Source organism: Dendrobates tinctorius, unplaced genomic scaffold (assembly GCF_039654945.1).
Source record: "Dendrobates tinctorius isolate UK_male_01 unplaced genomic scaffold, ASM3965494v1 ptg000245l, whole genome shotgun sequence".
Classification (NCBI taxonomy): Eukaryota; Metazoa; Chordata; class Amphibia; order Anura; family Dendrobatidae; genus Dendrobates; species Dendrobates tinctorius.
The window spans coordinates 138,362-210,450 of NW_027361912.1; the positions used below are offsets into that span (position 1 = coordinate 138,362).

Sequence of the window (72,089 nt, forward strand, 5' to 3'; positions counted from 1 at the left end):
TTTTTTTAATGGTGCGCATTCATTACATCTAAGGCTGGAGTCACACACAATGTCTAAAAAATCGGTCTAATTTTGACGGACCAGAATCGCACAAATGTTTCATGAACAGTGATCCGTCTGTCATCTGATTTTCATGCGAGGATGCGATTGTCTCTCATCTGAGCGTCCATGTGACATCCGTTTGACATCCGTGTGACATTCGTCTGGCGAGATTTTGTCGGTGGCTTGCAAAATGGACATATAATGGATCCCAATGACAGGTAAAAATAGAAAAGAAAGAATAGATATATATGCATAAAATATATATTTATATATATACATATCATTGAGACACACACATATATATATATATATATATTTCATAGAGTTCTACATAGCAGAATAGCCGCTAAATCAATTGCCGACTTCTGTAAAATCAATACAAAACCCCGACATGAAATGACACATGGTTTACATACAGTTAACTATTTCATTTCATGTATTTTTTTATATGTCCCTGACTAATAATTAGATTAGGGTTTGTGTGTAATATTTGGGACATCTAGGTGTTAAATTAAGGGGTTAATTCGTTGAAAAAAATTCCGTGGGCTCCCGCGATAAATGCGCAACCAGAGAGGGAAAGCCAGTGAATGAGGGCATATTTTAATAGCCATGAGAGGGACCATTGTTTTTGCCCCCCCGGCTACAAAAATCTGCCCCCAGACACCCCAGATAAGGCGCATCTATAAGATGTGCCTTTTCTGGCACTTAGCCTCTCTATTCCCATTGCCCTGTAGCGGTGGCTAATGGGTTAATATTAATGGGTTACTGTCACCTTGCTATTGGAAGGTGACATTAAGCCGATTAATAATGGAGAGGTGTCAATAAGACACCAATCCATTATTAACCCTACACTATTAAAGGGTTAAAAAAAAACACACAGAGACATGAATTAAAATTTCTTTTAATGAAATAAAGACACCAAGTTTTTGACCAGATTTATTACTCTGATAATCTATAAATAAACCATCGACCTGTAAAAAAAATAAAACAAAAAACCAACAATATAATTACCTCTCTGCTGGTCAGTCACGTCCCCCGCTGCAATCCATCTGAAGGGGTTAAGTGGTTTAGAATGAGACTGGTGCTAATGCGACCAGCCCGCTCTAAACCACTGCCAGAATGAATTAGTTCCTCTCTGCACAGCCTTCCCGGCTGGCCGGAGATGAACTAATGAGCGTGGGAAAGTTTCTGCATTTTCTCCCACGCTCATCAGTTCACCTCAGGTCATCCAGGGACTCCACGCAGCCTCACTGACGGTCTTCTGACTCGAACATGGCAGACTCATGGAAGTACATGAAGCTGTTGTAAGGGGATGAAGAAGTGAAGAGACACACACAATAGTGTTTAAGCCAAGTATCTGTAGACAAACATCTGCTGATCAAGGACGGAAGCAAAAATAACCGCATTAGTAGGCACCTACGGGTGAAATGTATGTTCCCACGTGGAGGATATTGGAAAGACATCGGATCAGGTGACAGCTGTGGCGCAGTTAATAATTATAAAAGGCAGGGAAGGCAAAGAAGGGGGGTCTGTCAGCGCCTCCACCTGTATCAGGACAGATGTGTAGTGCAGTGGAGTTGACTTACAGCTGCCATTTCCATTGACCAACTGGGTGAGATGGATCAAGTAACGAGACCCGGGTACCTTGAGGGCTGAGAGATCCAAATCGAGTAAGGCTTAGCCAGGGCAGAGAAAGACGCCAGGCCACAGTGCGGAACATTCGTGTGAGACATTAGTTCCAGCACAGATGTTTGGTAAAGAGTGGGGGCCGAGGCCCTGATTCAGGGAACAAAGATGACAGTGGGACTTTTGGCGTAGCGGAAAATACCGGTGACCCCTGTCTTTTGCTACATAATCTCTACTCAAAGATTACAAATGGAGTCTAGCAAGATTCAAACTATCATCGACTGTCCAACCCTAAAAAGTGTGAAATAGGTCCAACAATTTGTGGGGTTTGCTAATTTTTCATATACTCATAGAATATTAGAGTTGGAATGGGCCTCCAGGGTCTTTGTGTCCAACCCCCTGCTCAGTGCAGCACAGGATTCACTAAACCATCTTAGACAGATATCTGCTCAGCCTCTGTTTGAAGACTTCCATTGATCACCTTCACTGTCAAAACGTTTTTTCTTATATCTAATCTGTATCTTCTCCCTTTCAGTTTCATTCCAATGCTTCTCGTGTTTTCATGTGCAAATAAGAGTAAGAATGATCCCTATACACTGTGACATCCCTTCATATATTTGTAGACTGCTAGTAAGTCTCTTCTTAGCCTTCTTTTTTCAAGCTAAACATTCCCAGATCCTTTAATCGTTCCTCATAGGACATATTTTGCAGTCCGCTAACCATCCTGGTAGCTCTTCTCTGAACTTGCTTGAGTTTTTCAAAGTCTTTTTTTTTAAATGTGGTGCCCAGAACTGGATACAGTTTTCCAGTTGAAGTCTGACTAAGAAGGAGGGGGATAATTACTTCATGCGATCTAGACTCTATGCTTCTCTTCATACGTCCTAGAACTGTGTTTGCCTTTTTTGCTGCTGCACCACATTGTTGACTCATGTGCAGTGCATGATCTATTAGTATACCCAAGTCTTTTTCCATTCATCACCTCCAGCGGCAGCCTGTTCCACTCATTGATCACCTTCACTGTCAAAACGTTATTTCTAATATCTAATCTGTATTTTCTCCCTTTCAGTTTCATTCCATTGCTTATCATGTTTCCATGTGCAAATGAGAATAAGGATGATCCCTCTACACTGTGACATCCCTTCAGATATTTGTAGACAGCTATTACCGTATATACTCGAGTATAAGCCGAGACACCTAATTTTGCCATAAAAAACTGTGAAAACTTATTGACTCGAGTATAAGCTGAGGGTGGTGGCCCAAGAAGATGCTCCATAGATAAATACCCCCCCCCATAAAATGCTGCATAAGGGTTAATGGTGGCCCAAGAAGATGCTCCATAGATAAATACCCCCCATAAAATGCTGCACAAGGGGTAAGGGTGGCCCAAGAAGATGCTCCATAGATAAATACCCCCCCATATATTGCTGCTGCCGCAATAAAAAAAATGACATACTCACCTCTCTGTCGCTGGGGGCCAGGTGCCGGTGTCCTGAGCAGGCGGGGACACCGGCGCGCTGTGTGGGCCAGATGCCGGTGTCGCCGCTGCCTCAGGCCCCCGGCCCTGGCGATATTTACCAGACCCCATTCCACAGCCGCGCGCCGCTCCGTCTCCCGGGTCCTCTGCAGTGACGTTCAGCAGAGGGCGCACACTAACTATGTCATCGTGCCCTCTGACTTGAATGTCACAGTCAGAGGATGTGGACGATAGAGCGGCGAGCAGCGGTGGAACAGGGACAGGTGAATATTGTTCTGCTCCCCGTCCTCCCCCTTCATACTCACCCCCTTCTGGCCCACGGTCTCTGCAGCCCCTGCTCCTTCCAAGGTCTCGGAGGTGCAGCTCTTCCAGGTTTCAGCGGTCATGTGGTACCGCTCATTAAAGTCATGAATATGTGCATATTCATGACTTCAATGAGCGGTACCACATGGCCGCTGAACGTAGGAAGATCTGGGGCGCCGAGACCATGGAAGGAGAAAGGAGGCTACAGAGACGAGCCAGGAGGGGGTGAGTATGATTTCTGACACCCGCGCTCCCCTCCCTCGCCGACCCCCGTATATGACTCGAGTATAAGCCGTGAGAGGGTACTTTCAGCCCAAAAAAATGGGCTCAAAATCTCGACTTATACTCGAGTATATACAGTTAGTATCTTCTTAGCCTTCTTTTTGCAAGCTAAACATTCCCAGAACTGTGTTTGCCTTTTTCGCTGCTGCATCACACTGTTGACTCATCTGGAGTCAGTGATCTATTAGTATACTCTAGTCTTTTTCACATGTGCTGTTGCTTAGTTCTATTCCTCCCATTCTGTAGATGTAATTTTAATTTTTCTTGCTCAGATGTAGAATCTTGCATTTCTCCCTGTTAAATACAATTCTATTAGTCGCTGCCTATTGTTCAAGTTTATCTAGATCCTTCTGAATCCTTTCTTTGTCTTCTCCAGTGTTAGCTATCCCTCCTAGCTTTGCATAATCTGCAAATTTGATTAGTATACCATCAGGTCTCTTATCTAGATCATGTATAAAAATATTGAACAACATTCTGGGGCCAGGACAGAGCCTTGTGGTACACCACTTGAAACACTGTTCCAATTGGATGTGCAACCATTTATTACCACTATTTGAGTATGATGACTGAGCCAGTTATGAATCCACCTAACCGCAGTCTTGTCAATCCCATACTTGGTCATTTTTTCAATAAGGATAGTATGAGATACTTTATCAAATTCTGTGTTGAAGTGGAGACATACTATATCTACCACATTTCCCTGATCCACCCTGTCAGTGATTCCATAATAGAAAGAAATTAGATTAGTCTGGCATGATTTGTTTGCTAAAAACACATGCTGGCTCTGGTTAATTACTGTATTAAGTACTTACTTACATGCTGTTTAATATTTTTTTCAAAGATGTTTCCTTGTATAGAGCTCACTGGATTGTAATTTCTTGACTACATCTTCTTTTCTTTTTTTTCAGATGATTCATTAAGAATTTTCAGATATAAATTGCACCAATAACCCAAATACCAAAGAAAGAAATATAATTTGTTTGGTCTCCTAAAACACAAGATGCAGATGAAATTCACTACAGCACCTATACTGATTCATCCCAATCCTTTATCGTAGAAGAGGGCAGCACGGTGGCTCAGTGGTTAGCACAGCAGCCTTGCAGTGTTGGAGTCCTGGGTTCAAATCCCACCAAGGACAATGTGGCACCCCTGAGGTACTGCACCTCAACCAGAGGTGTGGTATCCCATTTCCCAGGTAAGGGAGAGACACCCAACCACACTCAGAACACCTGACAAGTACTCTGACACTCACCTCACACTTACACTATGGCCAGTCAGGGATTGACTCACCCTGTTTGGATAGGAATGGGTGCTGGGAGGTGGGTGGAGATTGTAGGCTGAGCAGAGCAGAAGAGGAAGTGAGGGAGATTCCCTTGAGGGGGAGGAAGTGAACGGACGTGTTGTCCAGCAGCTCCTATGCTGGAGGAGCTGCTGGGGGAAGATGAGGACGGAAGGAAGGTTCCCTGGAAGAGGGAAGGGATTCTAGAGGCACCGGATAGGCAGAGGCCACCCGTGGGGCTCGTTCCAGGGAATTCCATAGGGAATTTATATTGGATTCTAGAGGCACCGGATAGGCAGAGGCCACCCGTGGGGCTCGTTCCACACTGATAGGTGGAGGAATCAGGTGGAGGAATCAGGTCGCAGAAGGGACTCGGCCCCTTAGCCTAGTGGAGTGAACTAAGGACTTAACTTAGGGGTCACTATCCACAGTTATCTTGCCGGAAAGGCAGCAAGGAGTAGGATCAAGGAAACAAATTGTGCACGTTATCCGCAGCTACTGACTGTGAGGTGTTGCGTAGGAGAAGGCGGGAAAAGCAACACAGTGAGATGGCCAGGAAAGGTACATATTGAGGGGAGTACTGGAAAGGTGTACTGGACTCCTGGCCTGAAGGACGCAGCACCAAGTGGGCATCTGCATGCAACTGAACCTTCTTCCGGCGCCAACCCACTGCTACATCTCGATTCCTAAAGCCCCCATTACACATAGCTGATACTTACCTCCGACCGGCTCCCCCGCTGCTCATCGCTGTTCGCACGAGAACCAGGACCATTTCTCGTCGGGCGCTTCCTGTGGCGCCGACGAGCGATGCGTGGACGCGGGCGGGAAGACGTCAGGATCGCCGCGTCTGACAGGTAAGTAGCGGCCCCTGACCGCTGCTATGTCGCTGGTGAGACACTGCTATGTCGCTGGCAGCTCACTAACGACCACTTAGCGATGCACCAGCGATCCATATCGTTGTCGGGATCGCTGGTGCATCGCTAAGTGTAACGGTACCCTTACACTGCATCATCTACCTCTACACCTATTACTACTGCCCTGAGACTACAGCTCTACCTGTGGGGAGCTATTACATCTTTGCTGCCTTATACCATCTGTCCCAGAGCGTCGGCTTAACACCTTCATTGCCGAGCACCACAGGTGGCATCACGTATCATCTACTTATAAACTTTACTCAGCTACATTTCACCCATTTTACATGGATGCCCAGGGCCACGGACCAGGTCACTGCCACCGTGACACATTCCTCTGAGACACCGGCCCGGTACCGAGTAACCCCACAGCCCCTGGGGGCGATCGAACAACATCTGAAAGGAGTTTATGTGTTCTCCCCGTGTTTGCATGGGTTTCCTCCTGGTACTCCGGTTTCCTCCTACATTTCAAAGAAATACTGTACTGATAGGGAATTTATATTGTGAGCCCCATTGGGGACAGCAATGATAATGTGTGCAAAAAAAACCCTGTAAAGCGCTGTGGAATATGTTGGCGCTATATAAATAAAGAGAGAAGTAGATGCTTCAGACGGTGCAATTGGGGTCATTCTATCACAAAGAACAGGAAAAAAATATTTGCTTATCTATCCCAAAGTGTTAGGAATCTGGTTTCTACCATGCCTATGCAGGAATCCAGATTCTCATATTTATCTCCAGAGGCTAAGTCCTTTGTGCCATCTTCTGAGCATGCTCACGGGACGAGCTCCCATTGGAGTTCGGGAGTCAGGTGCTCAGGTCCTGCTCCGGATCCTATTGGCTCCTTTTGGAGACCTGGAGATTTCCGGCAGGTCCCGTACGCTATAAAAAGTGCGCATGGCCGTTCCGCCATGCGCTAGTATTTTCATACGGCTGCTGTATGTATGGTGATGGATGCTTGGACTGGTGACTGACTTATTAAGAACCCCTTCCCTCTGATAATACGTCTGTGTGCGTGTTTGGGCGTCAGCCAGTATTAGCACCAGCGCGCTCAAGCTTCATCTTCGCCAGCAGCTAGCGTCCTGCATCACGCTTGCAGCATAGCGGTGCTTTCTCTGCGGCTCAGTTCACGCCACGCTGCGGTTGCAGCCTGTCGGGCGTTCGCAGTTGCGACGTTCCGCATCCTATTTTTACGGTAGGTCTAGAAGGAGTAGTCCTGGTGTTTAAGGCTACTTCTGTGACCTTTAATACCGTATCTGCATCACTGGAAGTCTGTGACCCTGTACAGACTCAGCGTTATTTATGCTTTTGTTTGCAGCTCTGTGCATATAACAGAGTCTGCTTCAGTGCACTGGGTGCAGCTAAAACCCTGTGCACATTACCGCCTTAGTGCTCTGCCTCTTTTAGCAGCGGTTTTTCCATCCACCGCACGGTGGACCCCGAGTGGCGAAGGCACTTTATTTATTTTTTATTTAGTGTCTTCCGCCACTCATAACACAAAGTTTAAGAAAGTCAGAAAGGAACTATGATATTGGGAACAAGAAGCTATCATTGCTGCTTTCAATGAATGGCAACATCATCTAGAAGGAGCAGCTCAACAAATTGTTGTTCTAACTGACCATCGTAACCTTGAATTTATCAAGTCTGTAAAGTATTTGTCCACTTGCCAAGCTTGAAGGAGTCTTTTTATTAACTGATTTAACCTTGTTATTTCTTACAGACCTGGTTCCCATAATGGTAAGACTGATGCTTTATCTAGAATGTTCTCCAAATATTTCTCTCCAACATCACCATCAACAACTATTCTGTGTGAGCCCAACTTCCTGGGGGAGATCAATAAAAAAGACCTACTTGAAGATATACAGGAAGCACAGGAGACAGACCCAATTCTTCTGCATCCACTAGATTATATACAGTATCTCTTACCTTTTGACATAAAGTTTGAACACTGTATGGACATGGCATCTATGTTCCAAAAACTGTGAGATTAAAGGTATTAAAACTGATCCATGACTCCAAGTTAGCAAGGCACAAAGGATTTAAAAAAAACGCAAGAATTTCTGTCTCTATTCTTTTGGTGGGCCAGTTATCGAAAGGAATATGTTTCTTCGTGTAGCACCTGTGCCATGCATAAAACTTCCCGCACATCATCAATGGGATTATTACAGCCTCTAGCAATTTCATCTAATTTTTGGAGTTCTATATCTATGGACTTTATTGTTGAATTACCAGTTTCAAAAGGGAAGCATTCCATCCTAGTTGTGGTGGACTGACTGGCCAAAGCAGCACATTTTGTACCCTGCACTGGTTTGCCCTCTGCTAAGGAAACCGCCGATGTCCTAATTCAGAATTTGTTTTGTCTTCAAGGAGTTCCGGAGGAAGTCATCTCTGATCGTGGAACGCAATTTATATTGAGATTATGCACCATTGGGCATTGATGTCAGCTCATCCTCTTCATTTCATCCCCAGTTTAATGGTCAGACTTTTTGCACTAGCCAAACCTTAGAACAATATTTCCAATGTTACATTTGCCATCCTAGGATGTCAGAGTTTATTTGCTCACAGACCTTTTTCAAGCTTCCAAGTGGGAGATGAACTAAGGCTTTCCACCAAGAATTTGAAACTCTACATACCTTCATCAAAACTAGCCCAAAAATGTATTGGTCCTTTCAAGATCATATGACAGGTTAGCTCAGTAGCTTTTTGTCTTCAGCTTCCCAGAACAATGAAGATACAGCTCTGGCAAAAATTAAGAGACAACTTTCAAATGTTCAGTTTGTCTGATTTTTCTCTTTATAGGTATATTTTTGAATAAAATGTAAATTGTTCTTTTAGTCTACAAACTTCTGACATCATGTCTTTGAATTTCCAAGCAAGAAAATTTTGTATACAAAAACCTTAATTTGATTTCCTTGGCCTATCTTTCAAGCATCTCTCATGTCCTTGTATAATTAATATAGAAATTTTGCCATCTCTTCTCAGTATTTGCCTGATGAAGGGGCCTTCTGAGCCTTGAAAGCTTGCAAATATAATTTCTCTGGTTAGCCAATAAAGGTATCACTCCTTGAATACTTTTCTCAATTTTTTTGGGGGGACATAAGTATTTACATCTAGTTTTCTGGCTAACACGGTACCACAATATTATTTTGTATTGTACATCATTTTCTGAAAAGGAGAAATGGTGAAAATTAAAAAAACAAAACTGTGCTTTCAGACCTCAAATAATGCAATGAAAAAACAAGTTCATAATCATTTAGAAACAACAATACTAATGTTTTAACTCAGGAAGAGTTCAGAAATCAATATTTTGTGGAATAACCATGATTTTTAATCACAGCTTTCATGCGTCTTGGCATGCTTTTCACCAGTCTTACACACTGCTTTTGGGTGACTTTATGCCACTCCTGGTACAAAAATGTAAGCAGTTATTCTTTGTTGGATGCCTTGTGACTATCCATCTTCCTCTTGATTACATTCCAGAGGTTTTCAATGGGGTTCAGGTCTGGAGAATGGGCTGCCCATGACAGGGTTTTGATGTGGTGGTCTCTTAATGTTTGCCAGAGCTGTATATCCAGTGTGCCATGTCTCCTTACTAAAGCCATTTGTTCCAAATCCTTTTCCAGGGCGTCTTCTAACTCCACCCGATCCCATTGAAGTGGATGTACAAGAACATTTTACAATGAAAAAGGTTCTGGACTCCAGAATATTCAGAAACAGGTTGTAGTACTTAATAAAATGGCAAGGGTAGGGCCCTGAAGATAATTCCTGGGAAACTGTAGAAAATATCAATGCTCCTCTACTGCTTAAAGAGTTTCACCAAAGATACCCACATAAACCAATTCAAGCATGGTCTAGATGCCGCTGTTAAAAGTGGGGGGCCTACGGTCAGGATTCTGTTGTCTTTTAGAATTGACCACTAGTGGTTGCTGTTATTCACCTTGATAATTGTTCTTTAGCTCCAATCCTTATCACTGGAGGCTGCTGTTGTGTTCTGAACCTGTGGAAGCCATCTTGTTTCCTGTTTGAGCCTCCTTTAAGCCACATGGAACACTCACTTATTGCTTGAGTATTGTGTCTAGCAGTTTGTCTAGTTCCAGCTTCTAGCTGCTGAGAACTGTCTTACTCAGACTGTTCCCACTTCTCTCCGGATTGTTTCCTACAACTTATCTTGCTACTTCCAAGATCTTCTACTACTGCTTGCTTTTTACTGCTCTTGCTCCTCCAGCCATTGGATCCCAGCTGTGCTCCACCAGCATGGTAACAGTAAGCTTGGGAGCGCAGCCCTCACTCCTTCTGTAACTGTTGAACTATGTCTTACTTTGTAATGTCTTTATTGTTTGTACATATCTTTGCTCAAATGTGAAGTTCTGCCGAATAAGTTGGCGCTATATAAATAAAATTATTTTTTATTATTAAATTGGGGCTAACATACTGGAAAAATTTTCCAAGTCAGAAACCTTCACAAACTGCCTTGCAAAGACACCTAAAGCAATGATAGATCCAAAACGAGTTGTAGAACTTGTATGGGAAGGCAGGCTGTGATCGAGTGCCCCCTCCCCCAACCATCAGCTGTCCCAGCAGGGCATGAAGTGTTGCTGTCAATGCCATTGACCACTAATCAAGGACTCAAAGAAGCTACTGTACAAAGATAGCCGGTATTACATAAAGAATGGGTAACCACGGCCCGAGCACTGTCCGATTCAAACTTTGAGATTGGCAAACTTTGACAAGCATGATATGAATCTCGCAATTTGAGAGATGATGGTAGACGTTCCTATCTGGGATGGTCAAGTTCTTCAAGAGTCTGATTGGCATATTGATCTGGGAACACGAAGGAGGATATGATCAGCTCACCTATCTACGAGTGCACAGGATCCAAAATCCAAGCTAAGACAGTCCACAAAAAGAGGTTGATCGAGCACTTCAGATAAAAATATAAATTTTTATACCATCGATAACAGCATTTGTTAAAAGAGAGTCCACATGATCAAACATCTAGATAAATCATTTAAGGAATATGTCCCAAGAAGGATTAATGTCTTGGTTGACACGTTTCGAAGTAATATTTCTTACTAATAACATAAGCATAATGAGCTAAGAAAATAATTTTAAGAAAAGCTGGCTCCTGTACACACTAGCTTGGATGTTCTGTTCAGTTTTTCTGTTTTTAGCAAACTCCTATGACATGTGCACTCCTACTCTCATCAGCCTAAGATCATTTTAATTAGCTGGTTCCTTCCTGCCCTATAAATTGCTTTCATCCCAGGAGTGGTGACTTATCAGGTTAGGGACACAACAATTAGGTACACCATGACGATGGACGTTGGGCTCACAGATACTGGCTAATCTATGAGCTAAGTACCTTCTTTTTACCGTAATTTTTCTATAGCAATTTTGCTGTTCCATTTTTCCAATATTCCATATGTACATAATGTAGCGTTTACGTATTTTCTATGGCAATAATGCATTTATGATTTTCTAAATGTATTATTCTTAGTATTTCAGAGTGCAGCTATATTTTTTCTTAGAATTATTGTCTTAGCTGGCACCTGTAGACACTAGCTTGGACATGCTGGTCGGTTTTTCTGTTTTCTGGGAAAAAAACTGATTTTGGGGTGACACATACAGAGGCGCATGATATTTTCAATGAATACGCCAGACCCATTCAGGAACAATACCACCCCATCTCCCTGGACTTGCACTAGGAAGCAAAGGCCTGGATGAAGTGCATGCTAGATGACCACATTATTCAACAAAACAAGAGTTTGTAGTCATCACCCATAGTGTAGGTGGTGAAGAAAGATGAAAGCTTGCAATTTTGTGTAGACTACCTAAGGTTGAATACATATAATATTGGGATATCTATCCCCTTACCCGGTTGTAGGATTCTCTGGCCTTCAAAAGATCTTTACCACCTTTGATCTGTCACGTGGATATCAACAAGTGCTTGTAGCTGAGAAGGACCATGAGAAGATAGCATTCATTACACCAATGGGACCATATGCTCCATATGCCATTCTGACTTTGGATGCTCCAGCCACCCTCCAGAGGCTCATGGAACTATGTTTAGGAAAGCTGAACTTTGAGTCTCTTCTAATTTACATATGCTATCATTTGGAGAAGTTGAACCTGATGCTGATGTGAGGTTTGCAGGTACGCAGGATGCAGTGACGAGTCGCGAGACAATTTGGTGCTTTCTATAGTAACGTTTATAAGACTAGAGGGAACTTTCCTCAGTCACGGCCTGATCAACAAAAGGGGTAACACGAATTGCCCTCGCAGGGGCTCTATGCAAGCAAACACAATCGGGTAGAACACGACTACTTCCGGCAGTAGCCGGTCACTATAGGGCCGCGGTATGGCCGACTATGGGTCCTTAATTATATAGTCAACTTATCCGTCCAGACGTCCCTCGCCGTTCGGGATGGTGGTCTTTCGGTGTAGTAGTCGCTGGGCTCAGTTGCTGAGGCGTTGACGAAGTCTTCGCGCGCTCCGGCAAGCTGATGACACTGGAGCCCCACAGGCCCCGGCGGAGTCTTTGGATGGATGGGCCGCAGCCCCTGGACTGGGGCAAGCGGCGGCGATGTGGGGTGGCTGCTGATAGGCCACCTGTGCAACTAGCAGCTGCGACGGGGACTCTGCGGTGATTAAAGGCTCGGCCCTCGCCGCGGACCAGAGCGGGACAGTGGCGGCCACTGACGGCACTGGACTTCCCGCGGCCACAGGTGAGAGCAGGGCGGCTGCGGGTGGCGGGAGACAGGCCGCAGCCGCGAGCTGGGGCATGGCGGCAGCGGCTGCGAGCGACCACGGGCTGGCCGCAGCCGCGGGCTGAGGGGAGGCGGAAACGGCCGCAGGCTGAGGTAAGGCGGCAGCGGGTCTCGGACGGACGTCCCGGCGCCGTCCCTCTGATGTCCTCCGTGAGCGTCTCCCCTGGCACTGGTAAATCGCTCTGGCTCTCAGTCGCTCCCATGGTCTCCTGCTGCTTCTGTCCCAGTCTGCTGACTCATCGTTCCGGGAATTCCCCACCTCTTTTATACTGGTCCCTCCCCCAGCCCATCTGTCTGTCACAACGGTCCGTCCCCGAACTCTGTCCCCCGGGGACAGTTTCCCCCGGAACCTAGATGATGGCTCCCTTAGTTCCGGCCCAGACACTCGACAGGGGCCGTTCCTCTCACACTCCCCCACCCTGTATGCTCTCCAGTCCTCGGGCGAGGGCCTTCATAGACTCGGGTGTTGTGAGTTCATTTTCCCCTTCACCGTCGATGTCTGATGGACTCCCTCTTCTGGTGAAGGAAGGTAGTGAGGCTGATTACCAAACACCTGATCTGATAGATGATGACTGGGTAAGGCTAAGTGCACACGTACCGGAACTCTCGCGGAAATTACCGCGAGAATTCCGGAATTCCAGTCAGCGGGAAAATCGCATTTTAAATTCCCGCGATTTTCCCGCGGAAAAACTAGCATTTTGCAAGCGTAATTAGCTTGCAGAATGCTAGCGTTTTCCAAGCGATCTGTAGCATCGCTTGGAAAGTGATTAACAGGTTGTCACACTCATCAAACATAGTGTTTGACGAGTGTGACCAACTTTTTACTACTGAGGCCGCCTATGCAGCATCAGTAGTAAAAGATAGAATGTAAAAAAAATAAAAAATGCTGTTATTCTTACCCTCCGACGTCCCGCGCATCCGTTCCCAGTAATCCTTTGCGAAAATGCCCGCGATGACGTCCGTTCTCGCGGGATCGCGATGTCTCGCGGTAATTCGCGATGACGTCGCGCGAATGACCGCGAGACTTCGCAATCCCGCGAGAATGGACGCCATCGCGGGCATTTTCGCAAAGGACTACTTGGACCGGGAGCATGGAGAGAGGCTGGAAGGCTGCGCGGGACGTCGGAGGGTGAGAATAACAATATTTTTTATTTTAAATTCTTTTTTTTACAGGGATATGGCACCCAAAGCCCGGAGGACAGTCTCCTCTCCTCCGGACCGTGGGTACCATCCGCAATTGTTCTGCTTACTTTCCGCATGGTGTGCACAGCCAAATGCGGGAAGTAAGCGGAACAATGCATTCCTATGGGTGCGGGATCGCCGCGATTCTGCAAATTAATGAGCATGCTGCGGTTTTTACCGCAAAGCGATTCCGCCGCGGTAAAAACCGCAGCATTAGCACAGCATTGCGGAATCCCATAGGAATGCATGGGATGCTTATTTTTTGCGTTTTCGCGGCAAAATCGCGCGGTTAAAACCGCCGCGGAAACGCGAAAAAAACGCCACGTGTGAACTCAGCCTAACAGGAAATTCTGACTGGATATAAGGCAGCCGACGCCCTTCTGAGTTGCTGGTGATTTCTCTGCTGGATTCTTGGAGACCAGTCTGATTCCTGCTTCCCAAAGATAAGTTTTTGCTCTGCTATTGAACTTATTAGTTTTGTTTTGTTTACCTTGTTTTTTGGAGTTCAGCCATCCCCGGTTGGGGGTGTGCTGAGTTCCATTTTTGTCTCTGATCAGTTTGTCTCATTGCTCTGTCTTCAGAATTTACCTGAGTGCTGATATAGTCTTTTTGAAGTCCTAGCGACTTCAGGGCCTGTTTTTCCTATCAGACGGTTGGGACATTTTTTGGTAGGGTTTTTTGCGGATTGCAGACAGCAGCTTTTCTATCCTGTCCTTTTTAGTTAGCTTGGGCCCCATCGTTTGCTCAACCTATCTTTCTATCTGTGTTTTCTATCTAGTGTTTTCATCTTGCTTCACAGTCATTATATGTTGGGGGCTGCCTATTGCTTTGGGGTCTGCTCTGGGGCAGTTTAGATTTCCCCTTTCTTTCTTTAGGCCTATTTAGTTCTCCGGCTGTGATCGAGGGGTCTAGGGCATCGTAGGAACCCCCCACGGCTACTATTAGTTGTTGTGGATAGGATCAGGGGTCTGCAATCCGATAGCTACCAACCTCTCCGGTTTTCTGGACTTAGCTTGTATTTTTGTTTTTTCCTCCTTCAGTGACTCATTCATAACACTCGGGTTAGTCTTTGGAGAGGACAGTTCTTGTCGCCATACGAACTGGTCCTGTTCGTAGCGTTCAGGGGACTTGCCAGCGGTTGACGTCTCGGAACGTCTAAGTTCGACTTATGTGACGTTCTGGGGTGGTAGATGGGGGTAGGCTGGTTGACTCTGGCGGACTAACTGGGTCTGCTGCAATGTCACTACTTGGAGGGCTCGCGGATGTGGCTGGGAAGTCCTCTTCGTCATCCAGGTCCCAGACTGGTGACGGGGGGTCGGGGACCTGAGGGATCGGCTCGGGTCGCATGGGATCAGTGGAGGCACAGGGGCGCAACATATTTCGGTGCACAGTACGTGTGAGAGGGGCGTCGTTTCCTTCGGATTGTATTTCATACACCGGCCCATCGGGGCTTATCCGGCGCAACACTCGGTACGGGTTCTCCTCCCACCGTGGTTCTAACTTGTTCTGGGGGCGCTGATCTAGTACGAGTACCCGATCCCCAGTCTGGAAGTCAATTGGTGGGGGCAGCACTCCCCCCGGGTGTTCTAGATCCTGGAGCTTTGTATGGACGATTCAATGGAGGGTCTGCAGCCGGTGCCGATGGTTTCAGACCCACGAGGATACTCCGGTCCAGGGTTGGGGTTCCTCCGGGTTTAACTCCACTTCCGTGATTCCTTTGTCCTCCCGTCCAAACAGCAATGAGTAGGGGGTATAACCAGTCACCCGGTGCACCTGGTTATTATATACCCACACCAGCTCAGGGACGTATTCAGGCCAGCGGGCCTTTCGGTCACTCTCTAGGGTATGCAGCATTTGGGTTAGTGTCCGATTGAATCGTTCGCAGGCTCCGTTCCCCTGCGGGTGGTATGGTGTAGTCCGAGACTTATCAATACCGTAGAGACGATGTAGTTCTTCCATGACACTTCCTAGGAAGCACGCTCCTTGGTCCGAATGTTTTCGTTGCGGGCAGCCGTACACTTGGATAAAGTTTTTACAAATCGCATAGGCAGCCGACTCCGCTGTTTGGTCTCGGGTGGGGGTGACCGGCGAACTTGGTGAAATGATCCACCATAACGAGGCAATGTTCATACTCCTGGTAGGCAGGACCTATGGTCAGATAGTCCACTGTGAGGAGCTCGAGGGGAGCTGATGTTACAATTGTCTGCACCGGGGCTCGTTGCGCGGGAGGCTTAGCGTGCTCGCACGGGCGGCAGGTTCGGCAAACTTCTTCCACAGCAGCTTGCAAGCGTGGATGGTACACTATCTGCTGCAACCATTGCAAAGTCTTTTGAGCACCAAAGTGAGCCCCCTTTTCGTGGTCTTCCCGAGCCAGTTGGCTGAGATGGGTTCTGGGCACGATCACCTGCCATACTGTCGCCGACTATGTTCGTGACACGGCTCTCTGATATAAAAGTCCCTTTTTGATAACTAGTTTCTCCCACTGGCGCAACATCAGCACCACATCCTGGGTCAAAGTCTGTCTCTGTGAGCCAGTGGGCAATTTGCCGGTGGCCACCCATCGGCGCAGTAGTCCAATCTCTCCATCCTCTTGTTGCTGCTGAATCCACTTGTCGCGTGGCTGTTCTAATATTCCCCCTACGGGTCCCGGATGAGGCGCTTCTTGCGCATTAGCAGTAAGCGCAGCGGTGGTGAGGGCGAACGGCGTCTCTTCCCCTTCTAATTCGTAGTCGCGATTCCTCCCTGGGGTGGTGTGTCGGATTCTGGAGAGTGCGTCACCGTGCACGTTTTCAGCTCCCCGTTTGTAGATGATCTTGTAGTTGAACTTGGCCATCCGAGCCACCCACCGCTGCTCTAGGGCTCCCAGTTTGGCATTCTCCGAATGGGCTAATAGGTTGTTATCAGTCCGCACCACCACCTCGGAGCCCGCCAGGTACTCTGCGACCCGCTCCGTCATTGCCCACACTACTGCGAGGAGCTCGAGCTTAAAGGAGCTGTAATTGTCCGGGTTTAGAGTCGAAAAGTATGTCACGTTCCCCAAGGCGGACAGAGACTCTTCTATGCGGGGAAGTGTATACAAATCCTTGATGGTGCAGGCGTTCAACTTTCGATAATCCACACAAAAACGCAGAGTGCCATCTTTTTTATGAACCAGAACATTGGGGGCCGCCCAGGGGCTCTGGCTTTCTCGTATGACCCCCTTCCGAAGTATTTGGGCTAATAGAGTTTTCACTTCCTGGTATAGCTGCGTGTTGTGAGTTCATTTTCTGGTCCACCAGTTGTGAGTTCTCCTTCCAGGCTCCCTCTGGTGGTAACAGGAGGTAGTGAGGCTAATTTAATCAGTAGAGATCTGCCACCTGATAATGAGGATGACGATTGGACCTCAGGAATCTCAGACTGGATTTAAGACAGCCGACGCCCTATTCTGGTGCTGGTGATTCCTTCTGGCTTGTCAGGTCTTGGTTTTCAGCTCTGTTCCAGTCATCTAAAGCTAAGTTTTTCTGCTAATGTTCACACTTGATTTTGTTGGTCTATTCAGCTTTTTGTATGGTCAGCCAGCCCCGGCTGGGGCTGCGCTAAAATTCCACTCTTATTTATCTGTATTTGCCAATTTGCTTTTTGTCCCCTATTAGATTGGCCTCTTTTTGCTCTGTCTCAGAATATTTCAGAGTGCTGATATAGTGGGAGAAGTCTAGTGACTTTAGGGTTAATTTTGCTATCAGAAGTGTTGGACTTTTTTTTTGCAGATTGCAGAAAGTGTCTTTCCTTTCCTATCCTTTCTAGTTAGTTTGGGCCCCATCGTTTGCTCTGCCTATTTTCCTGCCTGTGATTGTGCTTTCATCTTGTTTCACCATCGATACATGTGTGAGGGCTGTCTTTCCTTTGGGGCCTGCTCTGGGGCAGTTAGTTTTCCCCTTTTCTTGCTTCAGGCTTATTTAGTCCTCCGGCTGTGACGAAGCGTCTGGGACCATCGTAGGTACACTCCACGGCTGTTGCTAGTTGTGTGGTTAGGATCAGGGATCTGCAATCTGCATAGTTACCAACCTCTCTGGTTTTCTGTGACTTAGCTTGTTTTGTTTTTTCTCCTCGGTGACCCATTCTTAACAGCTGCGGTGGTATTTGCCGATATCGCTCCCGGATGGGGGCTGACCCCTGCCGTGGGGATCCCATGCGTGATGGCCGTGGTACATCCAAAGTCATCCTCATGACTGGTGAAGACACTGTAATATTGTCCAAGAAGTGTCTCTACCTGGAGAAGTTGGGCTGGCGCTAGGCCGGAAAGTTCGGCCCGCATTCTCTCCAGGATGGCTCGACCTTTCTCCTGGGTCGAGGATACGGCAGTCTGTTGGGTTCATACCGTTACTGCCCAAGGATCTTCGGGCTGCACCTTCAACTGGACCGCGGGGTTCGGCAGCATCTCCTCCAAAGGCCTCACTAGTTTGGCCATTTCGGCCCGCGGCTTCAGGGCGATATCTTGGGCTTCCAGGTTGACACAACGCACCAGGACGGTCCCCTCCCGCACCGTGGCCAGGGAGCGGGCTACCAGTATGCCAGGGTGCAGGCGCTCTGAGTAGCAGGGTTCCACCTGCACCTCCACGCCCTCCAGTGGCATCGGGGCACGGATCGGCAGGGCCACCACCGTCTGCCCTGGAGGAAACACGAGCGGGGGAGCCGCCGGCGCGATGACTTTGCCCAGCGCCTCACCCTCCTGGCACTCCTGGAGCACTCGCGCCTCCCGCACCAACCACTGGAAGACCTGCCCTTGGGCCGTGCGAGAACCCCAGTGGCTCAGAGTCTTGTGTGGGCTCATTGAGGAGGAGGTTGCCGAACTCTCTTAGTATGTTCATACCCAGGGTAACCGGATGTTTGCTGCTTGTGTCTCCCCGGGTCAAGACCACTCCCCGGCGGCCGAGTGATTTGCCGCTTATCGAAATCTGCATCCAGGCTACTCTAACAACAGGAATTGGTAGCTGGTTGGCGGCTACCAGCTTTATCACGGTCCCCCACTGAGGTCTCACTGCCTCGGGAAAATGCTGCCGAAAGTAAGTCTCTGGCATGGTTGTTACTTGCGATCCTGTATTTACTAGGCATCGTACGGCACAGCCTTCGATCTCTGCCCATACCACTGGGCACCGCGCAGACAGGTCTTCATGACTCCCTCCACCCCATGTGGTGGGCTCCGGCTCCGGGCGGCGCCTCCATGGCTCAGGGTTTTCTGCTCTTCTTGGCCAGCGGGGCGGGTTCCCCCTGGAATGTGGGCACTCTCTGGCAGAGTGCCCCAATTCTCCACAATCGTAACAGGCGAATGGTCGTGGGGACCGACTTGGGCGAGGGCCGCGATGGTTCATGCCTCCCTCACCCGTCCCTGGCCGACTCCTTGTGGCCGCTTTCTTGGCCTCGGCCAGTTCACCTTTAATACTCTGTATCTCTTGCTTCACCTCTTGTACCCAGTGGGGTTCACTCAGGGCGCTTACGGATGCTTCGATACTCCGAGCCATCCCCACGAGGACCGTCATCTCTTGCTCCTGTTCCTGAACCCGTGCCTCCTTCCCTATTTTGGAAAAGGTCAGATGTGTGTCCACTCGCATCTGCTCTCTCAAAGCCTGTCTTGTCAAGGTGTCTCGTAACCTGGTCACTAACAGGTCACGTAATGTTACGTCCACGGTCCCCACACCGACTCCACCCTTCCTTTCAATGGCTAAAAACAGTTCCTGCAAAACATTCATATACTGGGTCACTGTTTCCCCCTCTTTCTGCATGCATCTAAACATCTGGGTTCTCAGTTCCCCCACATTGGTCGGGTCCCCATAGGCCTCTTCTAAGATCTGTAGCACCCTGACGAAGGTGTTTCTCTGCCCCCGGGGCCTCAACATTACGGTATCCCGGGCTTCCCCGTCCAACGCCATCAGGGCTACCTCTGCCTCTAGGTCAGGGACAAGCGGATGCAACCTAAATAACCCACGCATACGCTTCGTCCAATTCCACAGCATAGTATTGCTGCCGGAGAACCTTGGTAGATTGCTTAGCATAGCCCCCAAAGAAATACTGGGCCGGGGGCCCTCGTTGTCCGTGCTCGGAGACTGCATCCTGCCAACTACGTCAAATGTGGGGTTTGCAGGTACGCAGGATGCAGTTACGAGTTGCGAGACAATTTGGTGCTTTCCATAGTAACGTTTATGAGACTAGAGGGAACTTTCCTCAGTCATGGCCTGATCAACAAAAGGGGTAACACGGATTGGCCTCGCAGTAGCCGGTCACTATAGGGCCGCGGTATGGCCGACTCCGGGTCCTTAATTATATAGACAACTTAGCCGTCCAGACGTCCCTCGCCGTTCGGGATGGTGGTCTTTCAGCGTAGTAGTCGCTGGGCCTAGTTGCTGAGGCGTTGACGAAGTCTTCACGCGCTTCGGCGCGCTGATGACACTGGAGCCCCACAGGCCCCGGTGGAGTCCTTGAACGGATGGGCCGCAGCCCCTGGACTGGGGCAAGCGGCGGCGATGTGGGGTGGCTGGTGATAGGCCACCTGTGCAACTAGCAGCTGCGACGGGGACTCCGCAGTGATTAACCCCTTCACGACCTTTGACGCCACGCAGGCATCATGAAAAGTCGTGTCAGAACGACCCATGACGCCTATGTGGCGTCATGACTTTAAAGCCCCCCTGCGGGTCGGGTGACCTAGGTCACTGAAAGATCACCCGACCCGCAGATACAGGGGGCTTTGTTCTTCGCCACAGGGGGCGTGGCTTCGCCCCCACGTGGCTATGATCGCTCTGATTGGCTGTTAAAAGTGAAACAGCCAATCAGAGCGATAGTAATATTTCATCAATGAAAATTGATGAAATATTACAATCCAGCCATGGCCGATGCTGCTGTAGCATCGGACATGGCTGGAGACACCGATTCCACCCCCCCACCGGCGATCGCCCCCCCCGCAACTGAATGACAGCGGCGATCTGCCGCCGCTGTCATCATCTGCCCCCCCTCCCATTCCCTCCGCTCCCCGCCAGCTTCCGATCCCCCCCTCACCCACTCTCACCTCCCCCGGCACCTTCTAAGTCCCCCTGTCGCTCCCGGTGTCCGGCGGGTCCGGTTCATGGGCGCCGCCATCTTAGAAAATGGCGGGCGCATGCGCAGTGCGCCCGCCCGAATCTGCTGGCTGCAGATTCCATTCTTTCATTTTGATCACTCTCACAGTGATCAAAATGAAAGAAAAAGTAAATAAACCCCCCGATTATCACCCCCATAGGTAGGCAGAACTAATAAAATAAAGAAAATATTTTTATTTTTATTTTTCCATTAGGGTTAGGGTTGAAAAGAGGGTTAGGGTTAGGGTTGAAAAGAGGGTTAGGGTTAGGGTTGGAAAGAGGGTTAGGGTTGGAAAGAGGGTTAGGGTTAGGGTTGGAAAGAGGGTTAGGGTTGGAAAGAGGGTTAGGGTTAGGGTTGGAAAGAGGGTTAGGGTTAGGATTGGAAAGAGGGTTAGGGTTGGAATTAGGGTTAGAATTAGGGTTAGGGTTGGAATTAGGGTTAGCGTTGGAATTAGGGTTAGGCTTGTGGTTAGGGATGTGTTGGGGTTAGGGCTGTGGTTAGGGGTGTGTTGCGGTTAGGGTTGGAGTTAGAATTGAGGGGTTTCCACTGTTTAGGCACATCAGGGGGTCGCCAAACGCGACATGGTGCAACCATTGATTCCAGCCAATTTTGCGTTCAAAAAGTCAAACGGTGCTCCCTCCCTTCCAAGCCCTGACGTGTGCCCAAATAGTGGTTTACCCCAACATATGAGGTATCAGCGTACTCAGGAAAAATTGCACAACAACTTTTGGGGACTAATTTCTCGTGTTACCCTTGGGAAAATAAAAAATTGGGGGCTAAAAAATTATTTTTGTGGAAAAAAATGATTTTTTCATTTTCACGTCTCTGCATTATAAACTTCTGTGAAGCACTTGGGGGGGTTCAAAGTGCTCACAACACATCTTACATACGTTCCTTGGAAGGTCTAGTTTCCAAAATGGGGTCACTTGTGGGGGGTTTCCACTGTTTAGGCACATCAGGGGCTCTGCAAACGTAATGACGACCGCAGACTATTCCATCAAAGTCTGCATTTCAAAATGTCACTACTTCCATTCCGAGCCTTGACGTGTGCCCAAACAATGATTCCCCCCCCACATATGGGGTACCAGCGTACTCAGGACAAACTGGACAACAACTTTTGGGGTCCAATTTCTCCTGTTACCCTTGTGAAAATAAAAAATTGCGGGCTAAAAAATCATTTTTTGAGGAAAAAAAAGATTTTTTATTTTCACGGTTCTGCGTTATAAACTTCTGTGAAGCACTTCGGGGTTCAAGGTGCTCACCACACATCTAGATAAGTTCCTTGGGGGTCTAGTTTCCAAAATGGGGTCACTTGTGGGGGGTTTCCACAGTTTAGGTACATCAAGGGCTCTGCAAATGTAACATGATGCCCGCAGACCATTCCATCAAAGTCTGCATACCAAAACGTCACTACTTCCCTTCCGAGCCCTGACGTGTGCCCATACAGTGGTCATCCCCCACATATGGGGTATCAGCGTACTCAGGACAAACTGGACAACAACTTTTGGGGTCCAATTTCTCCTGTTACCCTTGTGAAAAAAAAATTGCGTGCTAAAATTCATTTTTTTTGAGGGAAAAAAATGATTTTTTATTTTCACGGCTCTGCATTATAAACTTCTGTGAAGCACTTGGGGGTTCAAGGTGCTCACCACACATCTAGATAAGTTCCTTGGGGGGTCTAGTTTCCAAAATGGGGTCACTTGTGGGGGGTTTCTACTGTTTAGGCACACAGGGGCTCAGCAAATGTAACATGACGCCCGCAGACCATTCCATCAAAGTCAGCATTTCAAAATGTCACTACTTCCTTGCTGAGCCCCAACGTGTGCCCAAACAGTGGTTCCCCCCCACATATGGGGTACCAGCGTACTCAGGACAAACTGGACAACAACTTCTGGGGTCCAATTTATCCTAGTACCCTTGTGAAAATAAAAAATTGCCAACTAAAAATTTTTTTTTAGGAAAAAAAAAGATTTTTTATTTTCACTGCTCTGCATTATAAACTTCTGTGAATCACCTGGGGGTTCAAAGGGCTCACTATGCATCTAGATAAGTTCCTTAGGGGGTCTAGTTTCCAAAATGGGGTCATTTGTGGGGGAGCTCCAAAGTTTAGGCACACAGGGGCTCTCCAAACACGACATGGTGTCCGCTAACGATTGGAGCTAATTTTCATTTCAAAAAGTCAAATGGCGCTCATTCCCTTCTGCGCCCTGCCGTGCACCCAAACAGTGCCCCCCCGCCACATATGGGGTACCAGCATACTCAGGACAAACTGGACAACAACTTTTGGGGTCCAATTTCTCCTGTTACCCTTGTGAAAATAAAAAATAGCGTGCTAAAAAATCATTTTTGAGGAAAAAAAATGATTTTTTATTTTCACTGCTCTATGTTATAAACTTTTGTGAAGCACTTGGGGGTTCAAAGTGCTCACTACACATCTAGATAAGTTCCTTAAGGGGTCTAGTTTCCAAAATGGTGTCACTTGTGGGGGAGCTCCAATGTTTAGGCACACAGGGGCTCTCCAAACGCAACATGGTGTCCGATAACGATTGGAGCGAATTTTCCATTCAAAAAAGTCAAATGGCGCTCCTTCCCTTCCGGGCCCTGCCGTGCACCCAAACAGTGGTTTATGACCACATATGAGGTATCGGTGTACTCAGGAGAAATTGCCCAACAAATTTTAGGATCCATTTTATCCTGTTGCCCATGTGAAAATGAAAAAACTGAGGCTAAAAGATAATTTTTGTGAAAAAAAGTACTTTTTTTTTTTACGGATCAACTTGAGAAGCACCTGGGGGTTCAAAGTGATCACTATGCATCTAGATAAGTTCCTTGGGGGTCTAGTTTCCAAAATGGGGTCACTTGTGGGGGAGCTCCAGTGTTTAGGCACACAGCGACTCTCCAAACGCGACATGGCAAGCGCTAAATATTCCAGCATATTTTCCATTCAAAAAGTCAAATGGCACTCCTTCCCTTCTGAGCCCTGCCGTGCGCCCAACCAGTGGTTTTTGACCACATATGAGGTATCGGTGTACTCAGGGGAAATTGCCCAACAAATTTTAGGATCCATTTTATCCTGTTGCCCATGTGAAAATGATGAAATTGATGCTGAAAGAAAATTTTGGTTGGAAAAATTAAAATGTCCTTTTTTTCCTTCCATGTTGCTTTAGTTCCTGTGAAACACCTAAAGTGTTAATAATCTTCTTGAATGTAGTTTTGAGTAGCTTGAGGGGTGCAGTTTTTAGAATGGTGTCACTTTTGGGTATTTTCTGCCATATAGACCCCTCAAAGTGACTTCAAATGTGAGGTGGTCCCTAAAAAAAATGGTTTTGTAAATTTTGTTGTAAAAATGAGAAATCACTGGTCAACTTTTAACCCTTATAACTTCCTAACAAAAAAATATTTTGCTTCCAAAATTGTGCTGATGTAAAGTAGACATGTGGGAAATGTTATTTAGTAACTATTTTGTGTCACATAACTCTCTAGTTTAACAGAATAAAAATTCAAAATTTGAAAATTGCAAAATTTTCAAAATTTTCGCCAAATTTCTGATTTTTTCACAAATAAACGCAAAAAATTATCGATCTAAATTTACCACTAACATGAAGCCCAATATGTCACGAAAAAACAATCTCAGAATCGCTAGGATGCGTTGAAGCGTTCCAGAGTTATTACCTCATAAAGGGACACTGGTCAGAATTGCAAAAAATGGCCAGGTCATTAAGGTCAAAATAGGCTGGGTCATGAAGGGGTTAAAGGCCTGGCCCTCGCCGCGGACAGGAGCGGGACAATGGTGGCCACCGACGGCACTGGACTTGCCGCGGCCACGGGTGAGAGCAGGGCGTCAGCGGGTGGCGGGAGACAGGCCGCAGCCACGAGCTGGGGCGAGGCGGCAGCGGCCGCGAGCGACCACGGGCAGGCCGCAGCTGCGGGCTGAGGCAAGGCGGCAATGGCCGCGGACTGAGGTAAGGCGGCAGCGGGTCTCAGACGGTCGTCCCGGTGCCGTCCCTCTGATATCCTCTGTGAGCGTCTCCCCTGGCACTGGTAAGTGGCTCTGGATCTCAGTCGCTCCCACGGTCTCTTGCTGCTTCTGTCCTGGTCTGCTGACTCATCGTCCCGGGAATTCCCCACCTCCTTTATACTGGTCCCTCCCCCAGCCCATCTGACTGTCACAACGGTCCGTCCCCGAACTCTGTCCCCCGGAACCTAGATGACAGCTCCTTTGGTTCCGGCCCAGACACTCGACGGGGGCCGTTCCTCCCACACTGACACTGTTGGAATAGCATTGGTTAAGGATGAAACCAAGCAAGTGTCACTTGTTTCAAGAGAGCATCCAGTACATGGACAAGTAGTGAGTAAGAAGGGAATCAAGTCTATGAACTTGAAGATATGGGCAGTAGAGCAGTTGCTTGTGCCGTACAATGTGGGGGAGCCAGAGGCATAGCTAGGGTTTCGGTTCAGGGGGTGCGAAACTTCTGAGTGGGCCCCTAACTAGGTAACTTTAATTATAACTCGGTGACGCACCCTAATAGTGGATGTAGGAAATGACAGCGCTGTTACTGAAAATAATCCCTATATAAAGACCAATATTGATATTATCACCATATGGTCCGTGGTAAATACCAGTCCTACAATACATATGTGATTACTGCACAGTTATAGTTGGTGTCTTACTGCTGGCGATCTTTCTGATGGAATCGTTCAATTTCACGTCTTTTCCATCTTGCCCAGACCGACATGACAGCTCCTACAACAACGACACCTTTCACTTCTCATATTCCAGCCGGATCACCATCTATCCCCAACCTGCACAAACCCCTCATCCTGCTGATACCCCAATGCTGAGCCGCTGCTGCCGTATGTGTCCCTATTACTGCACGTGATACCACAATGCTGAGTCTCTGCTGCCGTATGTGTCCCTATTACTGCACCTGATACCCCAATGCTGAGCCTCTGCTGCCGTATGTGTCCCTATTACTGCACCTGATACCCCAATGCTGAGCCACTGCTGCCGTATGTGTCCCTATTACTACACCTGATACCCCAATGCTGAGCCACTGCTGCCATATGTATCCCTATTACTACACCTGATACCCCAATGCTGAGCCGCTGCTGCCGTATGTGTCCCTATTACTGCACCTGATACCCCAATGCTGAGCCACTGCTGCCGTATGTGTCCCTTTTACTGCACATGATACCCCAATGCTGAGCCACTGCTGCCGTATGTGTCCATATTACGGCACTTGATACCCCAATTGTTGTGAGTTCATTTTCCCCTTCGTCACTGAGGTCTGGTGAACTCCCTATTCTGGTAAAGGAAGGTAATGAGCCTGATTATCAGGCACCTGAGTCTAATGAGGATGACTGGCTGAGTGGAGTCACGGACTGGATATAAGGCTGCAGACGCCCTTCTGCCCTACGGGTGATTTCTCTGTGGACTTCTAGGACACCAGTCTGATTCCTGCTCCTGTAAAGCTAAGTTTTCTGTTTTGCATGTTAGCTTTTTTGTTTTGTTTTTTGTTTTCCTTGCTTTTCTGTATTCTGCCATTCCCTTCTGGGGTGAGCTGAATCTCCTTTTGCCTGTAGCTCTGTCTTCAGAATATTCCTGATTACTGACATAGCTTTTTTGAAGCCTAGCGTCTTCAGGGCCTTTTTCACTGTCAGTCTGTTGGCTCTTATTTTCATAGGGTTTTTCACGGATTGCAGACAGCAGCCTTCCTGTCCTTTTCTATCTAAGTTAGCTTGGGCCCCATCTTTGCTCAGTCTATCTTTCTGTCTGTGTTAGTATTTTCATCTTGCTTCACCGTCATTATATGTTGGGGGCTGCCTATTGCTTTGGGGTCTGCTCTGGGGCAGTTTAGATTTCCCCTTTCTTTCTTTAGGCCTATTTAATTCTCCGGCTGTGATCGAGGGGTCTAGGGCATCGTAGGAACCCCCCACGGCTACTGCTAGTTGTGTTGATAGGTTCAGGGGTCTGCAATCCGATAGCTGCCAACTTCTCTGGTTTTCTGGACTTAGCTAGCATTTCTGTTTTTGCCTCCTACGGTGACTCAATCATAACACCCAATGCTGAGCCACTGCTGCTGCATGTGTCCTTATTACTGCACCTTTTACCCCAATGCTGAGCCGCTGCTGCCACAAGTGTTCTTATTACTGCATCTGATACCCCCTATACACACACTGCTCCGCTCTGCACCCCCTATACACACACGGCTCCGCTCCGTATACCTTGTACACACGCCGCTCTGCTCCGTACACGCTGTACACACGCAGCTCTGCTCCGAAGACGCTGTACACACGCGGCTCCGCTCCATACACATTGTGCACACCTGGCTCTGCTCCGTACACCCCGTACACACACGGCTCCGCTCCGTACACCCCGTACACACACGGCTCCGCTACGTACACCTTGTACACACATAGCTCCACTACGTGCACCTTGTACACAAACAAAGAGGAAAAGAACCAGTGCATAGACGTCCAATATAGTGAAAAAGTCACACAGCTTTTATTGAAAAACACAGGTTAAAATTGGCACAAATGGCAGGCAAAGGGTGACACAAAAAGAAACAGAGCTGAAAGGTACACAGTGTCTATAAGACCCTCATCTCCAGAATTTATATATTATAGCACCTGGTAATATGGGTGGACATAGTTGAATCTGTTTGCCTGGTATCTAATGGTAATGATCTAATGGCCACAGCACATAATAAATAGCAGTCCAGTTTGTAATGCAATACAGGGTATAATCCCCAACAGGACTGCTATACTCATGGTGATCAAAATTGCTTACACCAAGAAATGCATAGACACATACCAGGAGGGGAGGGGAGGAGGCTGGAAAATCCCACGATGGTGCTGCAGGTGACGCGTGAAGTTCCCGAACTGGCCCCAGAGAAAGATGAAACACGCGTAGTCTTGTGGTCCTGGAACAAGAAACTGGGTGGGTATCTGTGGCACCGCGATTGGTGAACAAAGTCCCGGAATGGAGGCCGCGGTCATGCTACCTGCTTCAGTGTGCATTGTTTGATGAGTACTGTGCCGCGGGCCGTCAGCCATCAGTGATGGAGAACGGTTTGTCTAAGTCACGTCAGAGACGACAGGAGTAATAGTCTCTGGTGGTACACAGTCTGTCTGCGCGGGGGATGAGAGAGCGCAAAGTGGGTCTGCTCGTTGGAGACGGTCTGCGGAGAGGGCGTCAACCTTCTCCTTTAACACACGTTGTCTTCCCGCCAAAGGCCCCATTCTGGAGCGCCCCGTCCCTTTTATCTCAGATCCGCCTCCAGCAGTCAGGTGCAAAAGTCTCTTCCAGTCAGTAAGTCCTTCCCCCGGCAACACTGGTGACAGTCCCGACAGTTCTAGCCCTGACACGAGAGAGATACCATTAGCCCGATCCATTTCCCTACACTACCAGAGAAATATTAAGGACCTTGCCAAAGTTGCAATACTCCTGTGCACTTTGTTTCCTTCTGTGTGGTCAGAGAGCCACCCCATATAGCAATCATGTGTGGAAAGGAGAAAGACTGAACCTTTCAAGAATTGAAAAGGCTATTGAACTGTGCTAATTTCCTTCCGTATGATGATTTTACTAAGCCATTTGCGCCATAGCAGCCTGTAGGGGCTGTTCCCATACTGACTCAAGTTTAAGATGGTTAGGACCAAGTGATTGCCTATTCCAGTTGGACTCTGTGGGAAGGAGAGAAGAATCCTGAAAATTATGTCGGCAATAGTGTGTGCAGTCACCAAGGAATTTGCTGACCTCTTTATGGAGACAGAATTCACCTTGTAGACTAACAACAATCTCCTAGTGTACTTAGATATTGCCAAGTTAGATGGCCTGAGCCTGAAGCAGCATTCGATAGACGAATTGAGCAAATTAATTTAGCTACAATGTGCAATACCTTCCAGTTCGCAGCTTCGAAAGCACCGATGCTCTTTCTCGCCATCCTTAAAGCCTTTCAACAGCCCCACAAATAAAGAATTAGATGAAATTGAAGCTCCTAACTTAATGCTGTTAGGCTAAGTTCACACTTGCGTTTGGCTGGTCTGTGATGGGCTGCGTACTTCTACCCTTAAACTCCGTCTACGCTTCACCTACTTCCACATGCGTCCTGCGTACCTATCTTTAACATTGGGTATGCAGGAACATACGTTGTATGAGGATGCATCCGCATGCGGCGTTTTGACGTGCCCGCCGACCGCACGCAACATGTCGACGCAGGACACATGTGGAAGTAGGCGGAGCTTAAGGGAAGACGTACGCAACCCTACGCAGACCAGCCAAATGCAAGTGTGAACTTAGCCTTAGATAAGAAAACCATCCATGCTAACCATGACCTGGGGACCACCCCTATTAAACAAGGAGAGCTAGCAACTGACTCAGGGGCAGGGTCATACTGGCCCACTGGAGAACTGGAGGATTCTCCAGTGGGCCCAGGCACTGACACCTGCTGGCATACTGGCCAGCAGCTGCCTAGGGCCCCCAATGCTCCAGGGGCCCCCAGCCAGTGGCTATGGGGCCCCTGAGTGAAGGGGGCCTGCCCTGTGCCAGCGGAGCAGCAGCTGGAGACAGGATCCTGTCCCCACTGCTAAAGAGAAATGAATATTCATGCTTCCCCATGCCCTATGGGCGTGGAGAGGAGTGAATACCATTTCACTTTAATAGTGGGCAGCGTTAGCCGCAGGCTGCAGCTAACACTGCCCGCATGTAAAGCCCCACCACCGCACCACATACACACACACATAAAGCACCGCACCACACACACAAAGCACCGCACCACATACACACACGCATGCACACAGACAGACACACAGCCCCCCTGCCTCTCCGCAAGTTCCCCGCAGCACATCCTGGCGTCTTGCTTTCTGCCCGGCGCTTCCTGCAGAGACTGCACCAACTGACCTGAATATAGCAATATCTATATATCACAATATAAACTGTAATTTTTATTCTAAAAAAATCCTTTTCATAAAAAAAAATTAATAAACGTGATAAAATAGCCACTAAAAGGAATGGTAGACCATTCGAGATAAAGATAGCACCGAAAAAACACAACCCGTGTCTACGGTAAAGGTAAAAAAAAAATGTATATTATATATATATATATATATATATATATATATATATATATACACACAGTGGGGAAAAAAAGTATTTAGTCAGTCAGCAATAGTGCAAGTTCCACCACTTAAAAAGATGAGAGGCGTCTGTAATTTACATCATAGGTAGACCTCAACTATGGGAGACAAACTGAGAAAAAAAAATCCAGAAAATCACATTGTCTGTTTTTTTTTTCATTTTATTTGCATATTATGGTGGAAAATAAGTATTTGGTCAGAAACAAAATTTCATCTCAATACTTTGTGATATATCCTTTGTTGGCAATGACAGAGGTCAAACGTTTTCTGTAAGTCTTCACAAGGTTGCCACACACTGTTGTTGGTATGTTGGCCCATTCCTCCATGCAGATCTCCTCTAGAGCAGTGATGTTTTTGGCTTTTCGCTTGGCAACACGGACTTTCAACTCCCTCCAAAGGTTTTCTATAGGGTTGAGATCTGGAGACTGGCTAGGCCACTCCAGGACCTTGAAATGCTTCTTACGAAGCCACTCCTTCGTTGCCCTGGCGGTGTGCTTTGGATCATTGTCATGTTGAAAGACCCAGCCACGTTTCATATTCAATGCCCTTGCTGATGGAAGGTTTGCACTCAAAATCTCACGATACATGGCCCCATTCATTCTTTCATGTACCCGGATCAGTCGTCCTGGCCCCTTTGCAGAGAAACAGCCCCAAAGCATGATGTTTCCACCACCATGCTTTACAGTAGGTATGGTGTATGATGGATGCAACTCAGTATTCTTTTTCCTCCAAACACGATAAGTTGTGTTTCTACCAAACAGTTCCAGTTTGGTTTCATCAGACCATAGGACATTCTCCCAAAACTCCTCTGGATCATCCAAGTGCGCTCTAGCAAACTTCAGACGGGCCCGGACATGTACAGGCTTAAGCAGTGGGACACGTCTGGCACTGCAGGATCTGAGTCCATGGTGGCGTAGTGTGTTACTTATGGTAGGCCTTGTTACATTGGTCCCAGCTCTCTGCAGTTCATTCACTAGGTCCCCCCCGCGTGGTTCTGGGATTTTTGCTCACCGTTCTTGTGATCATTCTGACCCCACGGGGTGGGATTTTGCGTGGAGCACCAGATCGAGGGAGATTATCAGTGGTCTTGTATGTCTTCCATTTTCTAATTATTGCTCCCACAGTTGATTTCTTCACTCCAAGCTGGTTGGCTATTGCAGATTCAGTCTTCCCAGCCTGGTGCAGGGCTACAATTTTGTTTCTGGTGTCCTTTGACAGCTCTTTGGTCTTCACCATAGTGGAGTTTGGAGTCAGACTGTTTGAGGGTGTGCACAGGTGTCTTTTTATACTGATAACAAGTTTAAACAGGTGCCATTACTACAGGTAATGAGTGGAGGAAAGAGGAGACTCTTAAAGAAGTAGTTACAGGTCTGTGAGAGCCAGAAATCTTGATTGCTTGTTTCTGACCAAATACTTATTTTCCACCATAATATGCAAATAAAATGAAAAAAAAACCAGACAATGTGATTTTCTGGATTTTTTTTTCTCAGTTTGTCTCCCATAGTTGAGGTCTACCTATGATGTAAATTACAGACGCCTCTCATATTTTTAAGTGGTGGAACTTGCACTATTGCTGACTGACTAAATACTTTTTTTCCCCACTGTATATATATAATGAAGAAAATGCAAGAAAAATACTTGTTTAATAAAACACCTTTATTTAGACAGAAATGGTAAATGATAGCACTGAAACAAGAGTGCACCCATTGATAGATACCGTACTTAATATAAATAATTATATATATATAATAATAAAACATTTTATTTCTATAGCGCTGACATATTCCACAGCACTTTACATTTCAGAGGGGATTTGTACAGACAATAGACATTACAGCATAACAATAATCACATAGATTATAACAAATGCCAAGAGGAATGAGGGCCCTGCTCGCAAGATTACAGTCTATGAGGAAAGAGGGAGACACGAAAGGTGGGTGGTAACAATTGCCCTGATTGTATGGACCAGCCATAATGTTAAAGGGGTTGCCGGGCTTTTCACATAATCTCAGTACATATCTGGGCTGCAGAATTATGACAATAAGTAATTTACTTTCTGTCACTAGTTTGCACGGTTTTCTAGATATTCTGAACAGAACGTCCAAGGGGGGGTGTTGTGAGCTCATTTTCAGGTTTGCCTCTGGCTTCTTGTGAGGGATATGGAGCTGGCTGTGCTGACAAAGGAGTAGTGAGTTCTCTATCTGGACTCCCTCTGTTGGTGAAGGGAGGTAATGAACTGATCTAAATGGCAGAGACCGGCCACCTGAGGAAGAGGACTGAGATTGGACATCAGGAGTTTCTGATTGGATTTAAGGCAGCCGACTCCCTAGTTTCTTGCTGGTGATTTTTCCTGACTGTGGCTCCTGGTTTCCAGTTTGGTTCCTGCCTTCCAAAGCTAAGTTTTCTCTGCTATTGTTCATATGAGTTTTTGTCTGGTTTACTTAGTTTTTGTGTTCAGCCAGCTCTGGCTGGGACTGGGCTGAATCCCCATTTTATCTCTGATCAGTTGATCTCTTTTGCTCTGTCTTCAGAATATACCTGAGTGCTGATATAGTGATTTGAAGTCTAGCGACTTCAGGGCCTTTCTCTATCAGACGTGTTGGACATTCTTTTTTGGCAGGGTTTTTTGCGTGATTGCAGACAGCAGCTTTTCTTTCCTGTCCTTTCTAGTTAGCGAGGGCCCCATCGTTTGCTCAGCCTATCTTTCTACCTGTGTCTGTGTTTTCATCTTGTTTCACCAACAATACATGTTGGGGGCTGTCTATTGGTTTGGGGTCTGCTCTGGGGCAGTTTAGATTTTCCCTTTCTTTCTTTAGGCTTATTTAGTTCTCCGACTGTGATGAGGCGTCTAGGACCACCGTAGGCACGCTCCACGGCTACTGCTAGTTGTTGTGGATAGGATCAGGGGTCTGCAATCCGCTAGTTACCAACCTCTCCGGTTTTCTGGGCTTAGCTGGCTTTTTGTTTTTTCCTCCTCGGTGACTCATTCATAACAGAATCACCAGGCATAACGCAGATTCTAGGGTACTCAAAAGCAGGAGAGAATTGTAAAAAAAAAAAAAAAAAAGTGTCAGAATTTTTTTTTTATATGTATATTTTCTCCTCTTTTTCTCTGGGGCTGTAGGAGGATTCTTTTTTTTAGATTAAGCAATTGTCTGATCGTGTGGAGCAGCTCGCTGCTGAAGTGCGGGGAATTTCTGCCTATCTCACTCATTTACATGCTGTTGAACCAAGGATCTCTGCTCCTGATGTGTTTTCTGGGGATCGATCTAAATTTTTGAATTTTAAGAATAATTGTAAATTATTTCTTGCCTTGAAGCCCAACTCATCGGGGAGCTCTGCGCACCAGGTTAAAATTGTCATCTCCTTGCTGCGCGGCGATCCCCAGGAATGGGCGTTTTCTTTGACACCTGAAGATCCTGTTTTGACTAATGTGGATGCATTTTTTCAAGCCTTGGGGTTGTTATATGATGAACCTAATGCTATTGATCAAGCTGAGAGAGCCCTATTGGCATTGAACCAGGGTCAGGATCCTGCAGAGTTATACTGTCAGAAATTCCAAAAGTGGGCGGTCCTTACTACATGGAATGATAGTGCATTGGCAGCTCTCTTTCGGAAGGGTTTGTCTGAGACTTTAAAAGATACTATGGTGGGATTTCCTGTTCCCTCTGGTCTTGACGATTCTATGTCGTTAGCTATTCAAGTTGATCGGCGTTTACGTGAACGCAAGACTACACGGGAGGCGCTGCCACATTTTGAACAAATGTCTGAACCTATCCAATGTGATGGAGTTTTGTCTAAGGTGCAACGTCAGGAGTTTAGATGGCGTAATAAGCTGTGTTTTTTCTGTGGAGATGCCTCGCATGTTATTTCTGTCTGCCCCAAATGAGAGAAACGTTTTGCACACACATTTGCTGTGGGTGGTGTACAACCTGAGTTTCTTTTGGCAATTCCTCTGATCTGCTCCTTATCCACATTTTCCGCTAAGGCTTTTGTGGATTCAGGAGCAGCTTTGAATCTGATGGATTTGGACTTTGCTAAACATTGTGGTTTTCCCATGATACCGCTGCGGATGCCTATTCCTTTGAGGGGTATTGATGCTACTCCTTTGGCGGAGAATAAACCCCAGTTTTGGACCCAGGTGATAATGCGGGTCGCCCCGGACCACCAAGAAAATTGTAAATTTTTGGTACTGCACAATTTGCATGATAATATTGTTCTGGGTTTTCCCTGGTTGCAAACTCATAATCCTGTTTTGGATTGGAAATCTGTGTCTGTGGTGAGTTGGGGTTGTCAGTGTGTTCTTAGGGACGCTCCTGTTTTCTCCACCTCTCCTCAGTCTCATGATATTCCTGATTATTTGGCTGATTTTTCTGATGTATTTAGTGAAAATTAGTCTGCGTCTTTGCCTCCTCATAGGAGTTATGACTGTGCAATTGAGTTGATGCCCTGGTGTAAATTTCCCAAGGGTCAGCTTTTCAACTTATCGGTACCCGAACATGATGCTATGCGATCTTATATCAAGGAATCGTTGGAGAAGGGTCATATTAGACCATCCTCTTCACCCTTAGGTGCTGGGTTTTTTTGTGACAAAGAAAGATGGTTCATTAAGGCCTTGTATTGACTATCGTTCCCTTAGCAAAATCACGGTTAAATATCAGTACCCGTTACCTCTGATGTCTGATTTATTTTCCAGAGTTAAAAGTGCCTGCTGGTTTACCAAGCTTGACCTCAGGGGGGGCGTATAATCTTATTCGCATCAAGCACGGGGATGAATGGAAGTCGGCGTTTAATACTCCGGAGGGACATTTTGAGTACCTGGTGATGCCTTTTGGGCTGACTAATGCCCCTTCTGTCTTCCAATCCTTTATGCATGATATTTTCCGAGACTTTGTGGATAAGTTTTTGATCATCTATTTGGATGATATTTTGATCTTTTCCAGTGATTGGGATTCTCATGTGGATCATGTCCGGACTGTGTTCCGGATTTTGAGGGAGAATTCCCTGTATGTTAAGGGATCGAAGTGCCTCTTTGGTGTAAAGAGGATTTCATTTTTGGGATTTATTTTGTCTCCGTCGGCTATTGAAATGGACCCGGCCAAGGTACAGGCCATTTATGATTGGGTTCAGCCCACTTCTTTGAAGGCTCTCCAGAAGTTTTTGGGTTTTGCTAATTTCTATCGTAAATTTATAGGTAATTTTTCTGGTATTGTCAAACCACTGACTGATCTGATCAAGAAGGGCGCTGATGTGCTGAATTGGTCTCCAGAGGCTGTCTCGTCATTTCAGGAGCTTAAGTGGAGATTCACTTCTGCTCCGGTTCTATGGCAACCTGATGTCAAACTTCCATTTGAGGTGGAGGTAGAGGCTTCTGAGATTGGTGCGGGAGCTGTTTTGTCCCAAAAAGATCCGATGACTTCTAAAATGAATCCCTGTGCCTTCTTTTCTCGAAAATTCTCCCCATCAGAATGTAACTATTACGTGGGGAATCGGGAATTGTTGGCCATAAAATGGGCATTTGAAGAGTGGAGACATTGGTTGGAGGGAGCTAGACATCAAGTTGTGGTTCTCACCGACTACAAGAATTTGATTTATCTTGAATCAGCCAAACGCTTGAATCCTAGACAGGCTAGGTGGGACTTGTTTTTCACGCGTTTTAATTTTGTGGTCTCATTTCTTCCGGGCACTAAGAATGTTAAGGCGGACGCCCTTTCTAGGAGTTTCTTTGCGGATTCTCTTATTGTGATCGAGCCTACTGCCATCGTAGGTGAGGGGGTAGTTCTTTCCGCTATCTCGCCCGATTTGAGACGTGCCCTGGAGGAATTTCAGGAGGACAAACCTGAGCATTGTTCTATGGGAAAATTGTATGTTCCTGACCAGTGGAGGAAGAGAGTGATGTCTGAAATTCATTGCTCCGCGTTGGCTGGTCATCCAGGTATTTTTGGTACCAGAGATTTGGTGAGTGGGTCTTTTTGGTGGCCTGCCTTATCTTGTGATGTCAGGAATTTTGTGCAGTCCTGTGGGACTTGTTCTCGGTCTAAACCCTGTTCTTGTTCTAGTGGGTTGTTGATGCCCCTGCCGGTGCCCAAGAGGCCATGGACCCATATCTCAATGGATTTTATTTCTGATCTTCCTGTCTCTCAGAGAATGACTGTTATCTGGGTGATTTGTGAGAGATTTTCTAAGATGATCCATCTTGTACCACTCCCAACTTTGCCATCTTCTTCAGAGTATGTGCCCTTGTTTTTACAACAGGTGCTTCGGTTACATGGGATTCCTGAGAACATTAAGTCGGACAGAGGTGTCCAGTTTGTTTCCAGATTTTGGAAAGCTTTTTGTTACAATCTGGGAATTCAGTTGTCTTTCTCCTCTGCGTTTCATTCTCAGACCAATGGGCAGACTGAGAGAGCAAACCAGACTTTGGAGTCCTATTTGAGATGTTTTATATCTGCTGATCAGGATGACTGGGTCTCATTTTTGCCCTTGGCCGAATTTGCGCTAAACAATAGAGCTAGTTCTGCCACTTTGATGTCGCCCTTTTTCTGTAACTTTGGGTTTCATCCTCGATTTTCTTCAGGGCAGGTGGAATCTTCGACCTGCCCAAGTGTGGACACTGTGGTAGAGAGAATGCAGCAGATTTGGGACCAAGTGGTGGATAAGTTGTCCCTCTCTCATGAAAAAGCCCAGCGGTTTTCCAACCGGCATAGGACCATTGGTTCCGGGTTTAAAGTGGGTGATATGGTTTGGTTGTCGTCAAAGAATATTTCTATGAAGGTTGCATCTCCAAAGGTCAAGCCAAGATTCATTAGACCTTATAAGATTTTGGAGATTCTTAATCCTGTTTCTTTTCCATTGGCTCTTCCAGCTACGTTTAAGATCCATAACGTGTTTCATAAATCTCTGTTGAAGAGGTTTGTTGAGCCAGTAGTTCCTATGGCGGCACCTCCTGACCCTGTATTGGTTAAAGGCAATATGGAATACGAGGTAGAGAAAATATTGGATTCTCGTTTGGCTAGACGGAGACAACAGTACATGGTCAAATGGAAGGGTTATGGCCAGGAGGATAATTCTTGGGTCTCTGCTTCTGACATTCATGCCGATAGATTGGTTCGTGCTTTTCACCGGGCCCATCCTGATCGGCCTGGTGGCGTGGATGAGGGTTCGGTGACCCCTCCTCAAGGGGGAGGTACTGTTGTGAATTCACTTTCTGGCCTGCCTCTGGTTGCTAGTGAAGGTAGTGGAGCTGGTTGTATTGACAGAGGAGTCACGAGTTCTCTTTCTTGGCTCCCTCTGGTGGTTACAGGAGGTAATGGAGCTGATCTATTTGACAGAGGCCTGCCATCTGATAATGAGGACGACGATTGGACATCTGGAGTCTCTGGATTTAAGACAGCCGACTCCCTCTATCCCTGCTGGGGATTTTTCCTGCCTCCTGACGTCTTAGTTTCCAGTTCAGTCCCTGCATGCTCAAGTTAAGTATTCTTTGCTATTGTTCACATTTGATTTGGTTTTGTCTATTCAGTTTTGTGTGGTCAGCCAGCCCCGGCTGGGGCTGTGCTGAATTTCCATCCTTATGTTACTGTTTGTGTCAGTTTGTTTTTTGTTCCTTATTAGATTGGCCTCTTTTTGCTCTGCTTTCAGAATATGCCAGAGTGCTGATATAGTGGGAGAAGTCTAGTGACTTCAGAGTTTTTGCTATCAGAAGTGTTGGACATTATTTTTGTAGGGTTTTTGGCATGATTGCAGACAGTATCTTTCCTTTCCTGTCCTTTCTAGTTAATGTGGGCCCCATCGTTTACTCAGCCTATTTTCCTACCTGTGTTTGTGCTTTCATCTTGTCTCACCGACAATATATGTTTGGGGGCTGTCTATTCCTTTGGGGTCTGCTCTGGGGCAGTTTAGATTTCCCCTTTTCTTCCTTGCTTTAGGCTTATTTAGTTCTCAGGCTGTGTCGAGGGGTCTAGAATCATCGTAGGCACGCTCCACGGCTACTGCTAGTTGTGTGGATAAGATCAAGGGTCTGCAATCCGCTTAGTTATCAACCTCTCTGGTTTTCTGTAGCTTAGCTTGGTCTTGTTTTCCTCCTCGTCAGTGACCCAATCATAACAGTACCCCCCATCCACACTCCAAATCCCACACATATTAAATAACACCCCCATCCCCACTCCAACTCTCCCCACACATTATGTACCCCCATCCCCACTTCAAATCCCCTCCATACATTAATTACCCCCATCCCTACTACAAATCTCCCGACACATTAAATAACCCCCATCCCCACTCCAAATCTCCTGACACATTGAATAACCCCAATCTCTATTCCAAATCTCCTCACACATTATATACCCCCCATCCCCACTTCAAATCCCCTCCACATATTAATTACCCCATCCCTACTCCAAATCCCCCCACACATTATGTACCCCCTATCACCACTCCAAATCCCCACACACATTATGTACCCCCATCCCTACTCCAAATCTCCCCACACACATTATGTACCCCACATACCCACTCCAAATCCCTCCACACATTATGTACCCCCATCCCTATTCCAAATGTCCCCACACATTAAATAACTCCCCATTCCTACTCCATATCTCCCCACACATTATGTACCCCCATCCCTACTCCAAATCTCCCCACACACATTATGTACCCCCCATACCCACTCCAAATCCCTCCACACATTATGTACCCCCCATCCCTATTCCAAATGTCCCCACACATTAAATAACCCCCTATCCCCACTCCAAATCCCCCCCTTAATCTTCGGTGGTTTCTTCAGCTCCAGAGTGGCGTGCACTTACCACTGATACTCTTCGCGCTTCTGGGCGCCAGTGAGTGACATCAGCAGCGTGATCACATGACCATGACCTGCTGGCGTTGCTCTGACCCGACGGTCAGAACTTCAATTGTACTCGTGTCTGTACAGACGCGAATACAATTGATTCCTGGGAGCCGGCACCCTGCAGCTTCTCTGTTCCGGATGTCAGCTTGACAGCCGACACAGAGTACGGCCGACTCCCAGTCCGGGGGGCGGCAGAATGCAGCCGCCGGGGGAGACACTGCGGACCGCCGCATTAGGCCTGCTGCCCCCCCTAGATACACCTCTATAAAAGACAATGCACCAAACACCAGTTTTAAGCATAGCTTAATTTACCTTTTGATAATAACTAATAAGCAGTAGTGCGTAGATGAGGAGTAACTATTTCTGGTCAGTACATGACTTGTATTCTGCATTTCTTGCCAGTTCAACCTCCTCTGTGGGCTCCTTTGCTTATTTTCAGTCATTTCTGAGCTAATAGTTGGAGACTAGCTGCTATGATATGTTCCATACAGAGCATGCACACGGACAAGAGGGATCCCTGCTCTATGTTCAGAAGCAGCATGGAGGACATTAATATCAAATCACAGAATGTTAGAGTTGGAAGAAGCTTCCAAGATCATCGTGTCCACCTCCCTGCTCAGTGCAGGATTCACTAAACCATCTCAGACAGATGTCTGTCCAGCCTGTATTTGAAGACTTCTATTGAGGGAGAACTCACCATCTCTCGTGGCAGCCTGTTCCACTCATTAATCACCCTCACTGTCAAAAAGTTTTTTCTAATATCTAATCTGTATCTTCTCCCTTTCAGTTTCATTCCATTGCTTCTCATGTTTCCATGTACAAATGAGAATAAGGACGATCCCTCTACACTGTGACATCCCTTCAGATATTAGTAGACAACTATTAAGTCTCCTTTTAGCCTTCTTTTTTGCAAGCTGAACATTCTCAGGTCCTTTAACCGTTCCTCGTAGGACATACTTTGCCGTTGGCTCACCATTCTGGTAGCACTTCTCTCAACTTACTCCAGTTTTTCAATGTCTTTTTTAAAATGTGGTGCCCAGAACTGGACACAGTATTCCAGATGCTGCTTGACCAAGGAGTAGTAGAGAGGGATAATTACTTCACGTGATCTAGATTCTATCCTTCTCTTAATACATCCTAGAGCTGTGTTTGCCTTTTTTGGTGCTGCATCACACTGTTGACTTACATGCAGTCTGTAATCTATCAGTATACCCAAGTCTTTTTTGCACGTGCTGCTGCTTAGTTCTATTCCTCCCATTCTGTGGATGTAATTTTCGTTTTTCTTTCTCAAATGTAAAATCTTGTATTTCTCCCTGTTAAATACCATTCTATTAGTTGCTGCCCATTGTTCAAGCTTACTAAATCCTTCTGAATCCTTTATCTGTCTTCTCTAATGTTATAAAGGAGTACTGAGAGGTGGTGCTGTGAATCCAGCCCCAAGGTGAAATAAAACATTTAGTAGAAATCTGCAGCACAATTTGTGTGTTTCTTAACTTTTCTCTTTCTCTCTGCTCCTCTCTTTCACTGCACTCTAATACGTAGCTGGGCCACTTCACCTCCTGTCAGCCATTGACTATAACTGGCCACTTTTTTTGTAGCTGTTGCCAGGAGTCACATTATATAGATTTCAGCCAATTTAACAAAGAATACTATAGCAATTGTTAAAAGTTTGATGGTAAAAGTGATATGCCCTACCTTTTGGTGCTGATTATTCAGTTCTTAAATTTCTACTAAAAGTATATTTACTAAAACTTCCTTTCTGGTCACTGGTTCTGGCTGCTGCTCCCAATACTTTTATTTTTTTCATTGCAGCTCTGCTTATTCAGATAGACTGCTGTGTTTTAGCAGATGCCCAACAGGTTTACAGGAAACTAAACCACCAGGGAGAAACAAGTTTATACTATAGCTCTCTAGTAAACTCCAATTAGAGGAAGGGTTCCCACTTGGGTTGCCTTAATGAGACAATCCCTTTAAAGTTTTTTGTTTTTTTTAAAAAGGCCGTTATCGCCTATCTGCAGGATAATTAAACAGTGGCAAACCTCTAATAGTGTCAGACCACACAGCCATAATGTGGTCCTTGAATTGAGGGGACCTACCCCAGTCCTCCAACCGGCATCTAAATTTCAACAGTATCTGCATCATCAGGTATGATGATGTCACTAGATCGCACTTCCTGTGTGGAGCGTCACAATGTCTGCAGCATGGAATGTGTGGGAGTTTCACAATGTCTGGGGGCAACATACTGTCTGGGGGCATCATTCTGTTTGAGGGACACTGTGGGGCATCATACTGTGCGGTGTGCTGTGGTGGAGGCATCAAACTGTGTGTGGGGGTACTTTGGGGCATCATATTGTGTAGAGAGACTTTCAGGGCATCACACAGTGTGGGGCTGCTGTGGCATATCATGCTGTGTGTGGGAAACTTTGGGCATCATCCTGTGTAGGAGGACTGTGAGGGCATCATGCTGGGGAGGGGGTCATACTGTGTGAGGAGCTGTGGGGGGAATCATATTATGTGGGGCCTCATACTGCGTGGGGGGCCATGGGGGTATCATACTGTGAGTTTGAGCTGTGGGGATATCATACTGTGGGGGGAGGTCACTGTAAGGGCATCGTACTGTGTTGGAAGGCGGTTGGGGTATGAAACGATGAAGGTCGCTTTGAGGGCCTCATAATGTATGTGGATGAACTGTGAGGACATCATATTGTGTGAGGGGACACTCTAAACATGTGTTGCGGGTCATGGAAGCATTATACTGTGTGGGAGAGCACTGTTGGGACATCATACTGTGCATGTGGGGGTTAATGTGGGGATAAATTCTGTACTGTGTTTATGGGGGCATATTTTGGGGCATCATACTGTATGAGGGCCATGGAAGGGGTATAGTAGTGTGTGAGAAGGCAAAGTGATTACTGTGTACAAGCTATAATACACGTCCTTTGTATGCCCTTATTTGACTGCGCCTATATGCCGTGACCCGGCTACTCTGCCAAATATTGGGGTTTTTTTCAGGGTGGGAGGGCTCAGTTAGGACACTTGCTATGGGGACACATGATTTCTTTGTATGCATCTGTTGCTGAACGTCTGATCAATAGATTCCCACTGGGAGAATTCCCACCAATCACAAGACCGGGGGTCCCATTCCTCTGCACTGTGATCGGGATTGAATGGTACTGCTTGGATGCACAGCTTCACTCATGCAACGAATGACGTGTGTCTGTTCTGCTCCAATCGATCATGAGCTCAGCGAGGAGAAATGGTGGATCAGGCCCACAATTCCCATGATTGGTGAGGCTTCCAGGCAAGCGGACCCCAGTGTTTAGACATTTAACACCCCGTAAAGTGTAAAAATATTAACGATCTTCGTATTTGGTTACTGGTGTCTCCCGGAGAGGACAAGGCGGCAGGTCCTCGTATATGGTGTACAGAGAGCTTCATATTTATACATAGTGATAGCAACTTGGATCCAACTTGATAAATGACAGATGTGGTGCCGGACCGTGTGAGATCAGCGTTACCCGTAATAATATGCTATTCCTTGTAGCTGCCAAACTGTGAAATGTTTTACCATTTGCATGAAGGGTCCACCTACCAGTGACTTCATCTTCTTGGCTTCCTCGAGTCCTCATACAACTCCGGAATGTTTTACCGGTCTGGTTCTCTTCAATGGGTTGGTGATGCACATGCAGTATACAGCTCCCTGTCATAAGGCGATAAAACAAACCACCCTGTCTTACATACGGAAATAACCCAATAGGAACGGCACAGAGGAAACCATAGTGCAACGCTGTGAAATAAATATCAGTGAATATCTATCATAGAAGGAGCACCAGTGGAGCCTTTAGAAGAGAGAGCTCTTCATCCCGTTCTTTAGAAGGACCCCTTATAGGGCTGTCTTAGAGATGGATGGATCGCCCTCGCACCCAGGGCGGCGGGGTACTCGGTACCGGGCCCGTTGGTTTCAATGGGAGTTGTCACGGTAGCTGTGACCTGATCCGTGGCCCTGGGCGTCCATTGTAAAAGAGGGAAATGTTGAATGTGTGCATGATGATTAAAGTTTATTAGTGAATGATTCGTGATGCCACCTGTGGTGTTCGGCAATGAAGATGTTAAGTCGACGCTGCAGACAGATCCTGTGGGACAGATGGTGTGGTGCAGCAATGATGTTGTGGCCCTCCACAGGTAGGGCTGTAGTCTCAGGGCAGTGTAGGTGAAGAGATAGGGAGGAGACATAGATGGTGCAGTGTCAGGCACAGCGATGTAGCAGTGCTGAGTGTGTTGGCGCAGGAATAAGTGGAGGACACCAGGGCATGTAGTTCCAAAGCTTTACTCACAGTCTGTTGTGCATACAGGTGCCCGCCTCGGTGCCGTGTCCTCCAGGTCAGGGGCCCAGCCAACCTCCAGGCAAGATGAAGTACTCCGTTCCACCACTCCGCCAACATATGTGCCTTTTCTGAACGTCTCCCTTCTAGCGCCTATTTGAAGTACTCACAGTACTGCGTTACACTGGAGTTCCTCCTTTCAGATGTTCTTAGAACTCTACTTGTACGCAGACAGCTGTAGCCTGCTTCGGGGACTCCTTGCTACTAAGTCCCGGCTCACTCACGTTGCTGTTGTGCCCCCAAGTCTTGTGTGGGAATAAAGTGGTGACAACTTCTATTCCTTCGGTGTCTGTCGCAGGACCATTAGTATCCATACAACCTCGGGGACCAGACCCCGGCCATACGCTGAGAACTTGAGGAAGGGCTCTGCTCTAACCCTAATCCTTAGTTCTCTTCTTCTCCTTACGTTCCGTACAAATAAGTCTTTCTTATGGAGAATTAGGCTTTCTGAATATCTCTTTCCTGTGCCAGCAGACCCAGATCACTGAGGTCGGCTGCAGCACTTCCTTCCATCCATCCCACTCAGGAGATCTTCTCTCACAGACTTACCTAGTCAGATTGACCTAGTCCTAAAGAACTCCCGCTCTCTAGTGCAGACTAAGCTCCACCCACCTCCCAGCACTCTTCGTGTTCCAAGCAGGGAGCCACCAAAGGTGCTTTGCTACACTACTGTGTTGTGTGGGATGCAGGTGTTGGAGTGTGGTCAGGTGTCTCCACCTTACCTGGATGGTGGTGTACCACACCTCAGGAGGAGGTGCAGTACCTCTGTGGTGACTAAACCCTCAGGGGCGCCACATGGGCAAACTGTGTGGAGACATCATACTGTGCGGGATAGTGGGGGGATCACTGGGGCCATTCGCCATCTTAGGCATGTGACCACCTTTACCACCATGTACTTACATAGTCTGTGGCACTGCTATTTAGGCGCTGTGGGGCAGTATTATAATTCTGTGTTTGGACTGTATATAAAAAGGTGAAGACAGAAGTTACAGCACAGAACACGGAGTCCGGTGTAAAGCTACCTTGTCAGCTGCCCCAGTAACATTATTATACAAGGGTGGTAATGATTGTCACTCACTGTTCAGATAAATTCTCTCATGGCAATGACCACTTATTTTGTTCTTTTGCTTTCAGTAGAGTACAGACAAGACATTTGACCATAGTAGGAGAAATGCATGCAAAGAAATGAGGGAACGGAAGTTACAGCTCCTACAGTGCTGGCAGAATGATGATGATGAAGAGGGACCACACAATTAATAAGAGTAGACGGTAAGTTACAAAGCATGGGAATCTGGACAGTTCCTGGACTGGTATTACAAAAAAAAAAGTGCTGTACACCTTTAGTATAATTGTAATGTACAGGTTCACAAATACGCTGTGGCCAATACACACATATACCTACATGATGCATCAGCACACTGCAACTAATGAATACTTGAACTACGCTATTACTGCAAACATTAAAAACGTAAACTACTTATTTGGCATTTTTTTGATCAAAGAACACAAAAGCCGCCCAACCACGTCAAGGTGTACCTTTAATATGGATGGCCCTACTACTATATGTCTTACCTTTCTATGTGACAAACCAGGTGTCATCTAAATGGGAAGTAAAAAGGAAACCAGGCGCAGCTCATAGTTAAAAGCTTGTGTGAAAAAGATGGTTGGATAAAGGTGCTGAGCCCTGGAGGGGGCTTCATCCACCAATATGCACTACAAAAAAAAGAAAAAATAGGGCCCGCACACCATTATTATTAAATTGATTTACAGGTGCACAAATACGTTATGTGGCCTTTACACAAACATGTCCGAAAGTGAAATTGTTAAAATTGTTAAAACTGTTCCAAAAAAGCAAGTATTTCTCCCAGAAAATTATTGCAATTACACATGTTTTGTTATTCACATGTTTATTTCCTTTGAGTGTATTGGAACAACACAAAAAAAACTAAAGAAAAAGATAAATTGGACAGAAGTTCACAAAAAAACCCAGAAATTTGCCTGATAAAATTGTTAGCAACTTTCTACAATTGTTGGTAAACAACTTTGTTTGAAGCATGTGATGCTTGTTCACACTCACCTGTGGCAAGTAACAGGTGTGAGAAAAATGAAAATTTACATGTGAAATCAGATAAAAAGTGGAGAAGTTGACTCAATCTTTGCATTGTGTGTCTAAGTGTGCCACACTAAGCATGGAGAACAGGAAGAGAAGAGAACTGTCTGAGGACTTGAGAACCAAAATTGTCAAAAATTTCAACAATTTCAAGGTACAAGTCAATCTCTTGATGTTCCTTTGTCTACAGTGCGCAAAAAGTTTACAACTCATGGCATTGTAGCTAATCTCCCTGGCTGTGCACAGCAGAGAAAAATTGATGAAGGCTGCAACACAGGATAGTCAAGATGGTGGATAAGCAGACCCAATCAAGATCAAAAGAAATTCAAGCTGACCTGCAGGCTCAAGATGCATCATTGTCAGCGCGAACTATTCATCAACATTTAAATGAAATGAAACACTATGGCAGGAGACCCCGGAGGACCCCACTGCTCACATAGAGACATAAAAAAGCTAGACTGCAGTTTGCCAAAATGTACATGAGTAAGCCAAAATCTTTCTGGAGAAGCAACTTGTGGACAGATGAGACTAAGGTAGAGTTTTTTGGTAAAGCACATCATTCTGTTTACCAAAAAGGAATGAGGCATACAAAGAAAAGAACACAGTACCTACGGTCAAATATGGTGGAGGTTCAAAGAGGTTTTGGGATTGTTTTTCTGCTTCTGGTGCTGGGTGCCCTGAAGATTACCAAAGTATTTTGGGTCACAATGTAGTGCCCAGTGTCAAAAGCTGGGTTTGTGTTCTTGGTCATGGGTCTTCAAAAAGTACAATGACCCCAAATATATTTCAAGACCTTACACCTTCACATATGAGAGACCTGGGGCAGTTTGCAACGAAGAGTGGTCCAAAATTCCAGTTGCTTCCAGATCTTTACAGTGGGGCAAAAAACTATTTAGTCAGTCAGCAATAGTGCAAGTTCCACCACTTAAAAAGATGAGAGGCGTCTGTAATTTACATCATAGGTAGACCTCAACTATGGGAGACAAACTGAGAAAAAAAAATCCAGAAAATCACATTGTCTGTTTTTTTTTCATTTTATTTGCATATTATGGTGGAAAATAAGTATTTGGTCAGAAACAAGCAATCAAGATTTCTGGCTCTCACAGACCTGTAACTTCTTCTTTAAGAGTCTCCTCTTTCCTCCACTCATTACCTGTAGTAATGGCACCTGTTTAAACTTGTTATCAGTATAAAAAGACACCTGTGCACACCCTCAAACAGTCTGACTCCAAACTCCACTATGGTGAAGACCAAAGAGCTGTCAAAGGACACCAGAAACAAAATTGTAGCCCTGCACCAGGCTGGGAAGACTGAATCTGCAATAGCCAACCAGCTTGGAGTGAAGAAATCAACTGTGGGAGCAATAATTAGAAAATGGAAGACATACAAGACCACTGATAATCTCCCTCGATCTGGTGCTCCACGCAAAATCCCACCCCGTGGGGTCAGAATGATCACAAGAACGGTGAGCAAAAATCCCAGAACCACGCGGGGGGACCTAGTGAATGAACTGCAGAGAGCTGGGACCAATGTAACAAGGCCTACCATAAGTAACACACTACGCCACCATGGACTCAGATCCTGCAGTGCCAGACGTGTCCCACTGCTTAAGCCTGTACATGTCCGGGCCCGTCTGAAGTTTGCTAGAGAGCATTTGGATGATCCAGAGGAGTTTTGGGAGAATGTCCTATGGTCTGATGAAACCAAACTGGAACTGTTTGGTAGAAACACAACTTGTCGTGTTTGGAGGAAAAAGAATACTGAGTTGCATCCATCAAACACCATACCTACTGTAAAGCATGGTGGTGGAAACATCATGCTTTGGAGATGTTTCTCTGCAAAGGGGCCAGGACGACTGATCCGGGTACATGAAAGAATGAATGGGGCCATGTATCATGAGATTTTGAGTGCAAACCTCCTTCCATCAGCAAGGGCATTGAATATGAAACGTGGCTGGGTCTTTCAACATGACAATGATCCAAAGCACACCGCCAGGGCAACGAAGGAGTGGCTTCGTAAGAAGCATTTCAAGGTCCTGGAGTGGCCTAGCCAGTCTCCAGATCTCAACCCTATAGAAAACCTTTGGAGGGAGTTGAAAGTCCGTGTTGCCAAGCGAAAAGCCAAAAACATCACTGCTCTAGAGGAGATCTGCATGGAGGAATGGGCCAACATACCAACAACAGTGTGTGGCAACCTTGTGAAGACTTACAGAAAACGTTTGACCTCTGTCATTGCCAACAAAGGATATATCACAAAGTATTGAGATGAAATTTTGATTCTGACCAAATACTTATTTTCCACCATAATATGCAAATAAAATGAAAAAAAAACGGACAATGTGATTTTCTGGATTTTTTTTTCTCAGTTTGTCTCCCATAGTTGAGGTCTACCTATGATGTAAATTACAGACGCCTCTCATCTTTTTAAGTGGTGGAACTTGCACTATTGCTGACTGACTAAATACTTTTTTGCCCCACTGTATATATAGGAACAAATCTGCTGAAAAGAATAATATGTATGTGTAGCAAATTCTGCAGAAGTGATGAACAGCTGGAAGAAATTCTAAAAATTTGGGCCAGATAGAGAACAATGCAGAGGTAATACATATCTGGAAAAAGTCTTGAAGGTCTGGGCTGTAGGGAGAACACTGTAGAGATGATGCATAGCTGGAAGAAGTCATGAAGGTCTGGGGTGGAGAACACTGCAGAGATGATGCATAGCTGGAAGAAGTCATGAAGGTCTGGGATGGAGAACACTGCAGAGATAATACATAGCTGGAAGAAGTCATTAAGGTCTGGGATGGAGAACACTACAGAGACTGTACAAACCTGGAAGAAGTCATGAAGGTCTGGGATGGAGAACACTACAGAGATGATACATAGCTGGAAAAAGTCATGAAGGTCTGGGATGGAGAACGCTGCAGAGATGATGCATAGCTGGAAAAAGTCAAGAAGGTCTGGGATGGAGAACACTGCAGAGATGATGCATAGCTGGAAAAAGTCATGAATGTCTGGGCTGTAAGGAGAACACCGTAGAGATGATACAGAGCTGAAAGAACATTCAAGTCTGTTTCATTTAATTAGTAGAATAGAAATAATTTTCACCAGCACGCTACACCGCAGGAAACCTTCTATTGAGGTAGGGAACCTGTTGTTAAAAATACAGGCACAGAAATACAAATTCACATTCGGACGCTCCAAGTCAATAGCTCTCAATCCTCGCTGAATGCTGAAAATTTTATTTAGCAAAATTTCAATTTGAATGTCATTTTCAGTAATACATTTCTGACATGAAGACGGGGACAATAAACATTCAAATCCGTATATAGCATCCAGGGATTGAGGTTCAGGTAGAAGAAAGCAGGCACATGCAGGGACGCAGGGAGTATACATTATGATGTGCCATAGCACTGTACAACCATTGTATGGCTTCCTCAGGAGTACAGCATATCATGCCTGGGTATTGTATGGGCAGTGATGGAAACATGGCAGACTATAATAGTGCCGTAAGATGTGTGATCCAGGGGTCATCAGCAGTGGATGTTATTTTACATGGGACCATATGTAGAGGTATAATATATAATCTATCGGCACCTGGCAGATACTAATGGGTGCAGTACATAAGAGTAAATTGAATAATGTGTCTGGACATGGTAGGTAGAAGTGTAGAGGACACAGATGGTCACGTGGCATAGAAAAATGTCCATTAGGTCCAGTAGACCGGCAGGTCTCCGCACAGCACTTGGATGGTGGTGCCCAGGATGGAAGGATCACTCACCAGCTTAAGGGGGTCATTCTGCTTGCCAGAGCCCAGCTAAGTGTAAAGAAAAAAAATGTAATATTTAGTAAGGCACATATCACATTTAATTACAAGAACGCAATTGACCAACGATGGTCAGCAGAGTTGATCAAAAAGATTCGTATTGCCTCGGTCCAGCAGCCACGCCAATGTCTGCTGCACCAGAGCCCTATAAGACTCCTCCAGCCTGCGAGTATTCTGTTTGCCCCCACGCCATCATCATGCAGTATGCCGTGCCTTGCCTAATAATCAGAGGGGATACCAAAGATGGCTCTGGTCCATCGGCCACAGACTGTCAACGTGATTGCCGGACTAGGGTCCTACAAATCTTTTAGCTCCACTCCAGTCAACACCTAGAAGGAGAACATCCCCATGACAGCCCGACACGCACGTTTGGAAATAACAGTACAAATCCCTTCTCTTAGGGACTGCATTCGTTTTAATAGATCATTTTATCTAGTTTCGTTAACAAAAAAAAAATAAGTAAAAATGCAGAATATATATGCAACTGTAAAAAGTGAGATAAAAGGATCAGTCTAGTTAGTGACATGTGCCGACCTGGCAGCAGCAGTTTACCTTGCTCAGCACATTTTCGGCAATGTTCTGGAGACTCTGCACGCGTTCTGGTTCCATGTGTGTGATGTAACACGCGTTTCCAGGCCGGGGACGGATGCAGATCAACAGCTGGAAATATAGATATGGTTTACGGCACCGGTCGTGGCTGGTATAAAATCTGTGTATCAGTTGTTAGAGGTGCGTCAATCATACTGGATGTAGTGTGCGGCACTTAGATCGAGTTGCGTAACCTTTTACAGGGGAACAGGGGACAGGTCTGTGTCTCATTATGTGTGAATATACCCCAATGTATAGGGCCTATATATTACAGGATCCCAATCTGAGCAGTTAAATATATTATTAAAGGGGTCTATACACAATTCAAAGTTATTCCTTACTGACTGCTGGGTTCCAAGCACTGCAACCCCAAGAATGGAGCTCTATCACTTATGCTGAGCTCCATGTGGCGATCGTGCTGGGACAACTCCTATGCCAGATAATCGTCATGACGAACCAGTATGTCATATGATGGCAATTCCCTGCAAAAAATGGCCTACTGGAACGTTTGGGAATACCAGAGATTTCCCAATATTCTGCAATTTTCATCAGTCTCATAGACAATGAGTGGCGCAAATGTTGACCCTGTGCATCTTTTCGACTTTCAAGATGCAGAGTTTTATGAAGTTCTGGGAATCCCAGAGATCAGTAAATTACTAATATTAAAAAAAAAAAAAAAAAACTTTCATTAACCACTAAACAATTTTCAAGGTCAAACTCCTAAGTACCACTAGACCTCCAGGACCATTGAATATTAACCTATAACTGTACTCAACTACTATGAATAATAAGCAGTACTCCGCTATTTTTGCAGTGCCCTAGACCGTGAGAGACACCCTTTATAGAGTAGTGGAGGGCAAGCATGAGAACATCTGCTCCATTTCTCAGGTTCCAAAGCTCAGATCTTTAGATTGCAGGAGGTCCCACTGCTTGCAACTATGTATAGAAAATAAGTGTAAAATCACCTTAGGATAGGTCATCAATGTCTGATTGGTCGGGGTACGACACCCGTCACCACCTCTTCCCCCTGATCAGCTGGTATTGGTGGTGTTGGCAGACACCGACCGGAAGTACTCACTTGCGTGGAGCTGGCCGTCTTCTGATAGTGGCTGCTTTAGGGTACTGCACATCCACCTCTAATTGTTTTAAATAGGAGGCGGATGTGTAGTACCAAGAAGCCTCGGCCGCAATCAGAAGACGACCAGCTCCGCAAGTGAGTAACAGCTGATCAGCAGGGTTGTCAGGTGTCTGACCCCGGCCGATCAGACATTGATGACCTATCCTATATACAGGTCATCAAACAAAAAGTAGCGGACAAACTTTTTAACATTTCAGGAATAACCCTTTAAATGCTGAGCTGTAGACCACCTGGGATACTACGCTAACCTTCCATCACCCTATGTAAAAATGTATGACTGCTGCTTCTGCACTCTCCAAACATACACGAATAACGATCACAGTACCTTGCTGTAGTCGTACACAACACTGTCTGAAGTGTTGATGCCAGCGTCAAGGTGGAAGGTTGCCACTCCAGCACTTCTTAGCTTGGCATTGGCTCCATCCTGCAGGGACATCTGAAAAATCTAAAGACAAAGAGATACAACAGTGAAGATATACAGTTGTGGCCAAAAGTATTGACACCCCTGCAATTCTGTCAGATAATACTCAGTTTCTTCCTGAAAATGATTGCAAACACAAATTCTTTGCTATTATCATCTTCATTTAATTTGTCTTAAATGAAAAAAAAACACAAAAAGAATTGTCCTAAAGCCAAATTGGATATAATTCCGCACCAAACATAAAAAAGAGGGTGGACAAAAGTATTGGCACTGTTCGAAAAATCATGTGATGCTTCTCTAATTTGTGTAATTAACAGCACCTGTAACTTTCTTGTGGCACCTAACAGGTGTTGGCAATAAGTAAATCACACTTGCAGCCAGTTGACATGGATTAAAGTTGACTCAACCTCTGTCCTGTGTCCTTGTGTGTACCACATTGAGCACGGAGAAAAGAAAGAAGACCAAAGAACTGTCTGAGGACTTGAGAATCCAAATTGTGAGGAAGCATGAGCAATCTCAAGGCTACAAGTCCATCTCCAAAGACCTGAATGTTCCTGTGTCTACCGTGCGCAGTGTCATCAAGAAGTTTAAAGCCCGTGGCACTGTGGCTAACCTCCCTAGATGTGGACGGAAAAGAAAAATTGACAAGAGATTTCAATGCAAGATTGTGCGGATGTTGGATAAAGAACCTTGACTAACATCCAAGCAAGTTCAAGCTGCCCTGCAGTCCGAGGGTACAACAGTGTCAACCCGTACTATCCGTCGGCGTCTGAATGAAAAGGGACTGTATGGTAGGAGACCCAGGAAGACCCCACTTCTTACCCTGAGACATAAAAAAGCCAGGCTGGAGTTTGCCAAAACCTACCTTAGAAAGCCTAAAACGTTTTGGAAGAATGTTCTCTGGTCAGATGAGACAAAAGTAGAGCTTTTTGGGCAAAGGCATTGACATAGAGTTTACAGGAGAAAAAAGAGGCATTCAAAGAAAAGAACATGGTCCCTATAGTCAAACATGGCGGAGGTTCCCTGATGTTTTGGGGTTGCTTTGCTGCCTCTGGCACTGGACTACTTGACCGTGTGCATGGCATTATAAAGTCAGAAGACTACCAACAAATTTTGCAGCATAATGTAGGGCCCAGTGTGAGAAAGCTGGGTCTCCTTCAGAGGTCATGGGTCTTCCAGCAGGACAATGACCCAAAACACACTTCAAAAAGCACAAGAAACGGTTTGAGAGAAAGCACTGGAGACTTCTAAGGTGGCCAGCAATGAGTCCAGACCTGAATTCCATAGCACACCTGTGGAGATATCTAAAAATGGCAGTTTGTAGAAGGCACCCTTCAAATATCAGGGACCTGGAGCAGTTTGCCAAAGAAGAATGGTCTAAAATTCCAGCAGAGCATTGTAAGAAACTCATTGATGGTTACCGGAAGCGGTTGGTCGCAGTTATTTTGGCTAAAGGTTGTGCAACCAAGTATTAGGCTGAGGGTGCCAATACTTTTGTCTGGCCCATTTTTGGAGTTTTGTGTGAAATGATCAATGTTTTGCTTTTTGCTTCATTCTCTTTTGTGTTATTCATTTAAGACAAATTAAATGAAGATAATAATACCAAAGAATTTGTGTTTGCAATCATTTTCAGGAAGAAACTGAGTGTTATCTGACAGAATTGCAGGGGTGTCAATACTTTTGGCCACAACTGTACAGTATATACTCCATGGCACTGCACTGTAAACACAGTGAGTGGTCTTTAATCAGAGCTAAGAACTGCCATAAAGAGGGTCTCTTGCTCTGCAAGACCCAATCGGGGCCTACTATGCCCACACGATCCAAATGTGTAATGCTTCTTATTGCCTGTGGTGGCGCTGCAAGGAGATTGAACACCTGCAATCACATATTGTAGCTGATCACTTGGGGTCTCAGCAGACATACACCTTAGGATCAGTTTTTTGTATCAAGAAACCTCTTTAAAAAATAGGGAATGTGGATAACTGAATAAAATGAGTATTTCCTATCTCGTAAAGTGACGGCATATTACTGGGATATGTTATCACTTTATTGAAAACCTGTGTATAATCTAGATGCTGAAATGTAATTTGAAAATACACATAAAAAAATCAGCACCAAACCTGCAACGTGTGAACGCAGCCTAAGGCTAGTTTCACACTAGCGTTTATTCGACGCAGCGCACGGCGCCGCTAAGCCCCGCCCCCTGCCAGCCCCATCCGGTCATCGCCGCCTACTATCGCACATGGACGCTTGCGATCTGCGCACCTTATCTTTAGCATAGGGTGCGCAGATCGTGCGCTGGCCGTGCGCTAGTAGGATTTTGGCGCGCGCTGCGCACTTTTGAAGGTGCGCCCGTGCGCGCCGAACGCAGCATGTTGCATTTCGGCGGCACGGCGCACCTTCAAAAGTGCGCAGTGCGTGCCAAAATCCTACTAGCGCACAGCCAGCGCACGATCTGCGCACCCTATGCTAAAGATAGGGTGCGCAGATCGCAAACGTCCATGTGCGATAGTAGGTGGCGATGACCGGATGGGGTGGGCAGGGAGCCAGCAGGGGGCGGGGCTTAGCGGCGCCGTGCGCTGCGTCGAATAAACGCTAGTGTGAAACTAGCCTAAGAGTGGGATCGTCTGGGCCAAAGTGGGGAATCAAGACATTTTGCAGAGATTGGGTTAGGTGAATATTGGGGGAATGTTTAGGCCTCATTCAGAAGTCCACCTTTCACATACGTGGTCTATCCTTGATCTTCATGGATTGAACATGTACTCATTATAGTCTATGCGGTTGCACACATATCCTTGCTTTTTGGCCGCCCATGTCCATTTTTTACCACTGAATCAAGGAAGAAATCTACCAATTAATCCATGATTAACGCTGTCGTGGATAAAACAAGAATTATAATGATGCTTTAAAGGGGCTCTCCGGGAATAAAAAAATGGCGAAAGGAAAATATCATTTGAAATTAATTTCTAAATATGACCACTGCCTTGTTTCACTGACCGAAACCTGTCCTAGACTGTTAATAGGACAGGAGCATGTGCAGTAGGAAGCTTCCCTGCTGTGACCTGAAGATAACTTGACAGTACAAATTATAGGCCATAATTGTGGAAATTATAGGCCAGTAAGTCTAACCTCTATCGTTGGTAAGATATGTGAAGGGTTTCTGAGGGATGTTATTCTGGATTATCTCAATGAGAATAACTGTGTAATTCAATATCAGCATGGGATTATGAGGAATCGCTCCTGTCAAACCAATCTAATCAGTTTTTATGAAGAGGTAAGCTATAGACTGGACCAAGGTGAGTCATTGGATGTGGTATATCTTGATTTTTCCAAAGCGTTTGATACCGTGCCACACAAGAGGTTGGTACACAAAATGGGAATGCTGGGTCTGGGGGAAATGTGTGTAAATGGGTAAGTAACTGGCTTATTGATAGAAAGCAGAGGGTGGTTATAAATGGTATATTCTCTAACTGGGTCGCTGTGACCAGTGGGGACCGCAGGGGTCGGTGTTGGGACCTATTCTCTTCAACATATTTATTAACGATCTGGTAGAAGGTTTGCACAGTAAAATATCGATATTTGCAGATGATACAAAACTATGTAAAGCAGTCAATACAAGAGAAGATAGAATTCTGCTACAGATGGATCTGGATAAGTTGGAAACTTGGGCCGAAAGGTGGCAGATGCAGTTTAACAATGATAAATGTAAGGTTATACACATGGCAAGAAGGAACCGATATCACCATTACACACTGAATGGTAAACCACTGGGTAAATCTGACATGGAGAAGGACTTGGGGATCCTAGTTAATGATAAACTTACCTGGAGCAGCCAGTGCCAGGCAGCGGCTGCCAAGGCAAACAGGATCATGGGGTGCATTAAAAGAGGTCTGGATACACATGATGAGAGCATTATACTGCCTCTGTACAAATCCCTGGTTAGACCGCACATGGAGCACTGTGTACAGTTTCGGGCACCGGTGCTCAGAAAGGATATAATGGAACTAGAGCGAGTACAAAGGAGGGCAGCAAAATTAATAAAAAGGATGGGGGAACTACAATACCCAGAGAGATTAGAAAAATTAGGATTATTTAGTCTAGAAAAAAGACGACTGAGGGGCGATCTAATAACCATGTATTAGTATATAAGGGGACAATACAAATATCTCGCCGAGGATCTGTTTATACCAAGGAATGTGACGGTCACAAAGGGGCATCCTCTGCGTCTGAAGGATTCTTTACTGTTAGGGCAGTGAGAATCTGGAATTCCTTGCCTGAGGAGGTGGTGATGGCAAACTCAGTCGAGGGGTTCAAGAGAGGCCTGGATGTCTTCCTGGAGCATAACAATATTGTATTTTACAATTATTGTTAGGTTCTTTAGAAGGACGTAGATCTGGGGATTTATTATGATGGAATATAGGCTGAACTGGATGGACAAATGTCTTTTTTCGGCCTTGCTAACTATGTTACTATGTTACATTGAATAGGTCATCTCTAGGTCACAGCAGCCTCAGTATTCAGATAGTACGGGTGGACAGCAGTGTGAGCAGCCTCTTCTTACCTCAGTACATCTGGTATTTCCAGTATTAGATCAGATAGACAGGGTGGTCAGCATTGTTAGCAGCCTCTTCTTACCTTAGCATCTCTGGTATCTCCAGTATTAGATCAGATAGACAGGGAGGGCAGCAGTGTGAGCTGCCTCTTCTTACCTCAGCACTCCTGGTATCTCCAGAAATAGATAAGATACACATGGTGGACAGCAGTGTGAGCAGCCTCTTCTTACCTTAGCACAGTTGGTATCTCCAGTATTAGATCATATAGACAGGTTGTATAGCAGTGTGAGCAGTTTTAGCAACCTCTTCTTATCTCAGCACCTCTGGTATCTCCAGAATTAGATGAGATATACAAGGTGGACAGCAGTGTGAGCCGCCTTTTCTTACCTCAGCACCTCTCGTATCTCCAGTATTATATCAGATATACAGGGAGTACAGCAGTGTGAGCAACCTCTTCTTATCTCAGCACCTCTGGTATCTCCAGAATTAGAGGAGATATACAAGGTGTACAGCAGTGTGAGCAGCCTCTTGTTACCTCAGCATCACTAGTGTTTCTTTCAGCACATGCTCACAGTCATCCTGTCTTATTAACATTCAAAGACAAGTTTCTGACAGTATAGCAGAGAGTGGCCATTTAAAAACTATAGTGATTGCCTTCTTCAACAAAAGTGCATACTGTAATTTGCTAATTAAAGGTATTTAGGAATTTACCCCTATAATTGTGGTTTTCTTTGGGTATCAGTGTCATCGCATAAGTTGCCAGAGTCAGGGGTGAGGCATATGTTGCACCTTTCAACCCAGTCATAATGCCTCCTGAAAATTAATTATGCGTTCTGGGGGTATTAATGCCCCCATAAAAAGTAATGATGTCTCCTATTTGCTTCCTCCAATAATAATGCCAAATAAACACCTAATCTGAGTGACCGAGTCCTCTTCTCCTTCGCACACAGAGGATGCCAGCACTGGCAGCGAACTGAGGTGTTGTCATTTTGTCACCTGTGTCAGGACACTGCTTGAGGCCTACAGAAGCCTATGACTCCTTGTTCTACCACAAGGTCTTTATGCAGCGAATCATATTGATGCTGATACGGTCAAAGTTGCACTTGCCCAGAGATTTGGATTTCCCAAAGAGATGTCTGGGGCAAGTGCATTGCCTTAGATCTAGGGTGCTGGCAATTCCACTTTTTGGGGGTGCAAAATTTCAAAATTAAAACTTTTTTGGCACTAAGAATTTTGAGCTCAGGGCTATTACACCTGTAACCTCTCCACACTATGACATAGGTGGCTATTACATGTGTTTCTTTCTTACCGTCTCTGTGTGTTTCTGGCTCATAAACACACCCATCAAGAGGAACCCAAGAAGAACCAAAACCAGGACTACCACAATCACCACCACACATAGGAGCTTCTTAACATGGCCGAGACATGGGATACGAGGTATGGGAAGCAGCTCTGAATATACCTGGGAAAAAAAAAGAGGACACTGAATATATATATAATATATTTTCCATTATTATTATTATTACTCTTATATTTTTTTTGTATTTTTGTTGCAGTTTTTGGTCACATTTGCCTAACAGTTCCTTGGATGTTTATGGATATCTCCTGAGACGGAGTCTTTTGTCTCGTTAGTTGAGCTCAGACTGTTATTCTCATTATGGCACATACTGTAGGTTTTGTGCATTTTTTTTAATCCATCTGTGTCTGTTGTTTTTTTGCATTACCGAAAAAAAATATTACATTTTAGGATGTGTCTGTCCGAGCATAGTTTCTATTTCTCCTTATTGTTATGATTTTTTACTACGCAGTGAGCACTCACTATCATTTTAGCAGTGCCTGCTTCCTCCAAATTATGGAGTAGAGGCAAATTCATTTAAGGCAGATGGTCGGACCCCCGGCGATCAGCAAGTGGTCCCCTAGTCAGTGAATAAGGAATAACTTGCCGTTTTGGGAATAATCCTGAGCACTCACATAGTAGACCACGATATAAAGTGATTATTTACTATGGAAAATTCCGTTAGTTGATTATTCTCCACTATGAACTTAGGAGAGTAGTATTCTCATCCATGATACCAGCCGAGAGGATTACAGTTGGAACCACATCACCGATATCCATAGGAGTTCTATTCCTAATCTGGCCATCACTAGCCTCTACTCTAACCTCGCAGGTCCACTTACTGGTGGTGTGTCCATCAACACGGTCTTGCTCTGCTCCATGGCGGCCTGTTTCCTCTCTGCTATCAGCAGGTTGTATGTTTATCCCAAGCCTTGATCCACCATATATACCTGGACCTGTAGTCGCGTCATTGCTATCAAGTGTCCTCAACCTCTATTACGAGAGTTTACTTATACGTGAAAGTATTTAAGAACAGACATACTTCTGACGTTCAAGAGGTTTCACTAAAACATTTTCTACCAGATGATGCACTTTGCTGATTGCAGAATAAAAACCATTAAGCAGAGTTTTCTTAACCCTTTGTCTAATACAGTACATGACATCCTATGTTCCTGGCATTTGCATTGCTATTAATCCCAAAGGTCTCATTTGACAAAAATCTGCCCCCCCCCCCAAGGTAGCCGCTGGACTGCCACTAATAATAATTTTTATTTATATAGCGCCAACATATTCCGCAGCACGTTACATTTAATTGAGGACATGTACAGACATTAAATTCAATACAAGGTTAGACAGTGTAAACAGATACATTAGGAGTGAAGGTCCCGCACACAAGATTACAGCACTGATGAGGCAAAGTCAGAATCAACAAGGAAACATTTACATCCAGGTACATTATAGGTGACCTCTTTTCTGATTGAGTCTTTTCTTTCTCCATCTTTTGTCTCCATCTTGTCCAGAATCCCTGATGACTTTTCACATCCACATCTCATCTCTGCAGACTTCCCTCTTCTTCAGTGTTCTGCAGCACATCCTAACACTGTGCCCTTAAAAATAAGCATGTTATCAAAATTCCCTCTGCATAAAAATATCCATCCAAACTATGCCCTAAATAAGCCTTAAATGGTATATGGCCTCCACACTGTCCTCCTTAATGAGCTACACTACACCCACCACACTGTCCACCCACTGGGTTATCAGCTAGAACTGTCAGGGCTGCCACTAGGAGTTTTGGGGCCCCATACTGGCAAAATTTTCAGGGCCCCCTTGAAACTCCACCCAGGCTCCACCGTAGCCCCACCTCCACACCTTGAACATTCCATAGTCCCACCACCCTGTCTTGGAAAAACTCCACTTCTGCACCACATCCTCACTGATCACACATTTACAGTTCCCATCACCACACACATAGCCAGCAGCTTTTTCTTTTGGCCAAAAGATTTCTTAATCTGCCACCACGACAAGGTAGGCTCTTTTGGCCGGGCTCTACTCTACTGTAACTTACTAAACATTTGTTAAAATATCCAATACAATTTAGGCATATTGTTATTTATTTTTCAATTTTTAAAATGACCAATAATATCACAAGGGACAAATACCACCGCACCATGACCAGACACCATATTACCTCCATATAGTGATCAAATAATACTACATACAAGCAACAAATACCGCCACACCATGACCAGATCACATATTACCACCACATAGTGACCGAATACTACAATACTGATCGTTAATAAAAAAACACAATACTAATGCCATTATACACAGGAGATCTGTACTTGGTATACAGTGTCCGTGTAATACAATGATCACAGGTGACATTATATACAGGAGCCCGTTATATAGTGTATAGTGTAGAGGTAATACAGTGATCACCGGTGACATTATACACAGGAGCTCTGTATACAGTATAAAGTGTAAGTGCACAGGTAACACACTGACTCATCGGTGACATCTCTAGTTGAAGTTCTTCATCTTCGCTTTTCTTCATCTAGTTCAGACCGCCATCACTTCTTCCAGCCAGGACTCGTCTCTGCAGAAAACACAGTTATTGTCATGCCGCCTGTCATGTCGCTCTCACCTGGGGGCGGGACCTCGTGCCCAACGTCACCTCTTCCGGTGCCACGGCCGCTCTGGGGGTCCCGTCGGGTGCGCACGTGCCCCTCTTGTGCTTAGTTCCATGTCTGCACAAGGTTCTTTGTGCGCACACGTGGTCTTCTCTGCTCTGCCACTGGTCTTGTCCTCTCTCTGGTATTGGAGGACCTGACCAGGAAGTCCTAATGCTCATGTGCTATAGCAGGCTACCTCTTCCTATGGGAGGTGCCTGATTATTGTTGTGCTTCCTGGCTTGGTCTGCCTTGTCCTTGCCTGGCTGTGCGCTGTATTCGGGTCCCCTGCCTTATGCTCTGTCGTGCCTCCTGGCACATGCTCTGTTCTTGCATTCTGCCTTATGCCCTGTCGAGCCTCCTGGCACATGCTCTCTTCCTGTCCTCTGCCTGGTGCTCTGTTCCTGTACTCGGCCTAGTGCTCTGTTCCTGCACTGCGTTCAGTCCTGCCTCTCGGCAAACGCTCTGCTCTATGCTCTGTTGTGCCTCCTGGCACACCTCCTGCCTAGCCTTGAACTCTGGCGTGCTTCTCTGCGCACGCTCTGTCTAATTCTGTACTCTGACGTGCTCCTTTGCACGCGCCCTGCTTTACTCACACCCGGGTGTGCTTGTCTGTGCATGCCACACGTGCTCTCGTGTACCTGCCTTGCACTATCCTGTATCTAGCGCACTCCCGTGTACACGCCCTGTACCATCCTGTACCCTGCGTGTCCCTGTGTCCACGCTTTGCATGTTCCTGCAGACACACTCGTGTCTTCTGTGAGCCAGCCTCCTGGTGCCAGCAGTTGTGGTACCTTACCCCTTGGATTTGCCCCTGACACTCCCTGTATAGGGGGTGGTCCTCACTAGGTCAGCTTGACCTGGGAAGGTTGGTGCCACGACCCAGAGGGTCCACTCCAGGAGTCGTCACAGTTATCTAGAGCACATTCCCCAATTTTTCCCCAACCACTATACTACGTCAGATGAAGAAAAAAGCGACCGTGTCACCCTGCACAGTAGCAGGACCTCTCTTCCCCACACTGAAAACAGTATCTTCAAAAATAATATCCTTTAAATAGCCCCTACAGTAAGAATATCCCACATTCTGGACCCCACGTGTCCACCCATTCTGCCTCATGTCTCTCCATATTGCCCCCATAGTCATCCATAATAGTTAATACAGCTCCATAGCGGTATAATGCAGCCCCTGCCCCCGTTTGGCAGCTCACCAGCGATTATGTAGCGAGGCACCAGCGATCCTGACCAGGTCGTATCGCTGTTGGGATTGCTGGTGCATCGTTTAGTGTGACGGGGCCTTAACACGTGAGGAGCGGATAGAAATTGTGTTGAAGTCTGGTGAACGCAGTGCCCGGGTCATTGCAGCAGATTTCAATGCAAGACACCCTACGCAAGAAAATTGTCACCATTCCCATTTTATTTATGTTTAGCCATATAAATGGCCCACCTCAAAAATTTTGCCTCATCACTGAACATAATGTTCTGTGTATGTAAACTGAGGGTCCTGTTCCAATTTTTGCTTTGCCCATTCTGCAAATTCAGCAGGCCTATCTGGGTCACCAACGATTCCTGTTTTATTTAGGGGTATCCATATAAATGGCCCACCCTGTATTATAATGCAGCACCATAGTATAATGCAGCCTCATAGTATTACAATGCACCCCATAACATAATGCACCCCCGTAGCAGTATAATGCAGTTTCATAGTAGTATAATGCACTCCATAGTAGTATAATGCACCCCATAGTATAGTGCACCCACATAGTATAATGCAGCCCCATAGTATAATGCACCCACATAGTATAATGCAGCCCCATAGCAGTATAAAGCACCCCATAATATAATGCACCCTCATAGTATAATACACCCTCATAGCTGTAAAATGCAGCCCATAGTACAGTGCACTCACATAGTATAATGCAGCCCTATAGCAATATAATGCACCCCATAGCAGTATAATGCACCTTATAATATAATGCACCCCCATAGTATAATGCACCCTTATAGTATTATAATGCAGCCCCATAGTATAATGCAGCCCCATAGTATAATGCAGCCCCATAGTATAGTGCATCCCCATAGTATAGTGCATCCCCATAGTATTATAATGCACCCCATAATATAATGCACACACGTAGTAGTATAATGCAGCCCTATAGTAGTATAATGCACCCCCATAGTATAATGCAGCCTTATAGTATTATAATGCACCCCCATAGTATAATGCAGCCCCATAGCAGTATAATGCACCCCATAGCAGTATAGTGCACCTCATAATATAATGCACTATCATAGCAGTATAATGTACCCCATAATATAATGCACCCTCATAGTATAATACACCCTCATAGCAGTATAATGCAGCCCCATAGTAGTATAATGCAGCCCATAGTATAGTGCACTCACATAGTATAATGCAGCCCTATAGCAGTATAATGCACCCCATAGCAGTATAATGCACCTTATAATATAATGCACCCCCATAGTAGTATAATGCACCCCATAGTATAATGCAGCCTTATAGTATTATAATGCAGCCCCATAGTATAATGCAGCCCCATAGTATTATAATGCACCTCATAATATAATGCACACATGTAGTAGTATAATGCAGCCCCATAGTAGTATAATGCACCCCATAACATAATGCACCCCCATAGTATAATGCAGCCTTATAGTATTATAATGCACCCCCATAGTATAATGCAGCCCCATAGTATTATTATGCAGCCTTGTAGTATAATGCACCCCATAGCAGTATAATGCACCCCATAATATAATGCAGCCCTATAATATAACGCACCCCCATGCCAGTATAACGCACTCCCATGCCAGTATAACGCACTCCCATGCCAGTATAATGTACCCCCCATGCCAGTATAATGCACCCCATACCACGGTTTTATTAAAAAAAAAAAAAAAATTTCTCCTCACCTGGCCAAGCTCCCGTGGTGTCCGCCAGTCGATGCATGTGAGGCATGCAGCATCGTTTCGGCGTATGACTGTGACGTCATATGCCGGCGACATGCCCGCTGTTGTCAGCTGCCGGCCTCTGATTGGCCTGCGGCTGCTGTTAAATTTTAACTGCCTGTGCATCCTCAGACGCACGGACAGTTACAGAGCTGGCAGAATCCTGATGCCTGGGCCCGATGAGAAGAATAGATGGGGCCTGTTGCGGGCCCCCTCTGCTCATCGGGCCCTAAACGCCAGTGAGGGCAGCAATGCCCTGATGGTGGCCCTGATAACTTATACCATCTGCCTTTATGAACCACGGCCCATACCATGACTGTCCCCTCTCTAGTTTTCCCTTACACTCTCTATATCTCCACACCAGAAGTGTAGCTAGGGTTTTGGTTCAGGGGTGTGAAACTTCTCAGTGGGCCCCTAACCACTTCTGGGGTATCTGCGTACTCCAGAGAAATTGCACAACACATTTTGGTGTCCATTTTCTCCTATTACTCTTGTGAAAATAAAAAATTTGCAGTTGAAAGAACATTTTTTGTGGAAAAAACGTGATTTTGTATTTTCACCGCTCAGCCAAAGTGACGGACAAATAGCGTGGTAAGAGAAAAGCCGGGGTCAGAAGCCAGGGAGAGATAAGAGGTACCAGAGGGACTAACGAACAGACAGTCGGGGGACAAAGCAGAGATCAAAACCAGGAGTATCACAAGAAGTACCGAATCAGGAGACAAATGTAAAACGGGGAACAGACCAGGTTATACACAAGCACGCAAACAGATATAAGCAATACACACAGGTATTCACAGGGTCAGTAGCTCAGCCAAGGTTGGATGTATAACTGACAACGGGCATAGCACAGGGACGGGTAAATATAGCCCTCCCCCAACCAAAGAGAAAGAGAGGCCACATGGTGTCAACCCTATAAGCACTGCCAAAGAACTCCTGAGCAAACCATAACACGCGACATCTTAGCATCTGCTAATTATTCCAGCAAATTTTGCATTAAAAAAGTGAAATGGTGCTCCTTCCCTTCCAAGCCTTGCCATGCTCCCAAACAGTAGTTTTCCTCCACATAATGGGTATCGGCATACTCCGGAAAAATTGCACAACGAGCTTTATGGTGAATTTTCTCCTGTCTTACTTGTGAAAATAAAAAAAATTGAGGCTGAAAAAACATTTTCATGGGGAACATGAAATCAGCTAATGATTGCATCAAATTTTGCATTTAAAAAATTAAATGGCGCTCCTTCTCTTCCGAGCCCTGCCGTGCACCCAAACATTAGTTTACCCCCACATATGGGTGTCATCTTGCTTAGAAGATATTGCACAACAAATTTTGGGGTTCATTTTCTCCTGTTACCCTTGTAAAAATAAAATAAAATTAGGTGTAAAGTAAATTTTTTGGGAAAAAAGTTAAATGTTCATGTTTTCCTTCCACACTCAAAAGAATGTGAAGCACTTGAAGGGTTAACAAACTTCTTGAATGTGGTTTTGAGCACTGAGTGGTGCAGTTTTTAGAATGGCTGCTCATTGTAAGAAGGGACTGGTCCATTAAAAAAAAAGCAAAAACTGACGGCTGAAAGATGTCAGGAAAGACGAAGAAAAAACAAAAAAAACAAAAAAAAAAAAAGTTACGTTGGGACACAATAATGGCTGTGTCCTGAAGCGTCTTCCGTCCGAAAAACTCCACGGAATCAAAGAAGTCGTGTACACATACCCTGACAGTACTTATACCCTTCAGATAGAAGTTAAGACCACTATACACAGACTACATTTGGCCAAACCCGCTGATACCAACAGGTTCCGCTGACAGTCCAATGTGACTGATTGTCAGGGGACATAAGAATCCAGCTTTTCCGATTTCAGACTGTAGATCCTTTGGTTCTGCCGGGAGACCTGCAGGCCCTGGGAGTCGGAAGCCGCGACAGGAGATGCCGCCGAGATTGTGAGCATGTTGGCGTCCCTAACAGCAGGAGGGAGACAGACCATGCAGGGACGCTGGAGCTGGTGTTACAGTTCTGAAGCGTAGTGAGGTCGTCACACCTGCTGCACTAAGACATCAGTCTCCGATGAAGAATGATGGAGGAGGGAGTGTCAGCTGACCCTCCCGCTTCCATCATTGCTTTCAACTATATCGGCATCCAGGTTGTCAATACAGTTGAACGTGCAATGATGGGGGGCGCTGCCGGCGGTGGCACCGGGTCCCCCTGACGCACGGGCCCCATAATGGTTGCATGTCCTGCCGCCATTGGCGGTACCCACTGGTACCTGTGTACCTAAGATTGCGTTTGTTGCAGGAGTTTCATAATTCTGTTTTCAGTGGTCATCTTGGGGTCACAGCTACACAGAAATCTACTGCTAGATTCTTTTGGTGGCCGTCTATGAATAATGGCATTAAAGATTTTTGATCCACTTGTGAAGTTTGCACATAAAGTCTGTCATAACTGTCCGGATGGGGAAATGGCTCCATTGCCAATTCCATAAAGACTGTGGACTAATCTGTCCAAGGATTTCATCACCAATTTGCCTCTGTCTGGTGGGAAGACTGTTATTTGAGTGGTGCCTGACAGATTCAACAAACAGGCACATTTTGTTTATTTGTCAGGGTTACCTAATACTGAGACACTCTCCAGGTTGTTTATTTCTCATATTGTAACATAGCTCCCAAGCGTCCCGAATCCCGCGGGACAGTCCCGTTTTTGACACCCCTCTCCTGCGTCCCGCCCGGGACGCTATTTTTCCCGCATTGCACTGAGCCGCCACGCCCCCCCATGCACCGACCACAGCCTGCAATAATGTGGCTGGGCTGTGTGTTTTGTGCGCACAGGACCTGTGAGAGGGGAGGAGTCAGAGGTCACATGATCGGGGCCTCCAACTCCGTGTCTGTCTGCAGTGCACTCTGCAGGACTCTGCTGTGCTGGTTGTCATGGTGCTGGATGAGGTAAAGTTTCTGTGTGGGGTCAGGAGGGGTTTACAGGGTGGATGTAGCAGAGCCGTGTGTGTTCGAGGTGTACGGAGCACAGCAGTGTGTGTATGAGTTGTACGGAGCAGAGCCGTGTGTGTATGAGGTGTACGGAGCAGAGCCGTGTGTGTACAAGGAGTACGGAGCGGAGCCGTGTGTGTACGAGGTGTACGGAGCAGAGCCGCGTGTGTTCGAGGTGTACGGAGCAGAGCCGTGTGTGTATGAGGTGTACGGAGCAGAGCCCTCTGTGTATGAGGTGTACGGAGCAGAGCCCTCTGTGTTCGAAGTGTACAGAGCAGAGCCCTGTGTGTTCGAGGTGTACGGAGCAGAGCCCTCTGTGTTCGAGGTGTACGGAGCCACGTAAGTGGAGCCGCGTGTGTACAAGGTGTACGGAGCGGAGCCATGCATGTACGAGGTGGATGGAGCAGAGCCGTGTGTGTACGAAGTGTACGGAGCACAGCCGTGTGTGTACGAAGTGTACAGAGCGGAGCCATGTGTGTACGGGGCATACGGAGCAGAGTCGCGTATGTCCAGAGCGGAACCGCACATGTACGAGGTGTACGGAACGGAGTCTTGTGTGTCCTTGGTGTACGGAGCGGAGCCGCGTGTGTATGGGGTATGCGGAGTTGTGTGTGTATGGAGTGGAGCCATATGTGTACTGGATGTACAGAGCGGAGCCAAGTGTGTACGAGGCATACAAAGTGGGCTTTTCCCACGGACACAGGAGTACATGGTGGAGCACCGAGGAGCACTTTAAAACTCCCACATGACATTCCACCGGAAGTGATGTACTGGAAGCTGACCAGAAATGAGGTAATTTCATGAGGAGATTGTGACGGAACCAGGAATGCTTCAGATCCATCACCATGTCCTCCTCCGACAGAGCGGACAGCAGGATCGCCTTGTTTGCTGTTCCATCTAAGATTATGATTGGATGCTGTGAGAATCATGTGGGAATAGTGGATGAGGGCAGGTATATCTCGCCCAGATTCCTTTCCTATGTGGCCTAGTCTGGTCAGTATCGCACCTGCTTGCTAATGAATAATGGGAGGTGGATATAAAAGGATGCCAGGTGGTTGTGTGAGGGTCTCAGCCTGGGAACACAGAGAGCCTGTCTGTGTGAGAGACACACGTGAGTGGAAGCAGTGCCCACTGCAACTGTGGTTTGGCTGGATGGGAGAAGCCCGCCAGTTGGTAGTTAGGTTGTCCATTGTTTAGTTAGTGCCGGACAGGCAAGGATTTGTTTTATGTTTTATTTCCTTTTTGCATTGCTTTCACCGTTAATAAACCTGACTCAGGGTCAGTTACACCCGAATCCCAGCTCTGCGCCTGAGTTTCATGCTGAACGCATGTGACCTTTGACCCCAGCAAAGGCAATCCCGGAGTGTTCTATCACATTGTGGTGGAGAATGCGGGCATCACGTTGCAAGCATGAGCATGGAGGATGTGGTGAAAGCGCTGGTACAGTCCACCGCCGTCCAGCAAGAAGCTAATCGGGTGATGATGGCCCAGCTGAAGGAGTTGGTGGACATGACAGCTACCGATCGTTCGCTTCTCCAGCAGGTGGCGCAGCGCCTGGCAAGCCTACATGAGGTTAACCTGGAAGCCGAGTCGAGAGTGATTCACGTGAGTCGGTACTGGCAGAAGATGATGACCGAAGATGACGTCGAGGCATACCTGACCACGTTTGAACGGACGGCGGTGCGAGAAAAATGGCCGAAGGCACGATGGGCCGGCCTGATTGCCCCGTTTCTTTCCGGTGAGGCCCAAAAGGCTTATTATGACTTAGAGCCTGAAGCCGCGCAGGACTTTGACAAACTGAAAGCCGAGATCTTGGCCCGGCTGGGAGTGACGACCGCTGTCCGTGCACAGAGAGTGCATCAATGGACTTATCAGCCGGATAAACCACCGCAGTCACAGATGTTCGACCTGATCCACGTGACGAAGAAGTGGCTACAACCCGAGGTGTTGACAGCGCCAGAGATAATCCAGAGAGTCGTCATGGACAAGTACTTGAGAGCTCTACCGCCAGCCCTGAGGAAGTGGGTAAGCCATGGAAATCCTACGACGGCAGATCAACTGGTGGATCTGGTTGAACGTTACTCCGTGGCGGAAGGACTCCGAGACGACGCTACCCCACCTCGTTCTTCATCATCTCCACGTGGAACCGGTAAGACTGTTCCAGGGAGTAGGGGAGATGGAAAAATCCCTAAGACAGTGGGGGAGGAAAATGGGACTGCCCGCACTGCGAGGCCGAGAGTAACGAACTATGGTCTAAGCAAGGGGCCCGTTAGGTGTTTCCGCTGCCAAGAGATGGGACATATTGCTGCGAACTGTCCGGTCACTACTGAATCCATGCAGTGCGACGTCACAGACTCTAAAAACCGCATGTCTATGGTTGCACGGGTAGTGAGTGTGAATGCCGGTCAAAAGGATGTGGAAAAACACTTGTGTGATTTAACTGTTGATGGCAAAAATGTGGTGGCATTGTTAGACTCGGGAAGTGTGGTGACTCTGGTGAAGGCCAGTCTGGTGTCAGCCCCGACTGGACCATCAGACAAATTTTCTGTAACGTGTGTGCATGGAGACACCTGTTCGTACCTCACCACGGTCATATGCATTACTACTTCCTACGGGTCTGTGCAACATAAAGTGGGACTCGTCCCGGCGTTATTGCATGATGTTATCCTGGGCCGGGATTTTCCCCACTTCTGGCAATTGTGGGAGAATCAGTTGATGCCCTCGGGTAATAGTGTACATGATTCTTCTCCCAGGACGCGTGGGGGTCTCGAACCCCTGGAAGATGTCTCCCCGGAAGACTCGGGGGAAGAGTCTGCGGGAAATGACCTGCAGTTCCCGTTTTCAGTCATGGTGGGTGGTACGGAGGATACCGGGGAAGAGGAGGAGGCAGACAGCCGTCCACCTCCCCGTTTGCCGGATTTAGAAGTTCAGAAAGATGACTTCCAAAGCGAGCAAATAAAGGATCCTACCCTTTCTCAGGCTAGGACAAATGTAAAAGTGATAAATGGGGTACCCGTAGAACCTGGCTCTAGGCTGGCATATCCTTACATGGTTCTGGAGAATGATTTACTCTATCAGATAGAGAAAAAGGGGGAAGATACGGTGCAACTATTAGTCGTGCCAAAACCCTACCGGCGGCAGGTGCTGGACCTGGCCCACGGACATGTGATGGGAGGTCACCTGGGAGTCCAGAAAACCACCGAAAGGATATTACACTGTTTTGTTTGGCCAGGCATGCATCACGATATTCGTGTATATTGTGAGTCTTGTCCTGACTGCCAAGCCTCTGCACCTAAGCCCCGGTTCTGTAGCCCTTTGGTACCCCTACCTATTATTGAAGTCCCGTTTGAGAGGATTGGGATGGATTTAGTTGGGCCCCTTCCACGGTCTGCACGTGGACACCAACATATCCTGGTCATCTTGGATTATGCCACTCGTTACCCGGAGGCCATCCCTTTGCGTAACACGGCCACCAAGACGATTGTCAAGGAACTGGTACATGTGTTTAGTCGGGTCGGTATACCAACACAGACACTCACCGACCAGGGGACCCCCTTTATGTCCAGGGTAATGAAGGAGCTCTGCCGATTGTTACAAATCGAACCGTTACGCACATCCGTGTATCACCCTCAAACAGACGGGTTGGTCGAACGGTTCAATAAAACTCTGAAGCAGATGCTGAGAAAGGTGATAGACAAGGATGGGAAGAACTGGGACTATTTACTTCCGTATTTGCTTTTTGCCATCAGGGAAGTACCCCAGTCTTCCACGGGATTCTCGCCTTTCGAGTTATTGTATGCCCGACGTCCTCGCGGACTGTTAGACGTTGCAAAAGAAACCTGGGAGGGTCAGGTCACACCGTTTAAAACAGTGATAGATCACGTCACACAAATGCAGGACCGTATTGCGGCTGTTATGCCTATCGTCAAAGAACACATGATACAGGCTCAAGGAGCCCAAAAAAGAATCTATGATAGGGGCGCCAAGATCCGTACGTTTGCACCCGGAGATAGGGTGTTGATCCTGGTCCCCACGGTGGACAGTAAGTTCCTGGCAAAGTGGAAGGGCCCCTTTGAGATTAAGGAAAGAGTTGGTGAAGTAAACTACAAAGTATACCAGGCAGCTAAACGGAAACCTGAACAGATTTATCATGTAAATCTGATAAAACCCTGGAAAGATCGGTCTGCCTTGTCAGCGGAGCTGGCCCGTCCCGTCTGCTCACATACCGTACCGGAGGTACGGGTTGCAGAGACTCTCTCGGAGCGGCAAAAGACTGAGGTCAGGCAGTTTTTACTTTACAACCAAAAGTTTTTCTCAGAAAAACCCGGGCAGACTACGCTAATGAAACATGACATTGTAACGGAACCTGGTGTCACAGTTCACGTAAAGCCCTACCGAATCCCGGAAGCGCGCCGTGAAGCCGTTTCCCGAGAAGTGAAGGCAATGTTAGAGTTAGGCGTCATTGAGGAATCGCACAGTGCTTGGTCCAGCCCGATTGTGCTAATTCCTAAACCGGACGGCACCATCCGGTTCTGCAATGACTTCAGGAAACTGAATGCGGTCTCAAAATTTGATGCCTACCCTATGCCCCGGGTCGACGAGTTAATAGATCGGTTAGGAAAAGCCCGGTATATTACGACCCTAGACCTAACAAAGGGGTATTGGCAGATCCCTCTGGCGGAGGCTGCCAGAGAAAAGACGGCATTTGCTACCCCAGAATGTCTATTTCAGTATGTGTATATGCAGTTTGGACTGCACGGAGCACCGGCGACCTTCCAGAGACTGATGGATCGAGTCCTGAGGCCACATAGGCGGTACGCTTCGGCCTATTTGGACGACATTGTCATTTACAGCTTGGACTGGGAGACTCATCTCCAGAAAGTACAAGCTGTGGTTGACGACCTGTGGGAGGCAGGTCTAACCGCGAACCCCAAGAAATGTCACATCGGGCTAGAAGAAGCCCGGTATTTGGGGTATGTAATTGGGAGGGGCGTTGTTAAACCCTAGGTTGATAAGATTCAGGCAGTTCAGGACTGGCCGCAACCTGTCAACAAGAAGCAGGTACAAGCCTTCCTGGGGATTGCCGGCTATTATCGCCGGTTCATACCCAATTTTGCAGCCATCGCTACCCCCCTGACGGATCTTACAAAAGGGAAAGACTCCGTCATGATTAAATGGAGTTTAGCGGCTGAAGAAGCCTTCCATAGCCTAAAACGGGCACTTTGCTCTCAGCCCGTACTGGTGACTCCGGACTTCTGCAGCAAGTTTGTGGTACAAACAGATGCCTCTGATACCGGTATCGGGGCCGTACTCTCACAAGTGAGGGGCGGAGTGGAACACCCAGTCCTCTATCTCAGCAGGAAGCTGAATAAACACGAGCAAAGGTATGCAGTCGTAGAAAAAGAGTGCCTCGCCATTAAGTGGGCTCTAGAGGCCCTCAAATATTACCTGGTGGGCCGAAAGTTCAGGCTGATCACTAACCATGCCCCTCTCAAGTGGATGCACTTGAACAAGGAACGGAATAGCCGGGTGACCCGGTGGTTCCTTGCCCTGCAGGCCTACACTTTTACGGTGGAGCACCGCCCAGGCGTACAGATGGGAAATGCAGATGCCCTGTCCCGAGTGCACTGTTTGGCGGGTGTCATTGCTCGACCGGAGTGGTCTGAGCAGAGGGGGGGGGGGGATATGTGAGAATCATGTGGGAATAGTGGATGAGGGCAGGTATATCTCGCCCAGATTCCATTCATATGTGGCCTAGTCTGGTCAGTATCGCACCTGCTTGCTAATGAATAATGGGAGGTGGATATAAAAGGATGCCAAATGGTTGTGTGAGGGTCTCAGCCTGGGAACACAGAGAGCCTGTCTGTGTGAGAGACACACGTGAGTGGAAGCAGTGCCCACTGCAACTGTGGTTTGGCTGGACGGGAGAAGCCCGCCAGTTGGTAGTTAGGTTGTCCATTGTTTAGTTAGTGCCGGACAGGCAAGGATTTGTTTTATGTTTTATTTCCTTTTTGCATTGCTTTCACTGTTAATAAACCTGACTCAGGGTCAGTTACACCCGAATCCCAGCTCTGCGCCTGAGTTTCATGCTGAACGCACGTGACCTTTGACCCCAGCAAAGGCGATCCCGGAGTGTTCTATCACGATGCTTATATAATTGTTTTATGTTAACTTTCTTTGTATTCAGTTTT

General features: G+C 46.4%; 1 protein-coding gene and 1 long non-coding RNA gene across 2 annotated transcripts; both read right to left on the bottom strand.

The window, feature by feature from the left end:
• Nucleotides 1-27,430: 27,430 nt before the first annotated feature.
• Nucleotides 27,431-42,636, bottom strand: LOC141060751 (uncharacterized). Its single transcript, XR_012222758.1, has 2 exons — nucleotides 42,528-42,636; nucleotides 27,431-28,310 (listed from the first exon to the last, which is right to left on the bottom strand). It is a non-coding gene; the product is annotated as an uncharacterized lncRNA (long non-coding RNA).
• Nucleotides 42,637-48,644: 6,008 nt separating this feature from the next.
• On the bottom strand, nucleotides 48,645-58,890 carry SFTPC (surfactant protein C). The gene is made up of 5 exons (XM_073557099.1): nucleotides 58,752-58,890; nucleotides 57,259-57,411; nucleotides 51,301-51,420; nucleotides 49,802-49,909; nucleotides 48,645-49,240 (listed from the first exon to the last, which is right to left on the bottom strand). Exons 1-5 carry the CDS (start codon nucleotides 58,836-58,838, stop codon nucleotides 49,133-49,135), a joined length of 576 nt encoding a protein of 191 aa, XP_073413200.1. The 5' UTR covers nucleotides 58,839-58,890; the 3' UTR covers nucleotides 48,645-49,132.
• Between the last annotated feature and the right edge of the window lie 13,199 nt (nucleotides 58,891-72,089).

Excerpts from the sequence above, each read along its gene's own strand:
- SFTPC (XM_073557099.1), bottom strand. The coding sequence starts at position 58,838 with ATGAGATGTGGATGTGAAAAGTCATCAGGGATTCTGGACAAGATGGAG. Across the intron at positions 49,910-51,300 it reads TTGTGTACGACTACAGCAAG|CTGTTGATCTGCATCCGTCC; the intron begins GTACTGTGATCG and ends CTATATTTCCAG. Across the intron at positions 49,241-49,801 it reads CCGAAAATGTGCTGAGCAAG|CTGGGCTCTGGCAAGCAGAA; the intron begins GTAAACTGCTGC and ends CTTTACACTTAG.